The sequence below is a fragment of the Lemur catta genome, chromosome 6 (assembly GCF_020740605.2).
Source record: "Lemur catta isolate mLemCat1 chromosome 6, mLemCat1.pri, whole genome shotgun sequence".
Taxonomy (NCBI): domain Eukaryota; kingdom Metazoa; phylum Chordata; class Mammalia; order Primates; family Lemuridae; genus Lemur; species Lemur catta.
The window spans coordinates 60,439,020-60,499,967 of NC_059133.1; the positions used below are offsets into that span (position 1 = coordinate 60,439,020).

The following is a 60,948-nucleotide window of genomic DNA, read 5'->3' on the forward strand; positions in this document are numbered from 1 at the left end:
CAAGTTTGTGGCAGCAGATGGAGGGGATTTCTTAAGTCACAATTTATCAAAACAGTGGTATTCAAAAGACAATGCCACCACTGTAGCTAACTATATAAATTGATAGCAAGTAACTCAAATGCTTGAAATTTGAGGAGGAAAAGAGAAGGTTGGAGATACAGGAGATACATTTACGGGGCCAGCAAATCTTGCTGTGGCCCTCAGCATGTTCCTATATATAGGTGGCCAGTGACACTGGATATTCTCCAGAAACACAATCTCTCCACTTCAATTTAGGAAAGTGTTCTAATAAATGAGGTATTTTCCTCTAAGGGCCAACCTCCCAGTTAGCTTTTAGAATCCTATCTTTATCCTTATAAACCAGTTTTAAACAGTTATTCACTATACATAAAACATATTCACTGACAGCCTACTAATTCTCTGAATGATGTCATCAAATCCTCAGACAGAACCAAACCTCTAACAGAACCTCCTCATTTCAACAAACAGAATGAGAGCCCCTTGGAATGCCAACAGCTGTGACCAAAATGAAAATCATTTCTTCTAAAATTAGTGAGCATCTATTATAGCATCTTTGGGCTCTTGCAGGGCAGGGGTCCCGGCTGTTCCTCAGTATTTCCCCAGACATTTAACATACTGACAGTTATACAGACTTCGTCCCTGCAATAAGTCTGGTATGATTAATTGGCTCACAGCATTGCTCATGTATAGAAAAACAACACTGTTGACAAGGATTGCTAAATGCCAAGATTTGAAAAGACTAATATGTGACCAACAGCCCCTTCTACCTTGTGAATTAACTGCCTAGGAAAGTTGGGGGTGATGAAAATTGGGACTGGAAAAGATTGAAAGGGTAAAGAGCAATTATTTACTTTTCACTGTGCACAGAACACTATATATTATGTGCCCGAGTAAGAGTAAAAATAGGTCGCATAAATTACATGTGCTCTATTGGGTAAAATTAGCTATAATACCATGAAAAATACTTTGAGACATGTCAAAGTATCTCCAAGCACTATTTTACACTCTCAAAAATGTTTCTCAACCAGGGGCAATTTTGGAGATGTCTGGAGATATTTTTGGTTCTCACAGCTAAGGGGATAGGATTTACTTCCATTTGGTGAGTAGAGGCTAGAGATGCTGCTAAACATCCTACACTGCACAGGACAACCCCACAACAAAGAATTATCTGGCTCAATATGTCGATATTACTGAGATTGAGAAATCCTGCTTTAGAACAGTACTGTCCAATAGAAATTTAATGTGAGCCACCACGTATGTATGATAATTTTAAAATTTCTAACAGCCACATTAAAACAAAGGAAAAACAAATGGGTAATTAATTTAATAACATATATTTAACCTAATATATCCAAAATATTATAATTTCAACATGGAATCACTATTTTAAAATTATTCAGATATATTACATTTTCTCTCTCTTTTTGTTTTGTTTTGTTTTGTTTTATTTTTTTATTTCAAAGTATTATGGGGGTACAAATGTTTTTGGTTAAAAGGATCTCTTTTGTAATGCTTGAGTCAGGGTTATAAGTGTGTCTGTCACCCAAATAGTGTTCATTCTACCCATCAGGTAGGTTTTCACCCATCCCCTCCTTCCACCTCCCCACTGATGGATTTCTATTGAATTATACCTCCCTATGCACATGTGTGCTCATCAGTTAATTCCAATTTAATAGTGAGTACATGTGGTGTTTGTTTTTCCATTCTTTAGATACTTTACTTAAGATAATGGTTTCCAGTTCCATCCATATTGTTGCAAAAGGCAGTAAGTCATCCTTCTTCATGGCTGAGTAGTATTCCATGGTATACATATACCACATTTTATTAATCCACTCATGAACTGGTGGGCATTTGTGTTGATTCAACATCTTTGCAACTGCAAATTGTGCTGCAATAAACATTTGAATGCAAGTGTCTTTTTGACAAAATGACTTCTTTTCCTTTGGGTAAATACCCAGTAGTAGGATTGCTGAATCAAATGGGAGGTCTACTTGTAGTTCTTTAAGAAATCTCCATACTTTTTTCCATAGAGGTTGTAATAATTTGTAGTCCCACCAATAGTGTAGAAGCATTCCTTTCTCTCTGCATCCACACCAGCATCTATTGTTTTTGGACTTTTTAATAAAAGGCATTCTAACTGGGGTAAGGTGGTATCTCATTGTGGTTTTAATTTGCATTTCCCTGATAATAGTGACATTGAGCATTTTTTCAAATTTTCATTGGCCGTTTGTCTATTTTCTTTTGAAACACTTCTTTTCATGACTTTTGCCCACTTTTTAATGGGTTTGTTTGATTTTTTTCTTGCTGATTTGCTTGAGTTCTTCACAAATTCTGGTTATTAGTCTTTTATTGGATGTACAGCTTGTGAATATTTTCTCTCATCCTATGGGTTGTCTATTTGCTCTATTGATTATTTCCTTGGATGTGCAGAAGCTTTTAAATTTAATCAAGTCCCATTTATTTATTTTTGTTGTTGCTGTGATTGCCATTGGGGTCTTCTTCATAAATTCTTTGCCTACATTAATATCTAGAAGAGTTTTTCTAGCACTTTCTTTTATAGTTCTTATGGTTTCATGCCTTATAGTTAAGTCTTTTATTCATCTTGAATTAATTTTTGTGAGTGGTGAGAGATATGGATCCTGTTTCATTCTTTGACATGTGGCTATCCAATTTTCCCAGCACCATTTATTGAATACGGCTTCTTTTCCCCAGGGTATATTGTTGTCTGCTTTGTCAAAGATCAGTTGGCTGTGTGTGGATGGTTTTATGTCTGGGTTTTCTGTTCTGTTCCATTGGTCTATGTTTCTATTTTTGTGCCAATACCATGCTGTTTTGGTTACTATAGTCTTGTAGTATAGTTTGAAGTCTGGTAACGTGATGCCTCCAGATTTGTTCCTTTTTCTTAAGAATCCTTTGGCTGTTTGATCTCTTTTCTGGTTCCAAACGAAGAGTAGAATTATTTTTTCTAGACCTGTGAAATATCACGTTGGAATTTTGACAGGGATTGCATTGAATCTGTAAATCACTTTGGGAGTATGAACATTTTAACAATGTTGATTCTACCAACCATGAGCATGATATGTTTTTCCATTTGTTTGTAACATCAGCAATTTCTTTCCTAAGTGTTTTATAGTTCTCTTTGTAGAGATATTTTACCCCCTTGGTTAAGTATGTTCCTAGGTATTTTATTTTATTTGTAGCTATTGTGAATGGTATTGAGTCTTCGATTTGACTCTTACCTTGACTTTTATTGGTATATAGGAATGCTACTGTTTTGTGTGCATTTATTTGTGTAACCTGAGACTTTGCTGAATTTATTTATTAATTCCAGGAGTCTGTTGGTGAAGTCTTTGGGGTTTTCTAGATATAAAATCGTATCATCAGCAAGAAGTGATGGTTTGACCTCCTCTTTCCCAATTTAGATATCCTTAATTTCTTTCCCTTGCCTGATTGCTCTGGCTAAGACTTCCTGGACTCTGTTGAATAGAAGTGGTGACAGTGGGCATCCTTGGTTTGTTTCAGTTCTTAGTGGGAATGCTTTCAACTTTTTCCCATTCAGTATGATGCTGGCTGTGGGTTTGTCACATATGGCTTAAAGCAGTCAGCAAAACCCAACACCCTTTCATGATAAAAACCCTCAACAAACTTGGCATAGAAAGAACATATCTCAAAAAGAAATCTTTTTATACTAACTCTTCAAAATCCACTTATGTCTTTTATATGTATAGCACATCTTGTTTCAGGTTAGCCACATTTCAAATACTGAGCAGGTACATGTAGCTAATGGCCATATTGTCAAGTATAGTTCTAGATGATTAATGATTTATATTTCACTTTTTGGGTATAGAAAGAACTGGGTCCTCTTCAATTTTCAAGACATGAGAGAATTGATCTCTGAAGCTTATACTAAAGATTTTTCTAATTCTAAACAAGGGCCATGACAAGGACAAAATTGAAGATACAACTTGGAAAGCCTCAAAGGGAAGCACATGGTCCTCTTCAATTTTCAAGACATGAGAGAAGTGATCTCTGAAGCTTATACTGAAGATTTTTCTAATTCTAAACAAGGGCCATGACAAGGACAAAACTGAAGATACCACTTGGAAAGCCTCAAAGGGAAGCACATGAGGAGCAAATGTATTTAAAAAGTAGAGTCGTCTACCACAGGCTGGTGAATGCTGATTTCATTAATTAAATGCTAAATAAAACTGAATAGGACATGGCCAAAGAGCAATTTTGAATGCTTAGAACATGGAGCACATGGGTTCACTCACCCATTGCATTTGAATTCTTCAAAATATATTAAAACTGGATATCTAACAGAAATACTATATAAATTCCAAAGCCTCTTTTTTTCCACTCAAAATTTAAAACAACTTTTGAATAGCAAATAAAAAACTTTCATCAGTTCCAGATCAATAAGTCAGCAACATTTATTTAGTTAGCATGGACCATTATATTATGCAATAAAAGGGGATTAAAAACAGCTCCTTTGGATTACTTGCAGTCTGCTTGGGAATAAATAAATGATAACATATGAAAACAATTTTAAGACATTTACAATGCCACATTTTACTTCTATAAACACTACCTTATACTCTGGAGCATTTTAAAATAATATAGTTCCCTTTGTTGATGTAGAAATGGCTGAATATCATAGAAATCTATTAAAATTTACTGCCCTCAAATCAGCCTGCTAAGCCAATTACAAACAATTGAGTGCAGGTTTATTTTGGAGCACACAAGTGTAGTTAGTTAAATAGTTTATTCTTTTAAAATAATTTCTCATGTGTTATCTTTTCAGAAAAGGGAAATTTGAGAAAAAGGGCTACATTTCACAAAAATATCTGTGCCACCACAAAAATGTCACAAAATAGAAAATCAACATTTTTTCTCACTTCTATTCTCAAATTATAAACAAATACATATGTGCAAACAGCAATGGCATCTTTATGAGTCAGTGGGTGGAGAAAACACCTTCAAGAAGGTTAGAGGACTCAAACCACAGGCTAAAGTTTGTGTCTTCTTTTGTCCTGAGTTTAATGCCAAATATATCCCAAAAATGGAAAAGACACCATCATTTGTATATATTTATCTGGTATTTTTGTAAGCAAGACAAGAGTCTGAGAGTAGCTCTTAGAACTTTAACCCAAGTGCAAAAATAGTTGTGAATGTGGACAAAACAGATATGCACTGATTCATGATGTGGAAAAATTATCTCAAGCATCTAGCTAGGCAAAGATAGCTAGAAATATTATATCTGTGCCAAAGGTACCTGAGATGAGTTCTACTAGATCAAATTTTAATTCATGGCTTTATATACCATTTTCTAAAGGAATAAAATTAGTAGTTACAAATAGGGAAATTAGAATTCTATAAATGGTTGGAAGTTGACTCTTTTCTTTAGGGTTTAAAATTTTTCTTTACAATGCAACAATGAAAAACAACCTGATTTTTAAAAAATGGAAAAAGGACTTGAATAGACATTTCTCCAAACAAAATATACAAATGGGCAATAAGCACATGAAAAGATGTTCAACATCATTAATAAGTAAGGGAGATAAAACTTCTGGAGTAACATCATCAATATGGCTGACTAGAGATACCTGGTGCCCCTCCCCCCACCACAAGAAAGGACCAAGGCAATGAATAAACAGCTAAGATTTGAATGGAGTGTTGAAGGGAGAGTGCTGGAGTGCAGCAGGGAAGTGTAGAGGCACTGGGGTGATTGGAACCCCAGGAGGGCAGCATGGAGACACCCAATCTCTGTGGCCCCATTTCCCCATCTGGATTGTATCTGCCAATAGTCAGAAGGGACTTCGTCTTGCAGGGAAAAGGTAAGCTGAAAAACCCCACTGGTCCCCATTCCCATCACGAACACCTACAGTCCTTACTACAGAAGAATCCTACAGTCCTCACAAGCCCTGAGCCCTGTTTGGAGAACTACCAGGAATTCATAAAGCTGTATTTCTCCAGGTTAACAGAGCAAGGTATGCACCCCTATCCCCCATTGACCTCGGGAGAGCCAAGCTGCTACAGCAGTGCCTTCTGGAGACCAGAGCCACTTCTGGTACATCCTACTGTGGGGTCCAGTAGCCATAGCACCTCTCAAGTATTAGGCTACATCTTCACTCCACCAAGCCCACATAGGTTGCTGAAAGCCATAATCTTGGGTGCATAGAGCCTGGGCCTTTGATCAGCTGTGACGGTTTCCCTACATATCAGGGAAATCAACTCCCACTGCCCATACTTCCAGCCAGAGGAACAGTTCAATAGTTCCACCTTGAGCTAGCCAAACTACTGCCCACCCTCCCCCACTCAGGAGAGGCACCCAAACCACTGAACAGCTGACATGCCCCCAGGCTGACAGAACAGCTCTGTGCCCACACTTAGGGCCAGAAAAATAGCTCCATGGACCACAACCAGTGAACAAGTTCTCAGGCCTATCATGCAAGTATCAGTCTAGCCAAAGGGCATATCTACTGTGTGCCCATGTCATGGCCCTCAAAAAACAACCCCAGGGGCTGCCTTTGATATGTATGTCCCAAGGCCAGTCAAACAACCACATTTCTGCACCCTGGTCAATGTAACACCCTGTGGCCTCAACTCCGGTGGTCCAGATCCCTTGTTGGCTGACCCACCATGTGGATGCATACACCTCAGACCCGAGAAACAGTCCAGCAAGCCCACTCTTGGCAAGGCCACACCACCACTGCCACAAACTCTCTCAGCCTCAGCCACTGAGATACTCACAAACTTCACTAGAATGAATTACAGCTGAAAAATCTACATGGAGACTACACTACTGCATCCACCTAGAATGAAAGCCAATGCATCCCACAGAACTAACACCCAAGTCTCAGCCATACAAATAAATCTTTCCCTATGAAGTCTATTCCACAAAATTGGAAGAGACAACTATTCTACCAGATGCATAGACATCAATGGAGGGACACATCAAACAAGAAAAAGGAAGGAAACATGATGCCTCCAAAGAAATATAATAATTCTCTCGTATGCCTCCAATCATAAGGAAATATACAAAATGCCAGGAAAAAAAACTCAAAATAATAGTATTAAAGGAATTTAGTGAGGTACAAGAGAACAGAAATAGACATTTCAATGAAATCAGGAAAACAATTCATGCTTTGAATGAATAATTCAACAGAGATAGATACCATTAAAAAGAACTAAACAGAAATCTCAGAGCTGAAGAATTCAATGAATGAAATAAAAAATACAATCAAGAGTTTCAACAATAGACTAGACCAAGCAGAGGAAGATTTCTGAAATTGAAAACAGGTCTTCTAAACAACAAAAAGTGTTTAAAGAATACAAATATATGAAGAAAGCCTACAGGATTTATGGGACACCATTACTGAACAAATATTATGGGTGTTACAGAAGGAGAAAACCATGGAAAAGGTGTAGAAAACATATTTAATAAAATAATACCTGAAAACTTCCCAAGACTTGAGAGAAAAATGGATACCCTCTAGATCCAGGAAGCTCAAAGAATCCCAAATAGATTCAACCCAAACAGGTACTAAGGCAAATTATAGTTAAATTGTCAAAAGTCAAAGACAAAGAAAATTCTAAAAACAACAAGAGAAAAGCATCAAGTCACATATAAGAGAATTTCCACTAAGCTAACAGCAGATTTCTCAACAGAAATCTTACAGGCCAGGAGAGAATGAGATGTTATATTCAAAGTGCTGAAAGAAAAACTGTCAGTCAAGAAATATTATACCTGGCAAAGCTATCCCTCATGAATAAAGGCAAAATAAATTCTTTCCCAGATAACCAAAAATAGGGAAATTCATAACCACTAGACTGTTCATACAAGAAATCCTAAGGGAGTCCTACACCTGGAAGCAAAAGAATGATATCTACCTTCATGAAAACACACCAAAGGGTAAAACTCACTGGTAGAGCTGATACACAAAAGAGAAAGAGAAAGGAATCAAATCTTATAATGACAGAAAACCACCAAATTACAATGATAAACAATAAGAGAGGAAGCAGGGAACAAAAGATATACAAAACAACCAGAAAATAATCAATAAAATGACAGAAGTGAGTCATCACATGTCAATAATAACCTTACATGTAAATGGATTAAATTTTGCATTTAAAATATAGACTGGTTGAATGGATAAAAAAAGACACAACTATATTCTGCCTATAAGAAACTCACCTCGCATGTAAAGACACATATAGACTGAAAGTGAAGGGATGGAAAAAAGGTATTCGACACAACTGGAAACCAAAAGCAAGCAGGAGCAGCTATACTTATATCAGACAAATCAGACTTCAAGTCAAATGCTGTAAAAAGAGGTAAAAAAAAAAAAAAAAAAGGACATTATGTAATGGTAAAGGGTTCAATTCAACAAGAGAATATAACAATTCTAAACATATATGCACTCAAAACTGGAGTACCCAGATATATTAATAAATAATATAATAATATTTATTATTATATCTAAAGGAAGAGATAGACTCCAACACAATAATAATTGGGGACTTCAACATCCCACTCCCAGCACTGGACACATCCAAAGAGAAAATCAACAAAGAAAAATGTGATTTAAACTGCATCATATACCAACAGACCTAACAGACATTCATAGAATGTCACCCAAGAGCTGTAGAATACATATTCTCAAAAGCACATGAAATATTCTCTAGGATAGATCCTGTATTAGGCCACCCAAGAAGTCTTAACAAATTTTTAAAAACCTGAAATCACACCAAGTATCTTCTCAGGCCACAATGGAATCAAACTAGAAATCAATAAGAAGAGAAACATTTGAAACTATACCAATACATGAAAATTAAATAACATGCTCCTGAATGACCGCTGGGTCAAGAAAGAAGTTAGGAATGAAATTTTTAAAATTCTTTGTAACAAACAAAAATAAAAGCATAACAGGTCAAAACCTACGGGACATAGAAAAGAATCTCAGTAACAAAAAAAAAACAAATAAATAAAAAATTTTTAAAAGTTAATTAATTAAAAAATGGACAAATGATCTGAACAAACATTTCTCAAAAAAAAACATACAAATGGCCAACAAATACATGAAAAAATTCTCAACATCACTAATCATCAGGAAAATGCAAATCAAAACCACAATGAGGTATCATCTCTCTCAAGTTAGGATGACTATTACCAAAAAGACAAAAAAATAACAAATGTTGGCAAGGATGCAGAGAAAAGGGAACTCTGATACCCTGTTGTGGGAATATAAACTAATATAGCCACTATGGAGAAAAACATGGAGGTTTCTCAAAAAACTACAAATAGAACTACCATACGTTTAGCAATCCTATTACCTGGCATTTATCCAAAGGAAAGGAAATCAGTATACCAAAAAGACATCTGCACCCCGTTGTTTATTGCAGCACTATTCACAATAGCCAAGATATGGAATCAACTTAGATGTCCAACAACAGATGAATGGATAAGGAAAATGTGTATATATACACAATGGAATACTATTCAGCCATAAAGATGAGTGAAATCCTGTCATTCATGGTTAACATGGATGGAACTGGATGACATTATATTAAGTGAAATAAGCCAGAACAGAAAGTTAAACACTGCATTTTTTCACTCATATGAGAAAGCTAAAACAAAGTTGATCTCATAGAAGTATTAAAGTAGAATAGAGGCTACTAGAGGCTGGGAAGAGCAGGGTGAAGGGGGAATAGGCAGAGATTTGTTAAAGGATAAAAAATTACAGTTAGATAGGAGGAATAAGTTCTAGCATTCTATGGCACTATAGGATGACTATAGTTAACTATAATATGTTATATAGATTCAAATAGTTAAAAGGAGGATATTGAATGTTCCCACACAAAGAAATGATAAATGTTTGAGATGATGGATATGCTGATTACCCTGATCTGATCACTGTACATTATATGTATTGAAATGTCACTATTACCCCATAAATATGTACAATTTTTATGTGTCAGTTAAAAATTATAATTAAATTTAGAAAGAAAAAAAATTCTGGAGATAGATGGTAGTGATTGTTGCACAAAAATTAAATGTAATTAACGTCACTGAACTGTACTTATAAAAATGGTTAAAATGGTAAATTTTATGTTCTGTATATTTCACCACAATAATAAAAGAAAAAAAGAAAACTTATGTAGAAGCATTTCAAACAAACACATACACAAATCATTTATTGTATACTGTTCATATTCTTACTGTATTCCTGACCTTTATCATTTCCTTGTTCCCCAGGGAAAGAAATAGAGACTGGATAGAAAGTCTGTTGAATTTGCCTTTTTTCCCATTTGCCAAATCCAGGTTATCAACTACCATCTCCACTTGATGTCACACAGACATCTGAAACCCAAAATATGCACAACCGGACTCATTGTTTTTCTCCTATGCCTGCTTTTCCTCTTCCGTTCCCTACTCAGATATTGGCATCACGATCCTCTCAGTCACCCAATTCAAAAACATGGGAGTTCTGCTTGATGTCTCCTCTACTCAGCCCTGCATCTACTTTGTCATGAAAACCTGATCCTGCTCCTCAAACCCCACAGGTCTGCCTCACTTCTTCATTCTTTCCAATATTTGTCTCTCTGTTGTCAGCTCTGTCTTTCTCTAATCCATCTTTCACCATGTCATCAGAGTGACCTTTCTAAAATGCAAATATATGTATGTCCCTTCCGTGTTTGAAAAACTAAACTAAGTATGCCTGCCGGTGCCATTACAACAACTCCTATTCCATGAAATAGGAACATAGATGAGAAAAGTGTAAAACAGAAATGGAACCATGTGCAATACCTGTTGGCCAAGATTACATGACTCTAGTAACATTCATGTGCATCTCTGATAAAGCATTCATAAATTGAATCACCTCTGTCATAAAATGGTCTCATGGAAGAGTCCCTCCATTTTTTTACACTCCATTTTTCTCACACTCTTATTTCTATTCTTAACTTCAATAATTTTTTAATTTTCCAATTATGTTTCTCACATATTCAAAAAAGTAACCTGGAACCTGCAAATAAGATGGTAACAACATGTATGATATCACTAAGCAGCAAGCATACCTTGAAAAAACAGAGAAAGTTTCACTCCCAAGTGGTGTGAGCAGGTGTGACTTTTCTTATGCTACTGAAACCCATGTCTGAAATATTCTGGGGAGCAGACCTGTGTGTGTTTGAAATGCAGGTGTATGTGACTAAAGCTAAGGGTTTGACTTTACAATCTGCTAAAAGGTCTAAAGTGTGATGGAATAAACAACTGAATAGGTTTAAAAAGAATGGATTCATTCCAATTTAATAGTGAGTACATGTGGTATCTGTTTTTCCATTCTTGTGATACTTCACTTAGGAGGATGGTCTCCAGTTCCATCCAGATTGTTGCAAAAGGTATTAATGGATTTTTTATGGCTGAGCAGTACTCCATGGTATACATATACCATGTTTTGTTAATCCACTCATGTTTGGCTGGGCAAATGGGTTGATTCCACATCTTTGCGATTGTGAATTGTACTACAATAAACATTCTAGTACAAGTGTCATTTTGATAAAATGACTTTATTTCCTTTTGGTAAATACCCAGTAGTGGGATTGCTGGATCAAATGGGAGGCCTAATTTTAGTTCTTTGAGGAATCTCATACTATTTTCCATAGAGATTGCACTAGTTTGCATTCCCACCAACAGTGTATAAGTGCTCCTTCTCTCTGCATCCATACCAGCATCTATTGCTTTGGGACTTTTTGATAAAAGCCATTCTTACTGGGGTTAGGTGATATCTCATTGTGGTTTTGATTTGCATTTCTCTACTGACTGGTGACGGCGAGCATTTTTTCATATGTTTATTGGCCATTAATCTATCTTCTTTTGAAAATCTTCTGTTCCTATCTTTTGCTCACTTTTTAATGGGGTTGTTTGATTTTGTTTTCCTGCTGATTTCGTTGAATTGTTGATCACCACTCATGGGCACAGATGAAAGTAAAACTCAATGGAAATCATGCAGGTGGGAGAGGAGAGGGGGAGATGGGTGAGATCATACCTAACAGGTACAATGTACACTATCTGGGTGATGGGCACACTTACAACTTCGACTCAAGCAGTACAAAAGCAATCCACATAACCAAAACAATTGTACCCCCAAATATTCTGAAATTTAAAAAAACTCCAGTGACAGAAAACAGATCAGTGATTGCAGGAGCTGGTTTGGAGGCAGAGGATTGGTTGTGGAGGTGCAACTGGTAAGTTCTGGGTTGATGGAAATGTTCTTTTTATCTCAACTGGACTAGTGATTACATATGTGTATTATTTGTCAAAACTCATCATATTATACATGTAGAGTTTTAAAATTTTATTCCATGTAAATTATACTTAAATAAAGCTCACTTTTAAGAATAAAAGTAAAAAGAAGGGATTAAATGATCATTATGCACACCAGTGATTTTTGATTTAGAAAACTCAATTGAGTCACCTGAAAAAGCATTAGAAACAATGAGTCAAAAAACATAGCTCAACAAAAGATAAACATGCAAAAGACCTATTGCTTTCTTGGAAACCCACAGAAAACATTTAGAAAGTATGAAAAAAAAGTTTTATTTTCATGAGCAACAAAAAACAAAATATCCTAAAACCTACCTTTTTAAAATACATGGGAATGAAATGACAGCTATATCATGGTTCTGGGTAAGAATATTGAATTAATAAGGTTAAGGGTTTAACACAATTATAATCAAAATTCTAATAGGACTTTCCTAGTAACTTAATGAACTGTTTCTAAAATTTATCTGAAAGAGTAAATTAGAAACATTTTGAACAAATTCAAAAAACTTCTTACTCTCCTTAGTTTATTTTTTCAGAAAATCCCAGGCTGGCTTTTAAGTCCTTTGCCTAGTGTATAACTCCGGCATTCTCACACTTCATAGCAGCTCTTCATTCTCATGACTTTCTCTCCTTGAGCTTTTGAGGTCAGGGACAGTATCATACATCTTTCCCACCACCCAGCATGAAGCCTGGCTCGGGGAGTACTCAATAAATGTTTGTTGAATAAGTAATTTTTAAACTGGTTAAACAACTGAACCCCCAGAGTGATGATTAACAGACTGATGTCATCCTAAAGGGCAGGCACCAGGGCCGCGCTATAGGGTTCTCTTTACCCTGCTTTCACCTGCATTTTCGTCAATGATTCAGTGAATTTGTACATGATGTACTTGCTATTTTGTGAATGGCAAGAGTCTGGAAGGAATAAAGAATAAGGTGGTGGAAATGAGAATGCTCTCAAATCCTGATAGGCTGAAAAAAATGGGCCTAATTTGGAAAGATAAATTCCAGTAATGGCAAGTGTAAAACAGTGTGTGCGCATGCGTGCACACACACACACACACACACACACACACACACACACACAGAGCCCTAAGTGAATAAAGGTTGAAGAACGCAGGATAGAAGCAGATTTTTTTAGAACGAACTTGTGGCCTTGGAAGCTACACAGGGAGGCAGCCTCCAAATGCTATAGGAAGGTTACTTTTTGTGGTCTAAATGGTCCTAGACTTACCTTGAAAAGCAATGGAAGGTATAGTGTTTCCAAATTTAATAACAGTCGTCAGGTTTTTATGGTTTATATTTGTTTGGATTAAAATCATCTAATATTTGGCTACCGTTTTAGATTTCCATGGAATCAACTCTACTGTGTCATCTATTTTAAGCAGAAATATGATTTTGTGCTACTAAACAATCAACTCTGCATCTTGGGAAAATTAAACCTTGCCCTGAAGCTTCACATGAGCATGTAAAGACTCGACCAGACCCAAAACCAGACAAGAACTTGGCTTCAGCCTTTCCCATAATGATGAGAATAGCATAGTTGTGGCTAAATGTAGATAAGTAGTCAAGCCGCTTGTTCTGTTGGCACACTTTGGTCTTTTCTGGAAGGTTCTCAAATATCAAGGTATGTCATATGGGAGTAGCTCAATCAAGTAAGTTTCCTTTGTGGGCCCTGTCAAAACATCAAGCTGTGGCAGTGCAAGGCATATCTGGTAAAAAGAGAGTATTGGAGACTTCCCAATAAGAAAATAAGCATGCCGTCTGTGCCATATCTTAAAACATCTCTGCTTCCCTTTGTCTTTGGTCTCTATTTCTCTCTCTCTTCCATTTATGTGCATATTTTGCCATTACTAATGAATGCAATAGAATACAGGTACATATGAACATAAAAACTCCAACTTTACATAAATTAAACCACAGATTTATTTTCATTTCAGAATATGTGAAATTTGCCCTTTTAAAAGAGAAGTTCCAGCAATAGGCTATTGATACTCTTTTCACTATATCCCATCGTCATTATTCATAAGTGATAATAAGCCAAAACATGTGGGCATCTTCAAACATGTAGGTACCAGTCTGCAAGCCTCTCACAACAACGCTACTTCCTATAAAGATTTCCACATACAAATTCCCCTGCGTGCCATGGGGAACGCTACAGAGAGAGGCAACCTACAATTACACTTCCAATAAATGCAAATGCACAAAATTGTTTCTGAACCATTGCCACGGATTTCAGCAATATCTTTTGGTTTACCAGACACATAATTGACTAGCTCAGACTTGACTGAAAAATCAAAATAAATGCTAAATGCTTGGTATGTTTGTAGAAGAAAATGCCAACAGCATCATGTGCTACAGATAATTAGCACTATGATAGAAAGTGCAGTGCTAGAGATCAAAATTTTCCATCCCTACTTTCTCCCTTAATAAATCATTATATTTTCAGACTGCATAAATATAACCTATATACCAGCTGGGATATACTCTCTTCTTGAGTCAAACATTCATCCCATGGATAGTGGAAGACCAAAAAACCCTCTTCAAAATTTCTAGACATTTGGGGGGAGGGAGAGCTAGAGGAAGGAGGAACTGGTGTGCTCACAGGGCTTCCTTGGCTCGAAATGCCTGCTTCTGCTGAATTTACTCATTTTATGTCTCTTCTTGTTTGTGCTGACCCTGTTCAACCCCACATAGAATGAAACCTTTCCCATAATTTTCAACCCAAAAACAAAAGAAAACCCTCAAGGAATGAATGCTTATGACAGACTTTTCTAAAGGTTGAGGAGTTGGAACCATTTACAATCGGAGAAACAGAACCAACTTCATTAAACATTAAACTTTCTAGCCCTCAAGAATCCTTCAGACACCCCAACATCCAGGATTTTCAAACACTGCCTTTATTCTCTGTGGTTTCCCAACATCGCATCATCTCCCTGGCTATTCTCCTCCTGTCCACTTTCAAGAATGTTTCTCCTCTATCCTTTCTTGCCTATATCATCCCAACTTCAGCGCAGCTCTCCACATGCCCAACCTCCAAAATTAGTACTAAGACCACCTTAGAATATTCAGATCCAATATGGTGCTCAGCAGGACAAAACATCCCTTCTATTTACAGGATCCACCTTCCTTTGAAGCCAGTTGTGATTGGTCTTGGCCACTTCCCCTATTTAAATTACGACATATTTGTTTGTTAAAATAATTTGGTGCAGGATTTGAAAGTCTGGAGAAACCAGTTGTTCATGTCTTTTCATATCATAACTTTTTTAGAATATAAAATTCAAATTAACCCAAATACTCAAGGTATTTGTAATGAGCCTGGTCTCTCTTTTTGTGTCCATGTTGGCTCAGTCTTGGAAGGGCTATCATATCAGCATCCAGGGGACAAAGTTTGATTGAAATTTCAACCTGACTTCTTCACACAGTCAGCCACACTGCTCAGTGCGGTGAAGCACACCAGCATAACCATTCTTAAGTGCTGCGGAGCACATAAGCAACGTGGGAGTGTCTTAACATGGGTGAGTTGTGACAGTTAAGAAAACAACATTTTATTCTGACTTTGAACTGACTTGTTAGTATATAAATGTTACCCTAATTACTTTCTCTTTCAAACTTTTGGCTTTTTACAGATGCATGTAGCATTAAATTGTTTACAACTTTTGTACTTGTATACTGCTTTTATATTTTGTAGTGGTGCAGTAAATTACACTTACACACGTGGGGGCAGAATCTCTTATTTTCAAACATTGATTATTCCATGTCTTACAGATACTAGCATCTGATTCTCAAATGCGGAGTCTAAATGGTTTCACACATCACCTTTTGTGGTGGGGTTATTCCAATAATATCAATTTGGGGAAAGAAAGAAAGAGGGGGGGAGGGAGGGAGAAAGAAAGAAAGAGAGAAAGAAAAAAAGAAAGATTAAAAGAAAGAAAGAGAGAGAGAGAAAGAAAGAAAGAGGAAAGAAGGAAGGAAAAGAGGGAGGAAGGGAGAGAGAGAAAGAAAGAGAGAGGGAGGGAGGAAGAAAGGGAGGGAGGGAGAGAGAGAGAAAGGAAAGAAAGAAAGAAAGAGGAAGGAAGGAAGGAAAAGAGGGAGAGAGAGAGAGCACAAGAGAGAAAGAAAGAAAGAGAGAAAGAGAGAGAGAGGGAGGGAGCAAGGGAGGGAGGGAGGAAGAAAGGAAGGAAAGTTGCTAAAGAGGAAAACAGTTCCCAAGTTTACCTTTTTTTCCACCTGGCCAAAACTGTATTTTGGGCTTACTCACCTTGTTGTTCAACTCAAGATTTAGGAATGCCCTGGAGGCAAAGATGATTGCTAAAGGTTTATTCCATCCAGCCCTATGACTCACCAATCCTATGAGTCCACAGTTTGTAATTATAACATAATGGAAGATATTATTTTATGAAAGGAGAAGCTATGACTTGTCCAAAAAAGGAATATACATTATAGTAAATATAATACAAATTAAAATACAAGTTAACAAACACTTTTTCTAATATGAACAGGATTTGAGTGAGTCAATTTAGTTTATTAAAGGAGAGACTAAAAGTTTAATAGTTTACTTAAAACATTTCATTTATTCTTAATGCATAAATTATCCTAAATTATGTGGTTTTTGTTCTTAGGAATTTGAGATTTTTTAATAGAAGGGTTTAAATATTTTAGCCTAATTAAAATATATTTTTACTTATTTAGGTACTCCAGAAATGTGTTGTTTTAACTTTCCTTTTATAGTTGATACATTTCCACTTAATAAACTCCCTCAAAATTTTTATTAGTGTCATATAAGTGCAAGCATTAAAAAAAAAAGCAAGCAATTTGCCAATGTGATGAGTAGCTAAATTTGAAACTCAAACACTTTGTGAACCAACTGACTTACAGTAATTCTGTTGTATTTTTCCATCACAGACGAGCATTTTGGACTATCTTATTATAAATTCAGAGTCCGGGGAATTCCAGTGAGATAATGTCATTGACCTTGAGTACAAATAATCAGTGGTGAATATTGTAATATGATAATGTGAAAGTTGCAAGAAGCTCATTCTCAGACTCCATGAAAAAACCTGCTAAATCAACAATAGGATGAGGCACAGTGTGAACTAAGAGAACAGAACTTTAAGGCATGTTACCTAAAATAGAAAGGATTCTAAATAACTGAGAGATTAAGTGTGAGCCCTCACCCTTAACTGCTGTTAAATTAGTTCAGGATGTGAGCATCTATCATGTATCCATCTCCCCTGCATCATTTAAGTGACCAAAGAGAAAGATAAATGTCAACTTTCAGCTCTGTGATTCTCGTTTCGTTTTTCCTTTTGCCTATTGTATTATTTAACTCAATTAAATTTCCCACTGTTCCAAAAGCATGCAGCTTCATCAAAAATGCTGCTTCCACAAGCTACACACTCCGTGGTGAATAAGAGGCAAATGCTGACTCTTTAAAGCTGCAATGCCATTGGAGAAAAAGATCATTTAAGCCACACTATGTATGTTTACACCCACAGGCTGCCAAAAAACTCCTTGATATTTCACAGAAATGCGGTTGTAATTAGGGACAGCAGAAGAAAATCAATTTCAGTTTGCTAACTGACCCGAGGCATCTAATTTATGTACATGTTCATTTTGTTAAAACATGCAAGCAAAGAGCTATTGGAGGCCATATGCCATTCGTTATGAAAAGCACATTCCTTTAGTCTTTGTAACAAAAGCCATATGGCTTTCTGAAAGTTAATTATATCATAAATATGCCGTAATAGTGGGGAGTGTGGTCTAGCAGTTGCTGGAAGAAACTTTGAGTCCTGGCTTTGAGTCAATTTCTCAATGGATTTGATTCAGAACCTTGGGGAAGTCACACACCCATGGTGCCTCAGTTTCCCAATATTTAAAATGAAGATAATAGCATAGCACCTAAATGAGAGAAGAGAACTGAAACGTTTTCCTACTTAAAGGTAAAAGAAAATATTACAAATTATAATTTAGGTCAATAAATAAACAGTAAAAGATGTTTTCAAAATACTAACTGGATAGTTTATTGAAATTGTCTCTTCCTTCTTCCAGTGCTTTTTTGCCACCACTGCCAGAGTAATCTTTTTGAAACACACACCAGATTGTTTATTCCATTGTTAGACATTACTTACAAAATAGCACTTGGACTCCTTTACAGTCTGCCTTAGCCCCCTCGTCCAGCCTCATCTGCCACCTGTCTCTCCCTGCCCTGAGACACAGACATACACACCATGTCCCTAGAGCCTAGACAGGTTGCACTTATTCCATCTCTGAGTACTTTTAAAGTCTGCTCCCTTGGCCAAGGATGGCCTTCATCCTCTTCTCCACTTAATTCGTGTGTGTGTCAAGACCCACACCATCATCGTTCTCAAGGTAAAGCCTTTGACTTCCTCAGGCCATTGGTAGTTTCTCACTCTGAGCTACAACATAGCACTTGCTTTATACCTTCTTCAGCACTTATTACATTATACAGTAATTATTTTTAAACACATCCCTTTCTCCTCCATAAGAATGTAGGCTCCAAAGGGAAGGGTCTATGGTCTATAAGGCAGTAGGTGCTCAGTAAATAGTAGTTTACCATCCAATTTTAAAAGCCAGAGGTAACTAGCTATTTGACCTTGAGGTCTAGTTTTTTAACTATTTTCCTTATCCATTTCAACCTCTCAGCCTTCCCTCTGTAACATTTTTGAATAGTCAGAAAATGATCCCGAGGGACTTGTAACGTTCTTAACTACCAAAGACAGCCTTTTCCACTGTGCTATCTTTTTGATGCCAAAAAAAATGAAATTACTTTAGAACGTTTTTTAATAAGGACTAAAGCCAAGAGCTTTCTGGTTAAACTTCAGCTAACCAAAAAATTAAATGAAACACAAGTCCTCATTCCCCAAGCATTCCAGTTAATCACGGTTTTATGGAATCTTTATCCAGCGTGGAGGGCGAAATGAAACAAGAAGCCACATGCCCGACAGACAATTGCTTCTCCACCTTGACATAACGAACTGAGGATAGTTGTGCTTGGCATAATAATAATGATTATAAGTTGTCTAACATTAAATTCTTATCCAAGTAATACAGAACATTATTTTAATAATCTAACCTGATTTTTTTAAATTTGGTTTGATTACGTTTCTGGTTTATACTTTAAGGAGACAGAAAAACCTCTCTCAGATTCCAAGGGACTGGGATTTTATAAAAAGTAGGTGTTCAAAGAATCCTCTTTCAAGAACTAAATCATATCCACATGTGCTGTGGATATGTATATGTGCTGTGAAATGTATATGTAACTTAGAACAAAATCAGAGGAATCTGAAGGTCAAAGAGTACACTGGGCAAAGAATCTGACTTACAAATTTGTTGAGAGCTGTTTTATAGGAAACAAACTTTAGGATCGTATTTGAAGGCAAGGCAACAGGGAAATAATAATAACAATATTATAAAAGCAGAAGGGAATCACTGATAGAATTAAGCTCCAAAACTTTAATTTCCTCAAAATAGTTTCCAGACGGCTAAGACTATCTTTCTATGTATGACGATATTTTCAGGCACTAAATAAAAAGTCATCCGGTTTGCCTGCATGGTAAGTTTTCAGCAAGATACCACATTCATTTTACATTGTCATTGTTGATACTAACCCTTTGATATCCAAGGCTGTAAATGACTTGTGCCAGGGGGGTCACAGCTTCAGCTTGGAATCTTGCAGAATACCAGCGACCTTGAATGACTGCCACTTACTGAGGACTTACAAAGAGCTAGGCAGAGAGTTAAGCTGAGCACTTGCGGTAGGCAGAACAATGGCCCCCTGCAGATGTCCATGTCCTAATCCTCTGAAACCTGGGCATATGTTATTTTCAGTGGCAAAAGGAACTTTGCAGATGTGATTAAGGTTAAGGACTTTGAAATGGGGAGATTAGCCTAGATTATCCAGGTGGGCCCAATCTAATTACATGAATCCTTAAAATTGGAGAACCTTTCCTGGCTGCCAAGAACTGGAGAGATGCTGCATGTTCTAATTTTATCAGAACTTCAGAGCTGTCACCACAACCTGGCCCCTTGGACACAGGACTCTGAGTCATGAGTGATATCCACTTTCTTTCCAGAAGGAGAGCACCAACCGTCTGAAGATTCTCTCCTTTCTTCTCTCTGCATCTATAGGATGCAAGTTGTGAAACTATTGCAATGGAGAAGAAAGGAAAATTACTAAAGAAGGTAATGAGGTGGCATTTCTTGAGTCTCCAAATCCTTTCTCATTTTACTGGAAACAGACTAAAAGTGGGACTCAGAATACTGGGGGCTTGTCCTCGAGCCTGCCTCTCTGCTAACTCAATGGACCTCTCTGTACCTCAGTTTCTCTGCCAGACTTCTACCTTCTAAATAGTAACATCAAGAGTATGAATTACCCTATTAACTATATGTGAACTTCTTAAAAGGCTATTGTACAAACATAATGCCTTTCAAAGAATTTTTTATTTCAGGCCATGCATTTCTTCATTCATTCATTTGACAACCACTTGAATGCCTACTATGTATCAGATACTGGGTGCTGGAACTTAATAATGTCAAAAACACAGTCCGCATCCTCATGGAGTTTAAAGTCTAACAACAGAGGCAAGGAATGATCAAATAATCACAAAAGAGAGAATTATAAACTGATAAATACAGAATTACAACACATAATTATCATGATCCAGAAAATACTGTATTTTCACTATTGAGTGTTCCTGTTTGTTCCCTAATTTGTATATCAGTTCATTTTAATCACTGAGTGATTCTTGAAAACTACTTTCCCAGCATAGCATATTATTTGTCAGTTAAGGCTCATAGATAATGATTAGAATTGAGACTTCCAGATGGAACTGAGTCTCCATTTAGTGAAACAGAGGAAATATTTGTATAAATTTAAAATCAGAAGATGGAAAGATGTAAAGGACTTTTCCTAGAAGGATATGGGACATTTTTACAGAAAAACCATCTTTCAGTCATTGTAATATAAAGATCCTACATCTAAGCTGACGAGCATGATGTTAAGTGAAATAAGCCAGGCAAAGAAAGACAAAAGCCACATGATCTCACTTATGTATGGAATCTAAAAGAGCCAAACTCACAGAAGCAAAGAGTGGAATGCTGGTTCCCAGGGGGAAGAGGGAGGGATGAGGGTAGGATTAGGGAGATATTGGTCAAAGGATACAAAATTTCAGTTAGAGAGGAGAAATAAGTTTGAAAGATCTACTGTACAACATGGTGACTATAGTTAACAATAACGTATTGTATACTCGAAGAGTAGATTTTGTGTTCCCACCACAAAAAAAAAATGGTAAATATATGAGGTAACACATATACATGTTAACTAACTCAATTTACCCATTACACAATGTATACCTATCCCAAAATATTGTATTGTGCACCATAAATGTATACAATTTTTGTCAATTAAATAAGAGATCCTACATCTGTAGTGATAGTAGCAGCTGATGAATCACATTTACTATATGCCAAAGTACTATTCTAAGAACTTTATAAAAATTAACTTATTTAATCATCACAATAACCCTTTGAGGTATGTAGTAGTAGTGTTATCATCAACCTCATTCTATAGATGAGGAAATTGAGGCACAGAAGGATTACCCACAGCCAGTAAGTAGAGCCAGGATTCAAACCCAGTCTATACATTTATGCTCCATGTCGTGCTGCCTGTCATTCCTACAGTTGCTCTGCTGAAACATGTCAAAATTATGGGGTTTTTTTGTTCAATAATTTAGACAACATATTCAAAACATATCTCTACCCCCTTACATGTTCTTCTAATGATATTATCCTTTTTGTAGCCAAAGAATACATTCCATTTGATAACTCCTGGTAGGAATCATATTCAAAACAAAGCAAAACAAAACATTCAATTCTTTTCAATCAGAAATGTAGCCTACTAGGATTTTTAAAAAAGATGATTTCATAATAACTTTTCAAAAATGAGAGGCTCAGTTCCCCATGCATTCGCAAAATGTCTGTTCCCATTATTATTGCAGAGTAAGTCGTACATAGGTTTGACAGAAGTCCCACCCTGAAGGAAATGAATGTGTTGAAATACAGCACGGTGTGAAATGGTGCCATTAGACTAAAGTTTAGACTGTAATATAGCAAGGTGGAAAAACCAGACCTAAACTGGCCACATTCTATCTCTACATCATTTTGAGGCTAGAAATACATCTACAGAAAGTGTGTTGGTGACTACACCCTTGTCACCTCCAATCATGCTGCTTCCCAGGCTTCGATCATGCCAGATTTCAAGAGAGGGAGGAAAAAGGAACAAAGCACAGGAGAATGTGTTCAGGCAAGTTAGCGTGGAAAACGCCTTTTGGGTTTTTTTAATGGTGGAAAGTTTCTTTTTAAGATGAAGATTACGCAATCATCAGAAATCAGCTTCCTCATCTGATTCAAGATTTAGCACAGAGACTATTTTTTGAACTAAAAATATCAGAAGCCCCTATTGAAATAAAGAATTACTACAAACATTACTAAACATTGATAAGCTTGATACTGCTTATAACACACCATAGGAATCTTTGGGACAACTGCCATCAAGATGTGTGGGAGAACAAGTTTTACTGCTAGACAGAAAATTGAGAACATGACAAAAGTAACAGCTAGAAGTTTTAAAAGCACTTTTCTTCTCGGCAGATATTATCTGTTGGGTCCATGAAACACGTGGAGTGCAATGATTATTCCTCATTTTGTAGATGAGAAAAAAATGCTTAGTTTTAAAATGACATGTTAATGCTTTAGGAAAACGAATGTACTAGAATATGAGTACACAGTCATTCCTTAACGTAGAACTCCAACTTAAACCTCCTAAATGCTTGTCATGAAAATGCTAGCTTTAAGCAGGTGTGCCTTTCTCAGGAAGGGGGGAGGTCAAGCCAAACAATGGTGACTGGCTGTCAGAAAGCTACATGTAAATGAAGAGGATTAAAGGAGGGGCCAGCACTCTGTTTCTCTACCCCACTACCACGTTAAAAATAAGTGCCTCCAGACAGGTCACAGGAGCAACCGGACTATGGGTGACATTGAGACCACGTTCCATGCCCTTCATCCCATCCCACCAAAAATAACTTAAAATGCTCTGAGCAAGATACACCAGGCAGTGGACACATTCTTTTCCCACTAAGGCTGTTTGTCCAAGATGGAGTATATATATATATGTAATTTTTTTTTTTTTAGAGTTAAGATACTGAGGTGGCAGCAACATGAAGGACTGATTGAACTTGGCTTTCTCAGCTGACAAGAGATAGGAATGATGTAGGAATTAAAGGGATCTTGCCAAAGCTGTTTCTTCTATTTTGGCAATGTATAACTAAGCTTAAGGATCTTAGAGCCTAGAAACCTAGTGACCAGGTTTCAATCTGGAGAGCAAAATTATTTAGAATAAAATGCAGTCAACAACTGCACTGTATGATTGAAAGTCTATTGAGGCACACCACTGCCTTTTAACAGAAGACCTAGGAAGTGATACAAAATAACCAAGTTCCCATCTTTACTCTCCCAGAGCTTAACAATTGTCTGGGAACTGCTAGTCAGTCACAAAAATTTTCAAGGCAACAAATCATAAAAGCAAATGCATATGGCTCAAAATGAGTAATAAATCACAGCCAGTGTTTGTCAAATGTCAGGTACTGTAACATGTGCTTTACATACATTTTGTACCAATTTCACAGACAAACAAACTGAGGCTCCAAAGGCTTATGTGCTTTGCTCCAGGTTATACATAGGTTGACTACTCTCTTTCTCTACCATCACTCACTGCCCATGGAGTACTGTGCTACCATTACAAAAAACGAAGGCAGTACAGTGACATGGAAAAATAGTTACAAAATAATGTTAGGTGAAAAAATCATACAGGTTATATACATCACAACTATGTAGAAGTTTATGTGCAGGTAAGTAAAACTTGAAAGTAAACTTATAGAAGTTTAAGAAGTGGTGTTGGAGTGGTAGGATTACAGAAGAATCTGAAAAAGTTCTTTTTATATTGTTGCAAAATTACATTGATACTTATCAAATCTTTAAATGATTATGAGAAAGGTATGTAGAGCCAGGTGAGATCCATCAGGAAAGACTACCCGGATGAGGGGAGTTTACTTGACTGCTTCAGAGGACAAGAGGGTCTCCTGTTGGCCAAGAGGAGAAAGAAGTCACCAGAGAAGTGACACGACTGTTAATTCAGCAGGTTCAAAGGTATGTTCAGTAGTCACCCCCTTATCTTCGGTTTCAGTTACCTCTAGTCAACAGCAGTTTGAAAATATTAAATGGAAAATTCCAGATATAAATGATTCGTAAGTTTTAAATTGTGTGCCATTCAGAGCAGCGTGATAAAATCTTGCCTCATCCCATTCCATCCCACAGACGTGAATCATCCCTTTGTCCAGCGTACCCATGCCATATAGTATGTGTGTACAGGGAAAAAACATAGTACATATAGGGTTCAGCACCATCTGCCATCTCAGGCATCCACTGGGGGTCTTGGAACATGTCCCCCTGATACCATAGGGATCCATGTAAAACAAGGCTATTGCTGAGATGTCTGAATTTTACAAGCTAGAAAATAAGGAGTAACATGAAGACAGGGGATGAGGAACTTTAACCACTGTGTGGGGGATGGTTGAGAGGGCAGGGAGACCACGAGAAGACAGTGAAGTGAGAAAGACATTTGGATGTGGTGTGAGCTCTTAGTCCTCCCTAAGCTTTGGAGTATAGTTACTTAAACCGCCCCAAGAATAGTCTCAGAGGATTGCAACCACTGCGTGTGACTCCTCTTCTTTAAAATGAGAGTAGGGCCCCTACAATCTCTGGGATCCCATGAGGCTTTTACCCCATTACTCCACGGTGACCATATGCACAAAGCTGTACAGGCGTGTAAATGATATGAAGAGAAAAGACAGAGCATTTCAGCATTACTTTTCCTCTGCTCTTGAGGAACCCAGGAAGGTGTTGAATTAGTCTCATGTGAGTGGGTACCCATGCCACACCCATTAAACAGAGAAATAATACACTAAAGTGAAATGCTCAGACTTGCTTCTGATTAGTCATCAACAGATAAGCCAAACATAGAGCAGAGCTGTAAATACATCTAGCTGGGACGGTGGACAAACTGCTAGAGGTAAATCTACAAATACATGCATACATACGTACATGTTTGAAAAACAGCTGCTATTTTAGGACCACACAATGTAAGGGCTTTGTGCATTCCCTTTTGTGTGACTTCAGACCTTGGAATAAGCACATACATCCAGAAGCCGTGCTCTCGTTCTAATTATGGAAATGACTGAACTGATCAAATTACTGGCAGCATATCTTGTGTCACACCAAAGAAACAATTCCAACAAAGGGCTTTGATTTGATGATTGAAAATCGCCAGCCATTTCTGCAGGCCTTTAAAGAAGTGGAAACTCATCAGATGAGAAAAACATAAACAAGGGCAGAGGAAGGTCGCTTAACCTCTGGTACCCCTGTCATGGTGGTTCTTACAGCCTTAATTACCACTGCCTAATTCAAAGAAAAATAACTATCAAGAAAAGGAGTTTTACTAATTTTTCTGTAATCTTTGAACAGCAATATTGATTTTTTTTTTGGTGATTCTTTTTTTTAAATGAAAAACACTTTCCCCAATTAAAATAAGGACTGAGGGAGAGGGACAAGGGACAGATCTGGCCTGATGTTGATAATGTAGCTCATTACCTTTGTCCCAGTTCCTGGAAATAACAACAAAAGATTCAGACTCTTTGCCCAGTTCCTGGGATTGGAAAGAGAGGGGTGACTTGCCTGTGGGTGAGGGAGGAGGTTAGTGAAGCAACAAGGTGAGAGAACCCTAATAATTCTTGAAGCACAAACCTTAGGCATTTTTCAAGGGAAGAGAATGAGACTTCTGGGAGTGCCTGAGGGCAAGAGACAGGGAATTCAGTAGCCCAATGGACATAGCACACATTAGTGAAACTTCATGGCCCAGACAGGGTAATTACAATACGCATAATGGGATTTTCTGCTCCCCAGTTATTTTTACTTCCAAGTAGATTAAACAGCGACTGGTTCATCTTGTTGGGCAAGGCCTATTCGTTCTTGCCACTCTCCCATTCCCCCTCCTCACATGAGCACGTGCGAATAGGTGAGTTAGCAGAAGTGTGATAATAATAGGTTCATTAGACACTAGTGTTCCTTCAGAGATGTTGAAGTCTCAATGGTAGATCTGTAAATTGCCCAAATTTGCCCAAAGGGGTGACTGTGCTGGATGTCAAATGCAGAAGGACACGGAGAGGTCACAGTTCTCGGTGTTTTTTTCCCATTTCTGGCTGGTCTATTTCGGCAAAGGATGATAAACAAATTCATAAATTAAACTTCTATTTGCCCATAATTTACTGAGCACCCTGTACTGACTTGCATTAAAATGGCATAATGGTTAACCCTAATTAGTTAGTTTGTATTTTCCTGCCCTTCGGGCTTCCCTGTCTCCCTGCTGGCAGGCGTTCCATTCCTTCCCTGCCCTTTCCTCAAACTGTGTTCGCAAGACAGGACCCTTCAGGGAGAAATGAATGATGAGGCTTTAAGCGGGCCCTTCTTTGTAATAAAGAGCTGCGTTTTGAGAAGGGAGGGATGAATTTGTAATTGTAGAATTACAGGTTTCCAAAAAAAAAGTAAGAAAGCTCAATTCTGAGGAAAGACCCACTTGGAGTCTCTGAAATCATGCGTGCTTTACCCGCGGGTCCACGCCCATTATGGGGTTGGCTCAAGTACCAACTGCCAGAAGAACTGACCAGCTGCTCGTCACTCGTATTTCATTTGCATCTGTTCTACTGATATTTATTTATTGGCTGTGTGGGAGTGTGATTACTCGCTGTGAGTTCAGCATTTACAGGAAACTTATGCTTCACCATAAGATGTAAGCTGCCTGTCGACCCCCTGGAACCCTGTGCTTCCTTGTCTGTGGCCGCAGACACTGGGTCCCTTCTCTGTTGGCATTCCTATTAAAGCTGGAAACACGGACCTGAAGAATTCTGCTCCTTGATCTTTCCTTTATCAACAGCTACTCTAGAGGAGGAAGGAGAAAAGCACCATGACATCAGCAGGATGCTTGCAGGGGACATCTTCTTGGCTCTCTCTCCCACCTCCGCCCCACCAACACCCCCAGATAAGGGCACTATTGCTCCCATGCATTTCCAAGGAAGCAAAACCCAGAATAGCTGGATTCACATGAGAACACACTAACACCCTGTGATCACCAACTCCTCCCTTCTCTCTCCCAACGTTCTCTTCCTCTGGTCCCTCAGCACAGGAAGTACCCGTGCGTCCCGCAGTGATTGATCGCATGGGCTTGGGAGTCAGACACCCAGGTTCAAATCCCAACTCCACCACTTATTCCATATGTGATACTGGGAAAGTCTCCTAATTGCTCTGAGCTTCACCTTCCTCATCCATAAAATGAAGCTAATAACCATTTTGCAGATTGATATGAGGGTGAAATGGAATAATGCATGCAAATCAATTAGCAGTATGCCAGGTACATAATAAATGGTAGCTAATATTATTAATGCAACCACCATATATCTAGTTGCTCAAAATAGGCAGGTGCCTTAGACATCATCCCTCCTATTTTTCCCTGTAGCCAACTTGATCTTAAGTCCAATGAATGCTAACTCCTAAATACAGCTGAAATCCATTTCCTCTTCCTTCTCCCTGCTGTAATAGCTCAGGCCCATATATTTCCCTCTCTGAACTATCATTGTAAACTTCTAAGTCTATTTATATATCCAGCCTCTTTCTATTCCAACCATTCTGCACAGTTCCCAACAGTGTGAACCTTCCAACCTAGAGATGTGCTCCTGACACTCCCCTAAGTAAGGTCTTTCAGGGACTCCTTGCCGTACTTTTTAGATGCAATCCCAATTCTTCAGCACCGCATTCAAGGCCTTGGGAACACATCTCAACGTTCCCACACCTTGCATTCATTGCTTCCAGCACACTCCGTTCTGCTTAGAACAGCCCTCATGTCCCCACACCATTGAACCTGCTCTTTGCTTTCTTTACAGCACTAACTCTCACTTATCCTCTAAGACTCAGCTTCCAGAGTTCTTTCCCAAGAAGTCTTTCCAACTCCTCATTCATGTACTATATTATTTTCTGCTTGTCTCCTTCTGTTTATTACTGAGTTTCTTGAGGTGAGAGACTGTGTACCTTGCTGCATTACAAGCGATTAACATAAATGGTGAATCAATTCATTCAACAAATGTTTACTGAGCACCCACTCTGTGCTGCACACTGAGCTAGGCATCAGATGCATATTTACTCTCTCAGTACACAGTCCCTGCTGTTTTGTGATATTGGCGTCATAGGAAAGTGTGAGCAGAGTCTGACTACCCAAGATCCCTCCCTTCAAAACTCCCACTCGAACTTCAATAGCTGCCTATCAGTAGACAGAAACACTCATGTATAAGTGTCATCTAGATTTATTCTCACAATAAGCCTTTAAGATAAATATCATTGCAGTTTTACAAATGAGAAGCCCAAAGCTCTGGGAGATTTAATGGCTTGCCAAGTATTATCCAGCTGGCGATTGGTATTAGGTATTAGGGGAGGGGGTGTTGCATAGTGGTTATGAGCTAGCTTTTGGAGTGACACCCACCTGGGTTCAAATCCCAGCCTTTCCACATATGAGCTATGTAGGCTTACAAAAATTGCTTCACATCACTGAAACCTCAGTTTCCCCTTTTGGAAAGATTCAGGAAAATAATACCTAACTACTTCGCAAGGTTGTATGAAATCCAAATTAAAAACTGAATGTGAGCTTTCAGTCCAGGGCCTGTTAAAGTCCCAGGGGGACCCCCAAATCATCTTAGAGCCCACATTCTTAATCACTCGTGGTTCTTACTCTCTGAGGAAAGCTTGGAGCTGATAGAAGAAAAGTAGATTCTACCTACAGTTGCCCAGGGAAACTAAGGCTCAAAATGAGAATGCCCTTGTGTCTAGCCGCCAAGGACTCCAAGAAAATTGCCTGTGTGTCAACTACGTTATAGATATTCCCTAGAGAATTCAGATCTTGTCAGCCATCAAATAATGAGGTTTTTGTGAAATGTTAAAATGCTTTGAAAAATACAAATAGGCAGTATTGTTTTCCTTACTATTAATAGCAATCTAAGTTGGGACCCTACATGGTTCCAGTGAACTTGTCAAGTTATCTAAAAAAATCATTTCCTTCTTTCAGCATTTCTTCAGCTAGTATATCATGACTTTTTATTCTCTTGAGCACATGCCATATCTATCTAGTGTGTCATTAATTCTGTATTTTGGTCCCATTTTGTAAAAATAAGGCAACCCACTTATAGGTATGATAAAATGGAATACAATTTTTGCAGTTTTTTGTAGTCTTAAAGCTATGGACAATTTTAATAGTAGTGGGCAATTATTAAATAGTGGACAGTAGTCATCATACTATGTGCTAGGTTCTGGGGTTTAAAAAATACATAATTTTATTTAATGGAAGAAACTCAGTGAGAAATCTGAGACTTAGAGGAGTTAAACTCCTTGCCTCCGGTCCCATGCTATAAGTGCAGAGCAGGACAAAAAACCTATCACAAGCCAACTCCTCTGCAGACATTCCGTCCCGAGCACCTACTACCCAGAACACCCTGGACTGTCAGAAACCAATATGAGTAACACACCACCCCTGTCCTCAAGGGACTCATCATGTAGCACTGACTTAGCCCTGCCTTGCACAAGAGAGGGGATAAGTAAGATTCAGTGGAGTAGTCAGGCTAAACCAACTACACAAAGCAGAGTAAATCATTGCCTAAAGTGTGATATAAACGAAGTAGGAAAGGAAAGCACAGCTAGGGAATCGGGAAAGACCCTGTGTAGAAGATACCATCTGAGATCGCATAGACCTCCATAACCACGTCTCAGTTCTCAGCGCCCGACGTCACTCTGCTATTCTCATTAGAATTTCCATTCTATTAATAATTTTGACCTAAGTCCTAGCACCTGTTCTGACTTTATCTCGCAATCAAAGTAAGAGGATTTGCTTGTCTCTCTCTCTTCATTTTTACAAGGTTACTCCCTTTTAAAGATTTATTTTCTCGTTATCTGCCTCTTACCCTTGACCTTGTGTGACTGCCGCAGGGGTGCTGGTCCAGGGGTTCATAGTTCACTGAGTCTAAGCCACAGAAACATTCCAAGTGACAGCAAGAAATGACACAAAGACCTCCTGAATTTAGCAGGTTTTTTCTTCTTTTTGAGGACAATGGGACCTCAGATCATTGTGTCTTTTGAGTTTGGACATAAAATCATTTTGTGAAACTGAATCTACAAAGTGTGCTTCATATCAAGACCAAGTTTTTAGTAAAGTTAAAACCTTTCATTTGGCACATCTGAAAGTGTCCTTTAAAAACACTAAAATGAGGTCTCAGTATTAGGATAGCATTTACTGTTTGTTGAGTTTAACAAAATCTCATCGTAGTTAGTTCTTGTGATAGACTATCCAGATGGGTTAATGATAACCTGAAAATGTTCAATATGAATATACAAATAATAACACTTGTGCATAAACCTATATAACTCATCCAAGATTTAGATAATTGCATTCCCTTATGCTAATAGGTCTTCCTGACTTTGTGAGGCTTTGAGTTATAGTTTAAAAAACAAACATCTGAAACTCAGATACAAGCAAACATGTTTGAGGTTTGCACACACTTGCAAGCTTTAGAGACACAGCTTTTACACAGTCCCCTTGGCAGGGTACCCTGGGGCAGCAGGACGTGCCAGAAGCACATGAGATGATCAAAACTGTGCACTGCTCTTGTTGTGGTCACCCTCTATGCACCTCCTCCTGCCAGTCCATCCCCTTCAGGGTAGGCAGAGCCATCTCTCACCAATGCAAATATGGTCAGGCCCCTTGCTCGGTTAGAACCTCCCCACCACTTAGAGAATCAAGTCCTAACTCCATATTGATGATGGTTTGCCACCGTGTTTCGGCCTGAGTTTCAGTCTCCTGGAATGTCGTCCTATGTCTAGACCCCCTATGCAAACTCTTCCTTCTGTTTGTGCCCTTTGCCCAGGGTACCCCTCGGCCTATAGTGGCCGCTCCTCTCTACAGCCCTCTGGATAAACATTTCTATTGGTCTTTTAAAACCAAATTCAGACATCACCATGTCCGAAACATCTCTCTGTCGCACCCCCGCACAGGCGTCCTCTCTGGGATCCCCCATTCTCTCTGCCTGCCCTGTCTGTGACACTTCCGGTGCAGTGCTGGCACTGCACACTGGCAAGGCTACCTCTCCTCCCACACTCTGAGCGCCCGGAGGCCACAGTTATTTCTTCCCCAGCCCTTGAAGTGCTTCACACAAAGTAGATTCCTAATTGCCTACTATTATTCAAATATTCGTTCAATAAAGAAATGACTGAAACAGGCAAAAGTTGTCTCTGGCCTTCCCCCACCCATCCCCCATTGCCAGCTGCCTTTTCTCAGACTTCCCTCTTTCCGCCCTTAACTTCCTGCCCCTGCGGATCCCCTCTCTCCAAACCCAGCTGTTGTCCAGTTTTGTCCTAACCATCGATTTCCAAAGCTGCTCCCAGGAAAGGTCTTGATAAATTCACAAGGCTGACCCTCACACGGGGTTTTTGTAACTTACTAGGTGACAAAATCTTGAGCCAAAATAATAAATCTCTGATTATGAGGTTTCTTTAGCCTAGAGAGAGGCTCTTTCACAGTCCCTGTGCTTGCACTATGGCATTTGGTGCAGGAGCTGCCCTTTCGTGATTGTTAGAGGTACCAGAATCTCTATAAACCCTTGGCTATATGCTCTGGGCCCCAGGAAATCAGTCTGCTTCAAACTAAATGGTCCAGCCATTCTCCCGGAGCTGTCAAAGTATTGAAACTGCTTGAAAAAATAAATCTGTGAGTATTTCTAATAAGGCTTCACATTTAAAAGATGAGGAAGACTTTACCTACTAAAAGATTTAAACTCAGCAGATCTGATTTAAACACTAGTTAATTGTATCTTTCTTATTTGGTTTAACATAGTTATTTTCTGATGGGGAAAGGGGAATAGAATCGTTGAAACCCTAGCAGGAACTGGGTAGAGAACTCTTTCCCAATGGTCTCTCAGCAGATAAGTCAAAGGGGAAACAGCAAAAAAGATGACCTAGAAAAGTAACAGAGTTCAATAAGCATCTTGTTCAGTCCTAGGAATTCTGAAAGCTCTCTCTGAGTTTTTTGTGAGAGACCTTTTTAGGTAAAGGGTAGATGGACAGGAGGCTGAGGCAGGAGGATTGCTTGAGCCCAGGAGTTTGAGGTTGCTGTGAGCTAGGCTGACGCTATGGCACTCTAGCCTGGGCAACAGAGTGAGACTCTGTCTCAAAAAAAAAAAAAAAAAAAAAGGTAGAGGGTGAGATCTAATGTGCCTGTGCATCAGAGGAGGAGATGGTCCACATAGAAGTGATATACATGCCTCAATTTCCTTACACATAAGGGTGGAATAACTTGTGTTTGAAACAGATAAATAGGGTTCTGCCTGCCCAGCCATGCTCATATCAGAATGGCCCGTTGGATGGTTGGATCGATGGCACTCTGCCAAAGCAGAGAAGCAAAGTAGAAATCACCTGGCCATCAGGCAGTGAAAGCGTTCAGTCTGCTGAGTCAGAACTGAGGATAAGTCACATGATTTTACCTTCCCTTGCTGGGTCCACTGCACGGTGGCACAGCCCCGCACACAGATGGTAAAAAAGTAATGTTCTGTAACTTGTTGTCTTCCAGACACATAAAAATATGATGCCATATTGAGAACTAGAAAACAAATGAGATGATGGGTGAGGACATACCTGGTGCCACTTGACTATTAGAGCTGATGGGACACTGTCAAACCCGGGACCCCACAATGATGGGCAAATCAATACAGGCCACCTCTCCCCTGCCCAACTGAAACAGACTGATAGTCCTCAGATGCTTGGGCCACCAGAAAAACCCACTTAAGACATTGGATTATAATATATGCTATACTAGATTATATATTGGTTTGAAATAGAATATGATTCTGAGTTCCACCTCAGGCTCCCAAGAGCTTACCTGTCCACTCCTTTTAGTGAGGATAAGATTAACTTCACTTCCTGACTTCCCCCCACCCCAAAGTGGAATAAAGTTCTGGCAATAGAGACATATCACTGAGATCATTTAAGGCTGGAAAATAAGACGAGGGGTCATCTAGTCCAATCCTCTGATGAGGTGTAAAAATTAAAAGAATGCATGCATATAGAGCCTGTAGCACAAAAACTTGCATATGCTAAGCCCTCAATAAAGGTTGCTATTAATAGTACTAATAATAATATCTCAGATCTGTTCAGTGGGACTAGAACCCACATCTCAACTCTCAATCTTTCCAATAAGCTCGGTGGCCTCCCACTGTGGAAGGAATAACTTACAGTGTGAAGCTTTGAAAAATTGTTTTAGAGGACCCAGTTATTTCTAAGCAATTTATTTTATTGTAAAGTCTACCATTTATATGCTCAGATAGTACAGTTTAAGAATATCAACAGATAAAGTTTGATATATTTTAGATTCTCAAATGATTTTTCCCATTTCCTTTCATAAAAGAAGTCCAGGCATAAAAAGCAAATGTGCTAAAGAAAAATCCGTGAGTGATTATTTTCATGAAAATTGTGTTTGCTTGAAAATTAGACAATAAACCTTCATCTCTCAGGGCTCCAGCAGTACTATTTGACAATAACCAGCCCGTACAGGTATATTTTAGCAAGTATGCTTCCACAAGATGCTTCAGGCTTTACAAAATGCCACGGCCACTGGACAGCAGCTGGCAACCAATGACCTTCTGAGCTTTATTCCAAAACAATGCAAAACAAAACAAAATAAGAAAAGTATTCCACCCCCAACACAACAACTGTAAAATATTTCCCTATTTCCTACCTAAAAGAATGGAGCTATATCCAGCATAGTTACTTTTGCTTTACCCAGCCATCAAATTGAATGGTTTAACTCTCTGCCTACAGGACATCATTACTGCTGGAAAGAAATCAAACACTGACATTTAAATTTAAGTAACAATAACATTAATAACAATGATAATGATAATGGAGAAGATCACATGGAGGAGTTTTGTGTGGAGGAAGAAGCTTCCAGAGTCAAAATAAGTTTCAAAACTCTAATTCAAACAAAGTTAAACCAACAAAATTAACCAAGTTTCTCTACTGGAGTTTATTCAAAGGATTCAGTTCCCTAATGTGAATTACTTCTCCAAGAAAGCAAAATCCTATGTAGCAATTTGTAAACCTATTTCTTTCCAGAGATTCAGTTGGAGCTGGTATTCCTTAGAGCCCATTTGGGAATATTCTGATTTAGATTATAAGCAGGTATCAAAAAGCATATTCTAATATTAAAGTAAACATATTGTATGGAGTATATTCTTATGTGAGACCATTAATACCTACCATTTATATGATCTTAAAATACACATTACTAACCATTGTCTATAGAAATTGAACTCATATTAATGTGAAAAAGAAAATTCATCACTGTTTACTAGAAAGATTATAGCTTGTTTTCCTGCTACTTAAATTTAATTTATTATTAAAGCTTTAACATTTGGCATGAAGAAAATGAACACTTTTTTTTCCTCCAGGTCACTAATTTTCACTGCAATTAAAGTTGCCCTTATTGAGCTAATATAAGCACTAGTATGGATTTTTAAATGTATTTTTAGGTTCTTTTATTATGAAAATACTGTATGTTTATTGCAGAAAATTTGGCAAATGCAGAAAATATCTTTTAAAGAAAATAGAAAATTATCATGAATAATTTCACAACCTAGGCATAAACCTCAGTATGTTTCCTTTCACAGTTTTGTCTTCTAATTTCTTCACATACTGGGCATTTTCTCTTGACATTAAAAACTGTATGTATTTGCTCACTAACAGGAAAACTCTGAGGACAGGAGGAGTCACTGGGCTTGGTGGCTCTTGAACTCTAAAAGCAGCGGGGGCTTCTGGGTTTCAACCCCCCACGGGCATTTCTCACCAGTCCTGTGGAGAGATTTCTTCACCATTATAGCCAAGGAAGGATATGATGGGAGGCCAGTGGACATAACTCCTTTAGAACAAAGGAAATAAACTTTTCATAGACATGCATTAGTGTGAGACTTGGAAACTCATGGATTTGACAAAATACAAGCAGAAACAATTGTATCAGCATTAACCACTTTATCAAATGTCACCCTGGATACTATCTATAAGGAGAGGGTCATTCAAGCTCAACAGGAAATATCAGTACAACAGTTAATGGCTCATTTGGACTCCATCAAGAAAGACATGGCCATCCTAGAGAAAAGAGAATTTTCAAATCTGTGAGCAGAGAATGAGAAAATCAAAATTGAATTAGACCAGGTTAAGCAGCAATTAATACATGAAACCAGAAACCAGTAGAATCAGAGCAGATAATAAATTGGACATCAACCTAAAAAGGAGTAAAGTAACAGATATGTTTACAGATCAAGAAGAGCAACTTACGGAAGCAACCACAGAATTTATGAAAAATGATACCCAGTGTTATTTCAGAGACCAGGAATAAAATTGATACTGAAATTGCTTCCTTAAAAACACTGATGGAGTCTAACAAACTTGAGACGATTCATTATCTTGCAGCCTCCGTGTTTGTTTGTCTGGCAGTAGCACCGGGATTTTATAGATTCTGGAAGTACTATTAATACTCCTACTGATGCTACTATTGACTTCTTAGAACACTAAACCACCATAGATTTACTTTGAACATTGCCAGTTGCAGCGGGAAACTTATTACAAGATTATTCAAAGCATATATGGACTAAACAGAAGTGCTTTAGAATGGGAAGAGATATTTTCTTTATTTTTGTATGTGTGTCTTTATTTTATTATGTTGAAAAGCTACCATTCAAAACCTGATTTATTTGAAATATAATAGAAGGGCATTTTGTCCTTATCCTATTGATTGTTCATAGAAACTGAACCAGCGTTTTCTTGTGTTTGCTTGAACAACTGTGTAAATTGTATAGGATTTTGTTGGTATCTGCTGAAAATTTGAAAACTATTCCCTAGCCTAAATACTAATTATTGGATTTAACTTTCCTGATAACTATTGCATAATTACATTTTCACATAAAAGATTATTATAATCAAAAACCTATATATATTCAAAATCATATTATCTTGGTTAAACATGGTAGATTGAAATCACGTGTTCATGTTCTTTGCCTCCCATTAAGAAGAGAAAAATTACAAAGAGAGTTGAAGAGCAGGCAACATCATTTTTTTTCAACATGAAAATTAGATGAAGGGATGGTAACTCCCTTAGTAGAACAAAAAAAGCTGAAACTAAGTACCTGCAACTGAGGATTTTATCAAGATACAAGCAAATTCACTCTAGAATCCTCTCCAAACGGTTACACATAAAGTAGAGGTGAGACATGAAGCACAAGTACATGGGTTTCAAATATATAGTAGGAGTAGACACCCAGGCTCCACCATGCATAGCTAAGGGACTATTCCTTCTCATCCCAAAAAATATAGATGGCTCATTCTCTGGAGAAAATAAACCAGACAACCTCCTAGACATGGAGTTGCCCAGCCTAGTAGAGGTCAAGAGAGAAGCCAAAGGTTATTTAAGAGATTAAACATAGGAGGTTAACTTAAATAAAATGCTTTATAGACATTGGCCTAGGCAAAGAATTTAGGAAGAAGACCCCAAAGGCAATCACAGCAACAACAAAAATAAATAAGTGGGACCTGATCAAATTAAAAAGCTTCTGCACAGCCAAGGACACAATCATAGAGCAAACAGCCTATAGAATGGGAGACAATATTTGCATACTATACATCTGATGAACACCTGATAGCCAAAATCTACAAAGAACTCAAGCAAATCAGCAAGAAAAAAATCAAACAGCCCCTTTAACAAGTGGGCAAAGGACATGAACAGAAACTTTTCGAAAGATAGACTAATAGCCAACGAACACATGAAAAAATATTCAACATCTCTAATCATCAAGGAAATGCAAATCAAAACCACAATAAGATATCACCTAACTCCAGTGAGAATGGCTTTTATCAAAAAGTCCCAAAACAACAGATGCTTGCAAGGATGTGGAGACAGAGGTACACTTATATACTATTGATGGGACCGCAAACTCATACCTCTATGGAAAGTAATATGGATGAGGGAGGAGGAAGAAAGAAAAAAAAAAAACAACAAAGTAATATGGAGATACCTCCAAGAACTAAAAGCAGACCTACCATTTCATCCATCAATCCCGCTAGTAGGTATTTACCCAAAGGAAAAAAAGGCATTTTATTTAAAAAAAAAAAAAACAACACTTGCACTCATATGTTTATAGCAGCACAATCCACAATCACAAAGATACGGAATCAGTGCAAGTGCTAATCAAAATACATGAATGGATTAATAAAATGTAGTACATGTACACCATGAAGCACAACTCATCCATAAAAAAAAAAAATGGTGATCTAGTATGTTTTGTAACAACCTGGATGGAAGTGAAGGCCATTCTTCTTAGTGAATTATCACAAGAATGGAAAAACAAACACCATATGTACTCAATACTAAATTGGAACTAATCGATCAACACTTAACGTGTACATATGGAAGTAAAATTCAATGGAAATCAAGTAGGTGGGAAGGAGGAGAAAAGGATGGGTAAATTCACACCTAACAGGTACAATTCACACTAACTGAAGGCACACTTATAACTTCAACTCAAACTGTACAAAAGCAAATTATGTAACCAAAACATATTACCTGTGTAAAATTCTGAAATAAAAAAATAAAATAAATAAAAGTCTGTAAATTAAAAGATGAGACTCCCACCATCACTCCCATGCCCCCAAAACATGGCAGCTAAGCTGATATCTGCAATGCAACAAATCGGAGAATCCTTCTATGGAGAAACAAAACTAAACAAACCCAGATGCTTAAAAAAAGCCATTGTTAATAATATTTATGGGTTAACTATTAATAACAGAAAAGCTAACTCTCTGCCCCATCATTCTACAATGATGCCCTGTACTTAGTTCCCAACCAGTTTTATGGTACCTCACTCTTAAATATGAACAGAGAGATAAAAACTCCAAGCATAGGAAGAAGGCTTGCAACATGAAAAACAAGTAGAAATTAAAAACTAGAATTAACAGAATCCCACACATTTCAGGAAGGAGGATGAAGCATAAAAATAAAACTGTCATAAACATCAACATATACATAAGAGAAGATACTGCAACCATGAAATAAAGAACACAATCCAGGGTAAGGGGCACAAGACATGAAGGAAGGAAAAAATCAGAGAATAAAAAAAAAAATCATGGAAATTTTAAAATATTACAGCAAAAAAAAAAAAAATCAAAAGGAAGTTTGGGACATAATGAAGATATTTCCCAGAAAATATAACAAAGAGTCAAAACAAATGGGAAATGGACAGAAAAGGAAACAAGATTAGAAGTTTAAGCTAAGAAGTTCAATATCTGACTAGTAGGAATGCCAGAAAAAAGAAATAAGAGAATACAGGGTAAAAAATGTGTCTGAGAGATGAATAATTATATTTTTAGATATATAGTTTTTTAAAAATAGAATACTTTTTAGAGCAGTTTTAGGTTCACAACAAAATTGAGCAGATGGTGCAGAGATTTCCCATATACTCCCTTCTTTCTCTCTCTCTCTTTCTCTCTCTCTCTCTCTCACAGCCTCCCCCACTATCAACATCCCCTACCAGAGTGGTGCATTTGTTACAGTCAATGAACCTACATTGACACATCATCACACAAAATCCATAGTTTATATTAGGGTTTACTCTTGGTATTATACATTCTATGGGTTTTGAAAAATGTATAATAACATATGTTCACTATTATAGCATGACACAGAGCAGTTTCATTGCTCTAAAAATCCTCTGTGTTCTGCCTATTCATCCCACCTTCCCCTCTAAGCCCTGGAAACCACTGATCCTGTTACTGTCTCCATAGTTTTGCCTTTTACAGAACACCAGATAGTTAGAGTCACACAGTATGTAGCCTTTTCAGATTGATTGCTTTCACTTAGTGACATGCTTCTAAGATTCTTTCATGTCTTTTTGTGGTTTGATAGCTCATTTCATTTTTGTGCTCGATAATATTCCATTGTCTGGATGTACCACATTTTATTTATCCATCTACCTACTGAAGGATATCTTGGTTGCTTCCAAGTTTTGGCAGTTATGAATAAACCTTTATAAACATCTGTGTGTAGGTTTTTGTGGACATAAATTTTCAACTTCTTTGGGCAAATACCAAGAACAGTAATTGCTAGATTGTATGGTAAGAATATGTTTAGCTTTCTAAGAAACTGCCAAACTGTCTTCCAAAGTGGCTATGCCATTTTGCATTCCCACCAGCAATGGATGAGACTGCCTATTGCTTCACATCCTTGCCAGCATCTGGTGTTGTCAGTGTTCTGGATTTTGGCCATTTAAATAAGTATATGGTGGTATCCACTGTTGTTTTAATATGCATTTCCCTGATGACATATGACGTGCAACATCTTTTCACATGCATATTTGCCATCTGTGTACCATCTTTGGTGAGGTGCCTGTTAAGTTCTTTGGTCCATTTTTTAGCTGAGGTGTCTGTTTTCTTACTGTTGAATTTTAAGAGTTCTTTGTATATCAGATATGTCTTTTCAAATATTATCTCCCATTCTGTGACTTGTCTTCTCATTTTCTTGACAGTGCCTTTCACAGAGCAGATGTTTTTAATTTTATTGAAGTCCAGCTTATCAATTCTTTTATTTATGGATCATGCCTTTGGTATGGAATCTAAAAAAAAATCATTGCCAAACCCAAGGTCAGGTAGAGTGTCTCCTATGTTATCTTCCAGGAATTTTACAGCTTTTCATTTTATATTTAGGTGTGTGATCCATTTTGAGTGCATTTTGTGAAGGGTGTAAGGTCTGTGTCTAAATTCTTGGGTTTGTTTTTTTTTTCCATGTAAGTGACCGTTGTTCTAGCACCATTTGTTGAAAAGACTACCTTTGCTCCACTTTATTGCCTGTGTTCTTTTGTCAAAGATCAGTTGACGTTACGTGGGTCTATTTTGGGGCTTTCTATATGAACATGGACCATCTTTCCACTTACTGAATTCTGTGATTTCTTTCAGAGTTTTGTAGTTTTCCTCATATAGCTCTTGTACATATTTTGTTATACTTAAGTATTTCATTTTCTTGGGTGCCAATGTAAATGGTATTGTGCCTTTAATTTCAAATTCCACTTGTTCGTTGCTAGTATATTGGAAAGCAATTTAATTTTTTATATTAACCTTGTATCCTGAACCTTTGCTATAACCGCTCATCAGTTCCAAGAGATTTTTGTTGATTCTTTCAGATTTCCTGCATAGATGATCATGTCATCTGTAAACAAAGACAGTTTTATTTCTTCCTTCCCAGTCAGTACATCTTTTCTTTTCTTCTCTTACTGCATTAGCTAGGACTTCCAATGTGATGATGAAAAGTAGTGGTGAGAAGGAACATCTTTGCCACGTTCCTGGTCTTACTGGGAAAGCTTCGAGTTTCTCAGCATTAAGTATTAAATTAGCTGTAGGGTGTCTTGCAGATATTCTTTATCAGCTTGAAGAAGTTCCCCCTATTCCTAGTTTTATGGGAGCTTTTATCATGGATGGGTGTTGGCTTTTGTCAAATGTTCTTTCTGCATCTATTGATATGATCAAGTGATTTTTCTTCTTTAGTATGTTGGTGTGGCAGTATCTCTCACTATTCTTGGAGCAAAGTTATATTCATACATTGCGTTCTGTACCAATACCATTCCCTGGGTCATCTGCCTGTCTCCTGGTCAACTATTTTTGCTAAGAAGCCCAGCTATCTCTGTGCCCATGGACACCCAAGGGTACTTTGTTAACTAACCCATTAGCAAAACCAAACTTCTGCTATTGCAAATTCACTGGCAAATAACATACTCTTTCACTCAAAACTTCCTGCCTTCAGACAAAAGGGCTGGTTACTGTCTTTCAGAGCTCCATTGGTGTCCTAAGCCACTGAGAAGCCCCTAGTCTTGGCCTCATCCCAGTTTTAAGTCCTTCTAAACCTACCAGACAAGAGTACAAAAAGAATGGAAAATAGGTTTCAACAGGGTCTTACTTTGTTACCCAGGCTGAAGTGGCATGATCATAGCTCACTGCAGCCTTGAACTCCTAGGCTCAAGTGATCCTCCCACCTTGCCTCCCAAGTAGCTCGGGCAGGTTTCATTTCTTTACCAAAACCAGTCAACTAGTAAAGCTTACTAGAGTGTGATGTTGAAAGAATTCTGAGACCTGGTCTAGACTCAGCAGAAAAGAACCTCCAAGAGATGATCTTTTTCTATGTAACAGTCCCCAAATTTATTTAACTATCATACCCTGTCTTCAAAGAATTTCTCTTGGGAATAGGTTTTCTAGAATACAGCACAGGAAATGATGGCTCGTCATCTGACACTGCTCCATGTCTCAATAAGCTCATCCCTGGAGTCACAAAGGAAAGTGGCACATTGCATAACAATTCACATAGTTGGAGGGGTTGTGATCATAGGTAGACGCTGTCTTGTCATTAAAAATAATCCAAAGTGTTTAGGATTTTGCTGACATTCTTTGAAATAAGACATTACTCTTTATGATGAAAATTTCAGGCCTTAAGTTCTCCTCACTTAATGTCTTCCTAATGGGGAGAACTTTATTGAGGGGAAACTCTCGTAAAGATAGGCAGGGAAATTTTGGGCTTTTCCTACTTAGTCAGCAGATCACAGAGATGTCTCTAGAAATATTTCTCAATACAATATAATTTTTCCAATGAAAAGGTTAAGTGTCCAAAAGAGAAGAGCTCACTTTTCAGAAGTCCATACACAGATTAGTCCCTGGCATGTAACGTTACATTTGCCTGTTTCGATAGATCAGCTGTTAGCATTGCTGCTCCAGGGAGGGATAGAGCAGGGGGAGGGGCCCAGGGTAGGGGGTTGGCCTGTCAGCTGCTGCATGTGGCATTGCACCTGTGTGCCTACTCAGAGCTTTTTGAAATTCAGTCCCATTCAGAATACTTCTAGTTACTTGAATGTTGGTAAACACAAGTACACTGCTTCTTAGTTTTGGCCAAAATGCCCAAGGATATTTTTCTTCTTGCTCATTTTTCTTCTTGGACTCTATAGAATGCTCATTTCCAACTGTTTTGAAATCAGGCAATCCCAGAAAAAGTAAATGGATTCTTTTCCTCCTTTTCTTGGCACCCTCCAACTAAGCTTTCTTTTCTTCCCTAGCAGAGGGGTCCTAAATTCCCTCTACCCAGACAACCCAGAAAACCTGAACTTTTCATTCAGTGAGTCTATGCTGTGTCCAATCCCTGACTATGGCTGCTCATCCTGCACCTTTGTCTTCCTATTCTGGCTGACTTGGTGTCTCATCGTCTTTCTTTCTCTCCATCCAGACCTCTAAGAGAAACTCCTTTCCTCTTTTTATTGTTTGTACTCTCTTTACTATTTGTAGGGTGAGGATCTGGAGAATTAGCAAATGGTAGTAGAACTTCCATGGACGTTGGCATCAGACAGACTTGGGGTCAGACTCCAGTTTGGCCACTGTCTGGATTTGGGCAAATTATTTAATCTCCCTGAGCTCTCATGTGTACCATGCATATTTCAAAGCTACTTTGCAGGATTTGTGGAGAAATAAATGTATCCAGAGTGCCTTCTAGTTAGTGCTAAATAAATGGTACCTGTTATTGTTGTTACTTTAATTATCATTGCTTCAACCTGCTGGCAATTCCTTTCCCTAGACTTCCCCTCACCATGTTCCTGACCATCACCCCAGGGGCACAAGGTTTATAATCTGAATTGCTATTTCAGATTATAAGACCATTAGGTTACTGCCCAGGGAAGAAGAACAGCTCCCTTCCCATCCATTTGACCCAATGGTCACATTATTTGCTACAAGGCAATTACAACTAAATGAGACTGGGAGACTTTGCTGTAATCAAGCTACTACCTCCCCTGACCAAAGTAAAAATGTAGAGACTTTTGGCAAAATTGGGAGTGAGGACTTAAGGTGCTCTTTCAGTTACTTCAAAGGCTAAGGCCCCATTCCAGATATCTCCACAGCATCAGACTTCCTTCTCTCACATTTTAACTGTAGCGACTGACTGCAGACCATCCTCCTTGGGGAGAATGTGAAGAATGCGTTTGTCTCAGGAGTTGCAAACCTGGGGAATCCTCCTCCTTGCCAACGCATTGTCTCGGTCCGGTTTTCTAGAGAACTCGATGTCCCCAGGGAGGACGAGGCACACCAGCAGCCTGTGGTAAGCAACTCTGTCAGGCAAACGGCCACCTCCTTTGCCAGAAGAGAGAAAAACCAGGCCCCTGGGGCACCAGGCCAGAGAAATGTAGAAAGTCTTCTCTCTACTAGGTCAGCCCTTTCGCTGAGCCCGAAGGACCTCCCCGACCTGCTTTCCTCTGACCTCTCTGAGGAGTCATGGTTCCTCAGCAACACTGATTCACCTTGCCCACCTGAACTACCTCCTAGCCCTAGCCTCCTCCCATTCCCGTCCCAGTCTTTTTGCTTGTTCTTTCCTCGGCATGGAAAATTCTTGCATGGTCCTTCCCATTTGGACCTGCTGCCCTGAAAGGCACAGATGGAGACATGCTTCTTTGCTGAGCAACCACCTTGACACCAGCTGCATTTAGGGAGGGGGTGAGAGGCTGCCAGTTTTTAGGACTTTCCTACTTCTCTGTGTTTGAGCCCTTATTGTTAAGACTGAATTCACAAAGCTTCTAGCTGTAGGATTGTCAAGTCTTTCGGGGCCAAGCTAGATATCCCTACTCTTTTCTAGAAAATCTGCTCTGCCCATGGGCCTGAAAGAGGCAGCTCTGACCTCCCATATGACCCTAACTGCATGGGTCATGACTGATTGGATGATGGGTGAACAGATGACCAAAAAGGACCCAATCCATTGGCTGGACAATGGCCTATGACTTGTGTGGTCCAGCTCAAAGAGATGAGCTGGGCTAATCCAACTTTCTCCTACAAAGTGTGTATCAAGAGACATGTAAGCCAGTTGCTATAAGTAGTGTCTGGGAAACCACTGGAGCCATATGCAAGGCAAGTAAGCAGAGGAATTTGGTCGAGACAGAGGAGGAGGAGCAGAAGTAGGGACAGAAGCAGAGACAGAAGGTCATGCGGACATTAAGGAAATAGAGTTAACCCAATCATGGCTCCTAACTCCCAGCTCTAGCCTGTGAGCCTGGCTCTACCTGTCATCTTTGTCCTGTGAGTTTCTTCTATAAACTTTCATTCAGTCCCCTTCTGACTGAAGCTAGTTCAAACAATGTTTTGTTTCTTTGCAACCAAAAGAATCTTGACTAAAGCATAGTTTCCCCCAAATAGATTGCTCTGTCTAAAAATTTTTCCAGACATGCTACATTATAGTGTGATTCTCCTGTTAGTTTGTCTAAATAATAAACATAGCTATCACTTTCTGAACACTTTCTTTGTGCCACACAGTGTGCTAAGAGCTTCACATATTTCTCATTTCTTCTCAGAGCAGCCCTGTGATGTACTATTATTATACCTGTTGTACATGTAAGAAAGCTGAGACTCAGAGAAGTTAGGTCACATAGCCCAACATGACACACTTTCTAAGTAGCAGACCCAGCATCTAAGTCTGGTTGGTATGACTCCAAGTCTGTGCTCCTATCCATCCCCAGGATGTTGTCTTTTGTATACTCTGATGGGCAGGATGAAGCCACGTTGCTGCTACCTGCAAGAGTGTGGTTATAGGGCACCAGAGGCTGTCCTGGGAATGGCCAACATCCCAATGCTATAAACCAACATGGATGCCTGCGATGGGACTGAGAATTATGGAGGCCACCAAAGACACTGGTTACAACACCTGTTGCCCCACTGGTGGGTCCCAAAGGAGATCAGATGTGTACAACTCCCTCCCCCTTCCCTGCACACTCCAGGCTTTTGAAAAGAAATGTGAAAATGAAAACATGTCAGGAAAGGCAGTTATGATTGCAAACTTACTTATAGCACTGATGACCTTTTGAGGAACAATTCCCAAATCTATTAAGTAATGGAGAGATCAACTTGATTTTTTTTAATTCTCCTTAATTTATCCCTTGGTAATCCTAAACATCTTTTAAAATGAAGCTTTTCTAAAACAATGTCTTGGAGATGATTTTCATTGTTTCTGTTTCATTGATATACTACCTACAAAACTTGTTCATTTTGCAGGAAAAGACAAAAATAAATGCAGCTTAATGCTTTAATGAAGTATAAATGGCAGCATAATATTTACTGAGGTGGTCAAGCCCCAATTCTGATCAATTACTATTAATTATTCCTCCAGAATATCTTCTGGGATCATAGAAATGGCATTAAATAAAGATGTTTTATGCAAAAACACATTTACCTTTCCAGGGCAGATAAATGACTGATATTGGGGGGTCAGTGCAGAAGTGTGGGGAAGAAGGCAATGATGAAGGCACATGGTAATTAACTGTGCTCTAGAAGTTGGGGTATGTATGTGTGTGTGTGTTTAACTGAGTTGTAATTACAGGGCTACTAAAGATGTGAAGTATATACTTAAGGTTTCGTCATCACTTTTATTGTAATACTTAGTGAGATTAGTCATTTTAGTTTTTCCCTTTCTATGCCAAAAATGGAACACAGCTGTTTGTGCACTAAAAAACTGCTTTTTAAAGGAGAGTTCTCTTTGTTTATCAAGCATATTTTGCCACTAGGGAGACATGTTTTAAAGCTTTTGCACTGTCAAAATGAAATGAATAGGAGTGATTGCTTTAGCTCTTCCTTCTAAATAATGACAGGAAGATTGAACACGTGGAAATGCTGCACAAGGATGATACAAAATATCTGGCCAGGTTCACAACTATGCCAGTTCCCCTCTCCCTCCGTGGGATATATTTCTGATGACATTCCTCAGTCGCTAGATTCATTTCTTGAGCTACAGGGCACCGCAGAAGTGCTCGGGGGCAGTTCTGCAGTAGCCCCAATGGAAACGCAGAGAATTCCTACATCTTGACCAGCTTATCACTCAAGAACAGACGGCTGGCTTCTTTTGCAAGGCTGTGCCTCGTAATCCATCAATTCTAAATCTAAGAGTTGTGACCAGCCTAAACTTATTCACCTCCCGAAGTATAAACCTCAAGAATTCATTTCCACCAGCACTCTAAATATTTGCAGTCTAACAGATCAAAAAGTTTGAAGCTTGGTTAAATTTTAAACAAAGCCCATGTTTATCATTTGTTCTTAGTTCCAGCCTGTCAAGTTTCTCCAAAAGATGTCAGTAATATTTCTCTCTCAGTGATGGGTGTTTGGAAGGCCATGATGCTTTCTATTCCAGAGGCACCCAGTTATTTGGTTCCCAATACAGTCAATCATCCAAGAGGAAACCTGCTGTGCTGGTTTGAAGAAGGGATTTTTTTTTTTTAAATGGCCCCAACTCTTAATAAGGTTATTATACTCTATTTACCGAGGTAAGACCTAAAGACATAAAACAATTAAATAACCAACACAAGTCAACATACTAAAAGATGCCCGTGGCATGGATGGAGAAGTGCGGCTCAGACTCACCTTTGAGAGAGTCATTGCCCGGCTGCAAGGACTGTGGCGAGCAGATAGCCCCCAGCTCTTAGCCTCCCCAGCTTCCAAGCCAAGGCCACGCCCTTCTTGGGAAGCCCTCAGACAATAACTGAGCAAGGCAGTAAGGAGTACAAGGTGGGCAGTTTCCACCCCATGAGTAGTCCTCTAATAGGCTATCTTTGCTCCAGAACTCTCCATTGGGCTTGCAGGGATTTTGTCATGTCTGCCTGCAGTTTGATGGTTCTCGGTGCCCAATCCTGCTTCTCCTTCTTCGCCTTTCACCACAGTCACTCCTCAAAAAACCCACTGCAATCCTAACTACGTCTCAGGGTCTGAAGATCCTAACCTGTAGCAGCATCAGAATGTTAGCCGAAGTCACAAAGGGGTTGGGACCAGGACTCCATGTGAGTGTTAGAGGAGGTGAGTGGGGGGATATTGGGAAGGGTACGAAAATTCCCCAATTGTGACATTTAATGAACTTTGGGCCCCATTGCCTCAGAGGATACCTGCATGTGGAAAGCCAGGGCAGATCAGAGGCCAGTGCAGGAGGGCTCAGGAAAGACCACTGCAGTGTAGGCCAGGGAGGGAGGGCACCCCAGGAAGGAGGACAGGGTCTCCCATCGCTGCTTTTCCGAGAAAGAGAGCTTTTTGGCTATGCAGTGGGGGATGTTCCTATCCTGCACTCAGAAAAGCTCAGTTGGAGGCTTAGCTCTCTCTTAGATGGCCTGTGTGACACCAGACAGGCCACTTCACCCCCCTGCACTTTCTTTGTCCACTAGGGAGAATGCCAATCCTCCTGCCCGCCTCACAGGGCAGTCATGCGGATCCGAGTGAGACAGTGCATGGGAAATCATGCCATTGGCTGAACGGCCCTATGAGAACTACGAGAGGGTAAGGTCTTACCACCATCCACATCTGAAAGGCTGGGAGGAAGCATGTGTAGTGGTGCCCCCGGGGCACGACCTCCTCCTCCAGACACTGAGTGTGTGCAGAGCTCGTCTCCTCCGCCGGGGTCGTCCCGCACTGTCCAGCATCGTTGCCCCAAGTCGAAGTACTGATGCTGCAGGTATACTTCAGCAGATCCCTACCTTTTCAAATGCATGTCAGTTATTCCTTTCATTATTTTCTTCCTAATATATTTATAATTTAATCTGGTGATTCTAAGACAAACTATACACTCAATAAGTATTTATTGACCTGAATTGAATTGATCTTTTAACTATTTATTCCAGTGATCTCTAAATGCTTTGTGATAACTTTCACAAGCTTTCTTTTTTGTAGTATAACAGCCTGTTCTTTATATCAGAGTGTATGTCACTAGACACTAAAGAACATGTTAGCTACCATGTTCAATACAAGATGACTTAAGACAGCAGGAAAATAAATATGCATGGCCTTTAGCTTGTCTTCAGTGAATTTTGTGCAGAAAAAGTTACTTAAGACCCTAAGATAGTTCCTAAGATGTATGAATTGTCTTCTGGACGTGAAGAGCAGAGAGATAGATATTATTTTGCTTTTGTTTTGTTTTGTTTTGTTTTTTCCTGTTCAGTGTCCCTTCCCCAGTTTCTTCTGATCATAACACTCCCACTTTCTGGGGGAGGCCACCCTCCCTGTCTCCAGCCAGCTCTAATGGAACTGCCAAACACAGTAACTATGGCTGCCAGGGTGGGCCCCCAGCCAAGGGGGGCTCCTTCACAGTGCTCATCCCCCTGGCCTAGAGGACCGGCCCAGTAAGGTAGACATAACCTGAGCTGCCTAACGGAAGTAATTTATAGATGGATACTCAGGGAGTGCAGTTCTCTTCAACCTCTGTGCGGTCAAGGGTGGGCTTTTCCTTACTGCACGGAAGTCATGTCCAGTGGGACCAAATGAGATCCAGCTCCGAAGGAGAAGAGAGATAACCAGGGAGAAAGACTGGGGTGAAGCAGAGGAGGAGGAGAAGACAGAAAAAGAGCTAGGATTAAAGAGAGGGAGAAAAGGAGGAGGAAAGAGAAAAGAGAGGTTATAGAGAGAAAGCAAGGCAGAGAGAAGGTTATAGAGGAGAAAGAAGAGAAAGGGAGTATGGAGAAGAGGAGAGATGGAGAAGAGGAAAGGGGAGAGAGAGTTCAAAAGAGAGAGATAAAAGAAGAGGAGAGGACAAGCACGGTGGCTCCCCCTGTAATCCTAGTACTTTGGGAAGCTCAGGCAGGAGGATCACTTGAGGTCAGGAGTTCGAGACCAGCATGGGCAACACAGACCTCGTCTCTACAAAAAATAGAAAAATTAGCTGAGTTGGGTGGTATGCGCCTGTAGTTCCAACTACTCAGGAGGCTGAGTAAGGAGGATCACTTGAGCCTAGGAGTTTGAGGTTGCAGTGAGCTATGATGACACCACTACACTCTAGCTCTCTAGAACAGGTGACATAGTGAGGCACTGTCTCAAAAAAAAAAAAACGGGAGAGAGAGAAAAGAGGAAAGATAAGGGGAAAGAAAGACAGGTAGAGATTGCCAAGAACACTGCATAAATATATTAATACTCCAGAATTGACAAGGTGAAATATTTCAGTGTTGTCATGTTGACTTACTTGTTAAACCTCAAAACAATATTAAGAAAGTATAACATTTTGTGACTGAGGAAATAACATACTTTTCTAGACTGGAGGGTACAAATAATTATAGAGTAATTTCAGGATCTTTAACTTGAAAATTTTTGAAACACTGGGCAAAATAGGATAATATGGCTATTTTTCCACCATGTGATTAGATAATTAAGATTCCTCAATCAAAAACTACCTCTTTGTATTCTCCTAAGTGCCTTGGACATAATAGGTGCTCAATAAATATCTGTTGGATTAACATGGGAGGGACGGACAGAATGAACACAGTGAAGTTCGGAGGTTCTCATATTGCATCCCCAAGGCTGTGGCTAAGGCCCCGTAACAAAGTGAGAAGAAACATTTGTTTTCAGCTTTCTCAGCCTCCTCTTTCTATACACTTTTATCCCTTTCTGGCATCCCACCCCCCAACATTTTTCCCACTTCCCAGATAATAAAACCTACTTTCAAAGGAAAATCCAACATTCCTGCTAGAATTGTAAAGGGCCAGTAGAAGTTAATGGTCTGTTCTTCACAGGGCCCTTCTAAAGGCATTTTAAAAGGAGACCAAAGAAGCAAAGCTTTAAAATCACAAAAGTGAATGTTTACTTCTGGAATTTCTGGCCTAAGTGAGCCAGAGCTGGAAGCATTTAGGATGGTGGCAAAGGAGGGCAGGGCCTTCTGGGATCCTCATGGTCACACGGGTGACGATCTCCATGCTAGCCCTGGGGTGCCAGGAATGCAGAGTCAGGGCTTGCGCTCAGAATTCCTGCAATTCTGACCACTGGGTCCCCAGGGGAAACCAATCTGTTTAAGTCTGATTTCATTTGTTTATGTTTTGCATTTTTTTTTTGGTAGAAAAACAAGGAGTTATTTGGCCACATTGTGCCACTGAAATCACAGAATGTTCCCCAACATGTTTAATGGCCACCCTGAAAAGAACAAATTTATCACTGTTCCATAGCTCCAGAGAGTTTCTCAAAACCTATAAACAAAATATTTCCTAATAAACTCAAACACACACACACAAAGGGGCAGGGGTTAACTAAAAATGCTCATCAATGATCAATTTAAGTCTTACAATAGAATTCTTTTTAGTCTGTCTCTTCCTTGATTTACTGGTGAGAAAAAGCATGTCTTCCTTTGAGGATTTACAGGTATTTTCTGCTTCTAGGCCAGTGATGGCACAAGGTGTTCATCCTGCTTGCCAGCTCTGACAGACTGTCAGTGGCTGACTAGAGCCCTGTGCTGACAAAGTTGCTGAAGCCACGTCCAGGTCCGGTGCGATAAAGTACTATGATTGACTATCAATGCTTGCCATGGGCACCAAAGGGAAAATTCATTGCATGCTGTCGATTGTTTTTGCCACTTGGCAGTCGTTCCCCCTTCGCCTGGTCCCCCTTGCTTCAACCCAGCCAATGTACTTTGGCCTCAGAGTAGAGTATAAGACCAGGTCTAATCTAATCAGTCCTTCCCATTTTCTTAATCATAATGATAGTTTTATGGATGGTCAGATGACCCAATCAGAGCCAATAAGACTTTAGTGAGGAATGCCACACCAAAGACTCTCAATTTTTCCTACAGTATTTCAGCTTTGGAGGATTTATAGTTTTTGGTAACTATTTTGCAACCATGAGAGAAAGACCTGCCTGAGAATGGAATCAACCCAGAGGAAGTGGAAACAAAATTGATGAGGGGAACTCTCCAAGGCCACATCATTGATCTCCATTTAAAGCCTGGCCTAATGGTGTATTTTTGCTTTGCTTAAGTTAATTTGGGCTAGATAGTCTATTGCCTATAGAAGGATCCTAACTGAAATAGCCATTAATATAGCTATTTCCTCCCCTGGCTATAACCTCTACCTAATAACTTCTAAAATTAATTCATCATAAGAAAGATATCAAATAAAATTAAGGGTGAATATTCATTGATAGAAATTTAGGGGGCTTTTACACAATTATGGGACCCCAAGTGCCAGAGAACTTTTAAATACTCCATAACCCAAAAAATATGAGCTTCAAGAAAATCTGAGCCTTACCTCTAATCTTCCCTACTGGACATCCCCACGTCATTTTAAAAAATAAGAAGGAATCCTTAGAATAGGAAGGTCTTTTCTTCTTCTGTCAAAGAACCTCAATACAATCAATGGATACTTCCTGAGCACCTTCTACTTGCCAGGCCCTGGTAAAGGAACTGAGTCTATAGAAATGAATATAAAATGTAATCTCTGACATCAGTGATTCCATAAGGCAGCACAGGAGCGTAAGCCAATATGAGACAGTTAGTGTTCCAGCTATGCCTGCTCCAGTCTTTAGGAATAGAAGTAGTATGTCCAAATAATAATAAATGATAATAATAAATCAAGTTTGTGGATGGAAAGGGTATTCTAGAAGGAGAAGAGAGAAAGGACAAGAAAGCTTATTCAAACAAATAATGGCTGACAATGTACTAAATCTGGGGAAGAAAATAGACATTCAGACCCAAGAAGCCCAAAAGATACCAAGTAAGATAAATCTAAAGAAATCCACATGAAGACACATTATAATTAAACTTTCAAAAGTCAAAGACAAAGAGAATTTTGAAAGCAGCAAGTGAAAAATGACTTGTCACATACAAGGGAATCTATAAGACTATCAGTAGTTTTGGTACGTTTTTAGCAGAAACCTTGCAGGTCAGAAGGGAGTGGGATGATATATTCAAAGTGCTGAGAGAAAAAAAAAAACTGCCAAGCAAAAATACTATACTTGAAAAACTCTCCTTCAAAACAGAAGGGAAGCAGAAGGATTCTGGGAAGATGGTGGGGTAGGAAGCACCAGAAATCTGTCTCCCCATCTACACAACAATTCTAGTGAAGATTCTGTCAAATATAACTCCTTTGGAACTCTGGAGTCTCTTGAAGGCTTGTAACGTCCAGTGGAAGCTGTGGATGGTAAATGTGCTCAATTTTAGTCAATTGCAGCTCTTAGCATAGTAACAGCTGCCCACCATCACCCTCTACCCTTAGTAGGTAGCCATGCACATGATTCTGAAATAACCTGCACACAGTTTGTGGAAGCCATAGTGGGCAAAAAGGACCCTGTCCTCCAAATATCTGGTATCTGTATTCTGATTTCTGATTGCTGCTTTTGATAATAGAGATGTAGACAAAGAGGTTGTGGCCATCATTGCACCTCCCCCTATTGTTGCAAGCCCCTCCCCCTGGCTGAAGTGACTTCTGGGACATTTAAATAGCCAACACCCCTTTATTTTCCCTTTGATTTTTCTTTTAGCCCCTTTTTGAAGTCAGACATTAAACACTAGGACATTGAAAAGCAAGCATATGCACTGGGGAAATTAGGATGCACAGGCTCAAAAAAGACCTGAGAATGCCTTAAGTTTGTGCTTCAGGATGATCTTCATCACAGAGACAGCCTACAACAATGAAAACAACAAAAATAAAAACAACAACAATAAAACAGCAAACCCCAGAGAAAGAGAAGAATCTTATATCCTGGTTACCACATTATTAGATTCAAATGTGCAGTTTTCAACAGTGAATCACAAGACATAGAAGAAATAAGAAAGTATGACACATTCATTTAAAAAAGAACCAAAATAAACTATCCCTGAAAGAAAGAGCTGATGGTGGATCTACTAGACAAAGACTTTAAAACAAGTGTCATAAAGATGCTCAAACAACTAAAGAAAGACATAGAGTCCAGAAAACAATATATAAACAAAATGGAAATATCAAGAGATAGAAAACAATCAGAAATTCTGGAACTGAGAAGTATAATAACTGAAATGAAAAATTCACTAAAGAGATTCAAAGGCAAATTTGAACAGATAGAATAAAGAATATGCAAACTTGAAGATAGGACAAGTATGAGAAATAGAAAGAAAAAAGATTGAAGAAAAGTGAACAGAGCCTAAGAGACCTGGGGGAGACCATCAAGCCAACCAATTTATGCATTGTGGGAGTCTTAGAGGAGAAAAAAGGAAGAAAAGGACAGAGATAATATTTGAAAAAATGACCAAAAAATCCCAAATTTGATGAAAGTTATGAGTATAAACATCCAAGAAGCTCAACAAACTCCAAAATTAAAATTATTTCAAAGACACTCATACTGAAACACATTATAATCAAGCTGTTGGAAGACAAAGAGAGAATCTTAAAAGCAAGAGAGAAGTGACTCATCACATACAGGGATCCTCAATAAGATTATCAGCAGATTTCCCATCAGAAATTTTGGAGACCAGAATGCAGTATGAAATGTTAAAAGAAAAAGATCTATCAAACAAGAATCCTATATATGGTAATACTGTTCTTCAAAAGTGAGGGAGAAATCAAGACATTCTGAGATAAACAAAAGCTTAAGGGAGTTTGTTACCACTAGAACTGTCCTGCAATAAATGCTAAAGAAGCTCCTTCAGGTTGGGCATGGTGGCTCACACCTGTAATCCTAGCACTCTGGGAGGCTGAGGCGAGCAGATTGTTTGAGCTCAGGAGTTCGAGACCAGCCTGAGCAAGAGCGAGACCCTGTCTCTACTAAAAATAGAAAGAAATTATATGGACAGCTAAGAATATATATAGAAAAATTAGCCGGGCATGATGGTGCATGCCTGTAGTCCCAGCTACTCAGGAGGCTGAGGCAGGAGGATTGCTTGAGCCCAGGAGTTTGAGGTTCCTGTGAGCTAGGATGATGCTACGGCACTCTAGCCTGGGCAACAGAGTGAGACTGTGTCTCAAAAAAAAAAAAAAAAAGGTCCTTCAGGTTGCAATGAAAGGTCACTAGACAGTAACTTGAAGCTATATGAAGAAATAAAGATCTTAGTAAATGTAAACGTATGTGCAATTATGAAAACCTAGCATTATTACAACAATGGTTTGTAACTCCAGTTTTTTTTCTACATGATTTAAGAGACCAATAAATTTTTCAAAGCAATCATTAGTCTTAAGTATTACTGTAACTTTAATTTTAACTCTATCTTTTGTTTTCTACATAACATAAGAGGCTAATATCTTTTTAAAACTATTTGTGTTTTTGGACTTAAAATATATGTAGATGTAATTTTAGAACATCAGGAACTGAAAAAAGTGGAGAGAGAGATATAAAGCAGCAACATTTCTGTATGTAATTGATATTAAGTCACTATGAATCTAAATTAGAGTATATAACCTTAGGATATTAAATTTAATCTCCATAGTAACTACAAAGAAAATAGATATAGAACACACATAAAAGGAAAAGAAAAAAAGAACTTAAATGTTTCACCACAAAAAAATCAACTAAATACAAAAGAAATTAGTAGTGCAAGTAATGAGGGAGAAAAAAGCTATAAAACATATAGAAAAAAATAGCAAAATAATAGAAGTAAGTTCCTCCTTATCGTTCAGCCTTAAAGAGGAAGGAAATTCTGTAATAAGTCCATAATCGCTATCACACTCAATAGTGAAAAGTGGAAAGCTTTCCCTGTAAGACCAGGAGCAAGGACATTCTATTCACCACTTCTATTCAACATAGTACTGAAAGTTGTAGCCAGAGCAATTAGAAAAGAAAAATAAATAAAAGGCATCCAAATCAGAAAGCAAGAAGTTAAATTGTCTCTGTTTGCAGATGACATCATCTTATATAGAGAAAACCCTACAGACTCCATTATTAATAATAAACTGTTAGAACTAATAAGTAAATTCAGTAAAGTTTCAGGATACAAAATCAACATACAAAAATCAGTAGCATTTCTATATACTAACAATGAACTAGCTGAAAAGAAAACCAAGAAAAACAGTCCTATTTACAACAGCTACCAAAAAATAAAATACTTAGAAATAAATTTAACCAAGATGAAAGGTCTATATACTGAAAAGTATAAAATATTGATGAAAGAAATTGACACAAATAAATGGAAAAATGTTCTATTTTCATGGATTGGAAGAATTAAGATTGTTAAATTGTCCATACTAAACAAGGTGATCTACAGATTCAATGCCATCCCTATCAAAATTCCAATGACATTTTTCAGAGAAATCGAATAAATAGTCCTAAAATTGATATAGAACCACAAAAGACCCTGAATAGCCAGAGCAATCTTGAGCAAAACTAACAAAGGATAAGGCATCACAATGGTGAATTTTAATATCTACTACAAAGCTATAGTAATCAAAACAACATGGTACAGGCATAAAAACAGACATATAGACAAATGGTACAGAATAGAAAGCCCAGAAATAAATACACACATTTACACTCAATTACCTTTTGACACAGATGCAAGAGCATACAATGGAGAAAAGATAGTCTTTGCAACAAATGGTATCCTCATGTAGAAAAATGAAATTAGATCTTCATCTCACACTATACACAAAAATTAACTCAAAATGGATTAAAGATATAAATAAAAGTAAGACCTGAAACTGTAAAACTACTAGAAAAAACATAAGGAAAAAGCTCCATGACATTGATCTTGGCAATGATTTTTTTGGATATGACCTCACAAGTACAGGCAAAAAAAGCAAAAAATAGACAAAACGGATTATATCAAATTAAAAAGCTTCTACACAGCAAAGGAAACAATCAACAAAGTAAAGAGATAATCTATGGACTGAGAGAATATATTTCAAACCATACATCTCATAAGGGTTTAATATCCAAAATATATAAAGAACTCTTACAACTCAATAGTAACAAAAAAAACCCTAATAACCTGATCATAAAATGGGCTAAGGACTTGAATAGACATTTCTCCAAAGAAGACATACAAATAACACGTTTATTTTAAAATTTCTAAAAGTTACTAATCATCAGGGATATGTAAATTAAAACCACATTGATATGTTAGAACTATTAGAATGGCTATTATTAAAAAGATGAAAGATAACAAGTGTTGGTGAGGATGTGGAGAAATGGGAACCCTTGTACAACTGTTGGTGGGGATATAAATTAGTACAGCCATTACAGAAACAGTATGGAAGTTCCTCAAAAAATTAAAAAGAGAACTATCATAAAATTCAGCAATCCCACTTCTGGGTATTTATCCAAAAGAATTGAAATCAGGATTTCACAGAGATATTTGCACTCCTGTGTTCACTGAAGCACTATTCACAATAGCCAAGATGTGGAAACAACCTAAATGTTTATTGACAGATGAATGGATAAAGAAAATGTGGCACATACATACAATGGAATACTATTCAACAGTAAAAAGAAGGAAATTCTGCAGTACACAACACGGATAAAACTCAAGGATATTGTAATACACTAAATGAAATAAGCCCGTAACAGAAAGACAAACACTGAAAGTTTCCACTTATATGAAGTATCTAAAATATTAATAGTCAAATTCAAAAAATCAGCAAGTGGAATGCTGGTGTCAGGGGCTAGGATGCGTGGGAAATGGGAAGTCAGTAAATCAATAGGCATGAAATTTCAGTCAAGCAAGAGGAATAAGATCTAGAGCTCTGCTGTACAACACTGCACCTATAGTCAACAATAATGTATTATACACCTAAAAATTTGTTAAAAGGGTAGTTTTCACATTGAGTGTTCTTATCCCAATAAAATAAAATTGAATCATGGTGCTGACTGAAGAAAAAAATTTAAAACAGAAAAAATAAAATTGAAAGTAAAAGATGAATCAAATCAAAGAATAAATTAACAAGGACACTCAAGTCCCCAAAAATGAAGTAAAGGACATACACAGAGTGGGACTTTGGTGTTGCAGGGCATTTTAACTTGCATGTGTCTACGTACTAAATATGTGTTACAGGCTATGCTATTTCCCATTTATTACATTTCTATTCCAACAGTCTCATGATAAGCACCTAACAAGAGGACTTGGTTATGCTAGTGAAGATGATAGTTCTTGAAACGACTTACCCAGTATTGCAATAATTTCTCCATACAACTATGCTAACTATAGCCACCAAGTGTGTAACAAACCACCTGATTTTTTATTATGTCTGTGTATGTATATAAACATTTTGGGTAAGACTTGGAAATTATAATTTCTAAATTCAACATCTCTCATGGTGGCTGCCCACCTACAGTAAGGCACATGCTTTCTCCCTCTTGGAGCTGTCCCCACTGTGATATATGCTACATGGTAGTGCCCCTCTCACCATAGCTCTTTGATCCAAGGTGGACACTGACCCACACTGCCCCAATCAGACTCTTTCTCCCACAAGAATTGGGAGTCTGGTTTTAAAAGACTCAGCACCCCTAGGGCTAAGTCATTTAACATGGTCTTTAAATTTCCATGCTGCCTCCTCTGCCCTAGGTCTACCTGTTCAACTCTTCCTTAGATCCTATGAGTCTTCAAGATCATTTTAATAAATTCCCTATTTTTTAAGTCACTTTCTACGACTTCTCACCAAAAGAACCTCCCTAACTAATAAAGCAGCAGTGTTACTGGAAACTATCAATATTATATATTCCTTATTGGTTCAAATGTCTCAAAGGCTATGTGCCCTATTATTAAGGAGATTTTATTCCATGAGTTACAGAATGCCTAATAAGATAAAAGGGAAGTAATCTGATTGCATTCTTGTTAGAAGTCTAAACTTCAAGAAGAGGCAACTTCATAAGAAAACCCTTTTTCCACATTTTTAAAGAAAATACCATACACCCTGAGGTCCCATCTTAATGCTCTACTTAGGGTCCATGCTATGGGATCTAACACAACTCTGAAAGAAGAAAGTGGTTTGAAACAGCTACAGGATCTTTCACGTCAGTAGAGCAATCCTATATATAACATCTCTACCTTATAATCCAGTCCTAAGTGAAAAGACTGGTCCTCAGTTCATCAGGTTCTTCCAGCAATGGCCAGGCGTGTTTTGAATGCTGACCCTTTTCAGAATCCTTTCTATATTGAAGGGAGAAAAACGGTCACACGTCACTTAATGACTAGGATATGCTCTCAGAAATGCATCACTAGGCGATGTCGTCGTCGTCGTGGGAACATCAAAGAATGTACTCACGCAAAGCTAGATGGTGTAGCCCACTACACACCTACGCTATGTGGTATAGCCTGTTGCTTCTGGGCTAAAATCCGTACAGCACGTTACTGTAGTGAATACTGTAGGCAATTGGAACACAATGGTAAGTGTTTTTGTGTCTGAACATAGAAAGGTACTGTAAAAATATGGTATGAAAGATTTTTAAAAGGTACACCTATATACAGCACTTACTTGAATGGAACTTACAGAACTGGATGGAAGTTGCTCTGGGTGACTCTGTGAGTGAGTGGTGGGTGAGTGTGAAGGCCTCGGACATTACTGCACACTGCTGTAGACTTTCTAAACACTGTACACTTAGGCTACACTAAATAGATTTTAAAATATTTTTCTTTCTTCAATAATAAATTGTCCTTAGTTTTACTGTACCTTTGTACTTTATAAACCTTAATTTTTTTTAACTTTTTTACTCTTCTGTAATAACACTTAGCTCAAAATACAAAGACATTATACAGCTCTATGAAAATATTTATTTATATCTCTATTCTATAAGTTTTTTTCAATTTTTAAAGTTTGTTTAACTTTTTTGTTAAAAACTAAGACACACACACACACATTAACCGAGGCCTACACAGGGTCAGGATCATCAATATATCACTGTTTTCTACCTCCACATCTTGTCCCACTGGAAGGTCTTCAGGGGCAATAACACGCCTGGAGCTGTCATCTCCCGTGATAACAGTGCCTTCTTCTGGAATACTTCCTGAAGGACCTGCCTGAGGCTATTTTACAGTTAACTTTTTAAATTCAATAAGTAGAAGGAGAATTTTCTAAAATAATGATAAAACATATAGTATAGTAAATACATAAACCAGTAACATGGTTGTTTATTATCATTAGCAAGTATTGTGTACTATACATAATTATGTTGTTATACTTTTATACGACTGGCAGTGCAGTAGGTTTGTTTACACCCACATCACCACAAACACGTGAGTAATGCACTGCACTACTTTACGATAATGATGATGTCACTAGGCAATAGGAATTTTTCAGCTCTATTACAATCTTCTTGGACCACTATTGTTTATGCAGTTCATCATTGACCAAAACATGGTTATACAGCACATGACTGTGTATTACATACATAAGAAAATGCAATTTTATAATTTAAAGCAGGCACTGAAAGTCACAATGAGCCAACAAGAAATGTTTCTAAATTCTGAAAGACTATATGTCTCTATTAATTTATTATTGTACCATATATGCTGTTATTTATACTCTAATGCTATTTATGCTAATAGGCCTTTTAACTGTCCTTAACACTGACCTTTTTGCATCATACATCAAAACCCCTCGTTAGTTGAACTAAGATGACTAACAACCAATGTTTAACTTTCAATATCTGTTATCTATTAGTACAAACACAAGAAGAGAAATTCGAATCCCAGATGTTTTGAGTGCATATTTTATTTTAAAAACAAACCTTCCCTCTATTTCTTTTTAACAAATAGGCAAGTAAAAAGAGATTAAGTTTCATTAGAGGTTTCCTTTGCTAATTTCAGTTTTGATTAAAAAATGCTTCAGATGCTTAGAATATTATCAAATTGTATTGGGCAGCAAAAAATAGTAAAAGTAACTTTAAACTCACAAATCTTGTGTGTTATCAGTAGCACCCAAATCATCCACAGAACTGTTCTGCATACAGCGAAAGACGGAAGGAACACTTCTTCACCTCCAGCACCCTAACACTTCGGCCTCCAGGAGCCCCACTATTGGCAGTCATCCTGGCTTCTATAGCAAATGAACTTTTCACAATACTCCATAGGATTAACAGGAAAATACAATAGCAGCTAAAATTCTCATCAAAGACTTTGTAGGTAAGGGTGGGTCTCTTTCTGGGTTAATGGTAAGAGTCCCATCAAAGGAAATTTGCCATGGACTTCCCAAAGATGAGGCTGCTTTCTTCCCACTAAAGGAGATCATTAATGTCCGAGGCTTTTGAAACATTTAACTATTCACTTAAATTAGGGAAATTGGTGTTACCAAAAAGTTCCAACAAATATAATTGAGTCTCCCTCAGAGAACAGTGATACTGGCCCGCAAACCACAGTTTACATTCCATCTTCAAAGTGAGATAATGCAAGAATGCCAAAAATTCAACAGTCTTCTCAAGTAACAATCTTGCCCTTGAGAAAGCGCTGAGATTTTGAGCTGTGGAATTTTCCACCCATTTATCCTTTCATTTTCCATCTTCTTTGCCTTCAAGTGTCAACTGACTCCTCTCAGTCACAGCTGTACAAATCACAGGACTTTTTTTTTTTAATTGGCACAAGACATATACATTATTCATCTATTCAGTTTCATTTGAAGGGAATCCAATAAAGAAGCAATTTCATTTTCCAATAAAATATTTGA

At 38.3% G+C, this 60,948-nt stretch overlaps 1 pseudogene; it reads left to right on the forward strand.

The window, feature by feature from the left end:
- Positions 1-35,504: 35,504 nt before the first annotated feature.
- Positions 35,505-36,084, forward strand: LOC123640562 (annotated as a pseudogene).
- The last annotated feature ends 24,864 nt before the right edge of the window (positions 36,085-60,948 follow it).